General features: G+C 47.3%; 1 protein-coding gene across 7 annotated transcripts; it reads left to right on the forward strand.

Moving 5' to 3' along the window:
* Nucleotides 1–1,418: 1,418 nt before the first annotated feature.
* GRHL1 (grainyhead like transcription factor 1) lies at nucleotides 1,419–53,700 on the forward strand. 7 transcript variants are annotated; one of them, XM_081596470.1, is made up of 16 exons: nucleotides 1,419–1,494; nucleotides 5,348–5,534; nucleotides 8,031–8,101; nucleotides 10,503–10,890; nucleotides 13,017–13,099; nucleotides 13,442–13,598; nucleotides 14,326–14,437; nucleotides 15,458–15,552; nucleotides 35,468–35,626; nucleotides 39,480–39,537; nucleotides 40,818–40,957; nucleotides 42,019–42,056; nucleotides 45,016–45,107; nucleotides 45,441–45,526; nucleotides 49,591–49,655; nucleotides 52,097–53,700. In XM_081596470.1, the coding sequence occupies exons 2-16, from the start codon at nucleotides 5,469–5,471 to the stop codon at nucleotides 52,209–52,211; spliced, it is 1,725 nt and encodes a 574-aa protein (XP_081452596.1). In that variant the 5' UTR covers nucleotides 1,419–1,494; nucleotides 5,348–5,468; the 3' UTR covers nucleotides 52,212–53,700. The 7 variants fall into 7 exon arrangements, with proteins under 7 accessions (XP_081452596.1, XP_081452598.1, XP_081452592.1 ...); XM_081596472.1 differs by having other exon boundaries at nucleotides 39,480–39,531; XM_081596466.1 differs by lacking the exons at nucleotides 1,419–1,494; nucleotides 13,017–13,099 and adding exons at nucleotides 2,106–2,274; nucleotides 11,944–12,020 and having other exon boundaries at nucleotides 39,480–39,567.
* Nucleotides 53,701–56,066: the final 2,366 nt, after the last annotated feature.

Here is a 56,066-nt window from a genome sequence, read left to right on the forward strand (position 1 = left end):
AAAAGCCTTGAAATGAACATGTTCAAAATGCAACTCCTGACCTCCCCCAGACCGCCTCTGCCTGCAGTCTTCCCCATCTCAGCGATGGCTGAGCATTCTTCTCAGTTTTTGGCTGCAAACTTTGTAGTCCTTGACTGTTTTTTCTTTTTTCTCACACCTCATATCAGGTTTTTAGGAAATCTTGTTGGTTTTACCTCCAGAATAGATCCAGCATTTGACCATTTCTCACCACTCTACCCCACCACCCTAAGCCAAGCAACTGTTTTCTTTGGTCTGGTCTCCCTGCTCCCAGATCTGTCCCCTACCACCCAACAGCCAGTTTCATCACTTTAAAACAACAAAGGCAAAGAACACGTGCCTTTGTTGTTGTTCAGTTGCTCAGTTGTGTCCGACTCTTTGCAACCCACAGACGGTAGCACACCAGGCTTCCCTGTCTTCCACCATCCCCCAGAGCCTACTCAAACTCATGTCCATTGAGTCACATGCCTGCCATCCTCCAACCCTTTCAATGCTTCCCCACCTCACTCAGTAAAACTCAAGTCTGCACAAAGGCCCATAAGGCCCGCAGTGTTCCCTGTCCCCATCTCCCCTGTCCTTCGGCACCCCAGCCCTTCAGTGCGGGGTTACTAAACACACCAGGTGTCCCCAACTTCTGCGGTGCCGTGCCTCTGCCTGGACCACCCCTCCCCACCTCCTGAAGGCCTTACCTCCTTCAAGTCTTCAAATGGATCCCACCCTCTGCTCCCAGCTGCCGCCTCTACTTTCCCTCCCACATAGCTTTCTAACCTATCAGTACAATTAATCAATTTTGTTATGGCCTGGTACCCCCAAGTCGGATGCTGGAAGAAGACAGGGAATGTTGTCCCCTGTGTTCACTGCAGGTATCCCCAGCACCTAGAGCAGTGCCTGGCATAGAGGCCAGTCTCTCAATAAATACTTGTGGAAGGAAGGGCAGACCCTGGAGAAGGGAGCTTCCACTAGGAAAGGACAGCTGGGACCAGGAGTAGGCAGGGGTGGAAATGCACAGAAGCTGGCCGGGGAGAGGAGTGACAGAGGAGTGATGCGGCTTGGGGGTGCTGGGAGGGGCGGCAGTGTTGGGGGGCAAGAATGCAGGGTGGCCAGGGACGTCCAGATGCGGTTCCCAGAGGGCTAAAGAGGTGGGCAGCGAGGCTGGTGGGGGCGTCCAGAGTGGGGGGGGCACAGAAGAGGGGGAGGGACAGGCATTTGGGATGGGCGGCTGGGGTGATGCTGGGGCGACCACTCGGTGGACACCCACCCTACCCTGGATGCCCGGGGGCGGGGCGGGGAGGCGGGAGATAAGCGCCTGTTAGGAGGTCGCGGCAGTTTTGCGGCGACTGTCACGTAGCGAACAATCTAAAGTGGATGAACGCGGTGGGGGCGGGGTTCTAAAGCCGAACAATTTCGGGCGGCGGGGTGTGGGGGGCGGTGCGGGTAAGGCGAGGAGGGACACCTCTGCGATTCCTCGGGTAAAAGGTAGAGGAGCCTCGTAAGGAAGGGGGACGCGCTCGGAGACGTGACAGGGGCGAGAGGGTGCAGCGTCCCCGCTCCACCGGCTCCAGGCCGGGAGATGCCCGAAGCGGCCGAGCAGCGGACCGCGGGGCGCCGTGAGGATGCAGCCGCCGGGTGGGGAGGGGAGTCTCCATCACTGGAGCGGCGGTAGGCTAGGAAGAGCGCCCAGAGCCCCAGGAAGGCGGCGCCGGGACCCGGCCCGTCCGGCGGGTGCGGCGGCCGAGCACGGTGACCGCGGGGCACAGCGGGGACGCAGCGCCCGTCCTCCCACGCCGCGGGCGCGCCAGGGACCGCCGAGCGGCTGCAAATGCGCGCCCGCGGGCCTCGCGGCTTGGCCGGAGTCTGGCCGGAGCTGGGCCCTGGAGCGCCGGGCGCGCCGCGTGGACGCGGCCACGCGGAGCGGCCGGCCCCCGCCCCGCCCCGCTAGGGCCCGTCGGCCCCACCCTGCGGCCCGGCCCGCCGACCAATCAGACCGCGGTGCCCCCTAGGCCCCTCCCCGTGCCGGCGCTGCCAGCCAATGGGAGGCCGAGGCGGGGCGCCCTGTGCGCGCTGCCCGTGCCCGGCCGGCTCCGAGCGAGAAAAGCCGACCCAACCCGTCGGGGCCGCCGCTCCGGACCCGCCGCCGCCGCCGCCGCCGCCGCCGCCGCCTCCTCCCCCCCGGATCGGGTGTACTGTCCCAACCCGAAAGTCCAGTTCTGCGGCCCGGCAGCGGCGAGCGAGCGCGATGACACAGGAGTACGACAAGTGAGTGAGGGCGCCGGCGTCCGCGAGGCCGGCCGTGCTGCCGGGGCCGCTGCTGCCCGCCCGCCCGGCCGGCCGGCCGCACCTGCCGGGAGGCCGGGCGGGGGGCGCGGGACCGGGCGGCGGGAGAGGGCGCGCGGCTCGCCTTCCGCGGCCTCCGCTTCTCCGCACCCCCGCCCTGCCTTTGTTCCTCCAACACCCCCCCGCCTCAGGGGGAGACCCCTGCCTTGAGGGGTGCGGGCCTGCGATCCGGAGTGGATCCCTCCCACCCCGCCCGCAGCTTCGGGGTCCTGGTCTGGGGTGGGTGGGGAGGCACCCCTCGGGCGCGCCCCGATTCTTCTCTCCGGGCGAGGGGGGCGCGGAGGCCTCGCGTCCCACCCCAGCCCCCCAACCCGGGCGGCTTTGCTCTTTGGGACGCGCTCCGCGGCTGCAAAAGGGGAGGCTTCTCAGGTAATCAAGTCTCTCGTCGCTCAACCGTGTCGTTCGGCCGCCTGCTAGAACCTCGGAACCGAGAGATCTAGGGAAAAGTTGAAGTGCTCGGGTGTCCTGGCATTTTCTTTTTCTTTCCCCTGGCTGACTGTGTGAGTGAGAAAATTGCTGTAGGAGTTCTTTTGCCGCTTGCATCATTGGTGGTAATTACAGATTGCTGTAATTAAAAATGCTCAGAAATATCAAGAAGGATGAGACTTTGAAATCAGGGTGGTAAACTAGGAAGCTTTGTACTTACTAATAATGCTTTCTGGAGCTCGTGATTGAAGAAATGTTTTCATAAACTGTAAGGCGGTAATGTAAGCCGTTAACATTAGGAGACACCGGGCGAGGGACGCTTCTGTATCTCCTTTGCAGCTTTTCTGTAAATATAAAATAGTTAAGAAAAAAATGCAGGTAAGTCGCACCCAACCAATTAGTTATATTTGAGATCAGTGAATCCAGGGCACAGCAGTACTTCTCCCAGTTTTGTAATTATTTGCTGAGAATCATTTTGTGTAAGGGTGCTCTTTTTCTGCTGGAGAAGTTTAGATAGTATTATGTATGGAACAGCTTAAGTGGAATAACTTAAATTGACCTTGTGTTGTACAGTATGCAGATAAATTATTGCTTGAAAATGTACAATTCAAGGAGAGGGCAGTGATGAGCCTTTAGGGACTGTCATGAGGAAGTAGACTAAAAAAGGCAGCTGGTTTCGTGTTTATTTCTTGACTTATAGTTTAGATAAGGCATATTTCCAGAGCTAAAATTTTGGCCTGAGGCACAGTTTGGAAATAGTTTAAGACACCTTCAGGGTGATCACACACAAAATCATTTGCAAAGAAATATTTATTTTCTGTTGCTTGTGCAGATTTGGGGTGGGAGTGGGAGAAGAAGGGAAGCTGAAGAACTAGCGTGAGGGGAACTGAATGAGCCAAGTGCTGTCATAGTCTTCTGTAAGTAGCTATTACACTATTAATATTACAGCTTAGCAAGACCCCAGAGAGTCATCCTGGGGTACCACTGGCTCAGCAGCTCTTATTCTCTCCTCCTGGTGGCACAAGGAATGCCCTTTTGTATATTCTTAATTTTTTTTAAAATTTGAGATTTGTAGGAAGTCTTCATTTTTAAACCAACCATGCACTTTGAACAACCCATTGTGTTTGTTTTGGGTTAAAATAGTATACCACCTTCAAGATTTCTTTTCCTACCAAATGTGCACTCCTTGAAATAAGATTTAATTTTGACTGAGGATGAATTAAGTTGTTGGATTCCCTCCCCCCCCCCCCCCCCCCCCGCTCCTTTTTCAGAATCTCTGTTTTTAAAGGGCTTAGGTGACTGCCAAACCCTAACCTTGTTGATTACTTGAGAAGATAATCAGTCTTTCTACATTCACTTTTAGAGTAGGTAGGTCACCTTTGGGCAATTTACATATTTCATTTGTGTGTTGCAAATTTGCTTGTTAGAATGGTGATAATTAGGAGTAGTTCTGAATATTTAAACTCTTTTTTTTCCCCAAAGAAAAAAAGTGCTTGATTTTGCTGGAGGTAGTTTTCCACTTTTTTCTTTTTATTGACTTACTAAACAGAGCCAACTGAACAGTTATTGAGGCTGTTTACATTTCAGGTTTTTGGAATCAGTCATGTTTGCTTTACTCTTTTAAGTTAAATCTTCTATAAGACTCTACTAAAGTTCTCCGTTGATGTTCTGGATTTTTCCCACCAAACTACAGCATTAATGTGAAGCAGTTCTTGCCCCGTGTGAAAAACCAGGAAAGATTTTTGAGGACAGACTCCCCAACCTATTTCCTTAAAAAAAAAGTCTTTTTGTCCAGCGGCTTCATTTATTATTGTAGATTCTTAAGTGTTTATCTCTAAGATAAACAGTGAACTCCCATACCAGAAAATTGTGTCTCCTTATTGGTTTACAGTCCCCTTTGGCCACATTCCATGCTCAATCTGCTGGTAATCAGTAGAATATTCTAACTTTCTCATATACCCCCGAGGATTAAACCAAGTTATCCTTTCTTCCTTCCATCCCCCTCTTCTCTCCCCCTTGTTGGTAGTTTGAGGCATGGCATCACCGGGAGAAAGAGGGAACTAGCAGTATAGCAGCTTGAGGATGGAACTGGACGTACTGTTGAAGAGGGGACAGTCCTGAGTGCCTGTGTTTGAGGAGAGTGTTCTCCTTGGCCTTGCTTTGTCCTTGTGTTTGTTTATATAAAGCGTTTGAATAGCTTCACGTTTTCTTGGAGTGAGTTTTTGACTTTTGGTTTTAGTGGGTTTTTTGTGTGTCAGTTAGTGTGTCCTGGGCTCCATGTGAAGGTTAACTGCAGGTTCCCTGGCTGTCTAAATACTGTACATCTTTCTGGGTGACCTATTGGGCTACATTTAAGTGGGTTGTCTTCTGATCATGTCTTAACTTACTTTACTAATGATGAAATGATGAAAAAGTGGACTCTTTTATTGCAATATCAAGAATTGGCTGTTTGCTTTTTCAAAACTTAGCTTATGATGATTTGCAGTAGAAGTCTTCTTCTGTGATATATATATACACACACATATATATGTTGTTTTTTTCTTTTCTTTTTAAAAAAATCTCTCCCAAGCAAACGGCCAGTGTTGGTTCTTCAGAATGAAGCACTTTATTCACAGCGGCGTTCCTATACTAGTGAGGACGAAGCCTGGAAGTCTTTCCTGGAAAACCCGCTCACTGCAGCAACCAAAGCGATGATGAGTATCAATGGCGATGAGGACAGTGCCGCCGCTCTGGGCTTGCTCTATGACTACTACAAGGTGGGTTTGCTTGCTCTTCAGAGCCCCGTAACTGCTGTCCAAGGTGCACCTGATCCAGCAGCATATAAAACAGTAATTTGCTGGTAGACTGTAATGCAAGGTGCTTCTGTAGTGACTATAAATAGTTTAATGAGTGCTTTGACGTACTGTGGTTCAAAGCTGAAAATCTACAACCACAGAATCAAAAGGATGTTTCTAAAATGTATGAAGTAGCCAACTGTTCTGGCTCTATCTGAAAGGTGAAGCTACCGCGAAAGAATTCGCTGTGTCTTAGTAAGGTTGATCATTTCTTCAGGGTAGCTCGTGGTGCCATCAGGGGTGGACAGGGGCTTCCCTTCGCCTGTGCGCTAACCCTTTCTTCCTAGGTAGTCAGTGTGGTTTCCTTCCCTGTAAATGGCATTGAAGGGCATCTGATTTGATTTGATTGTGAGATTTCATTAAAAAAAAAACCACCTCATATTTTCTAGACTTTGTAGTTTAAGGTTCAGGATGTGTTTTATTGTCTGTTCCTCAAGGTTTGGATTAGTTTTAATTCAGTGCAGTCTGTCCTCTGCCTGAAGCTTCACCTGCTGTTTGTGTCTGGATTGACTGCCCCTGGTCTGTGTCGTCATCATTATCCCAGTGATACTAGGTACCACCTACTGATTACCTATACTGTGCTAGACATGTTACCAGAATGCATGTTGTTTCTGATCCCTCCAGGAACCCTGCAAGATCTGTGCCATTATCCCCATTTTGCGGGTGATAAAAAATAAGGTTCTCAGGTCACATGACTAGTATGTGCAGCCAGGACTTCGGGTTGTGCCAGGCCCTCTCTTCCGTATGCCATGCTGCCTCCTGCAGGCAGGGCTTTGCTTGCTGTGTTCACTCTGGCATTCTTTTTAACCAATAACCCACATGCAGGGATGGCTATATATTACAGTTTATTTTCACCATCCTTTTGTCTTTAAAACTTCCACACCTATAGAAAACTTAAAATAACAAGATAGCTAACTCTCAGATACTTTCACCCAGATTCACCAGTTTCCAGCTCTTTGTTACGTTCTGACACTGTATTCTTTTCGGAATACAAGAAATGCAGAGGGTAAAAAGCAAAGAAGATAGCTTAATTATCAAAATTGGGTGGGGAGGGGGAACCTAAACCAAAGCTCTGTTTTCTGAGGTAAGGCCATGTGTCCAGCTTGTTGTGTTTGAGGGAATGAGGTAAGGTTTTTTTTCCCCCTTAGATACGAGTGGAAACTTGCATAGTAACCAAGGATGCTAGAAGAAGCCTTGCCTGGGAAGTGTAGCCACAAAGGGTTCCTTTGAAGTAGAACTTATATATCTGTTCTTCTTGTGGCTTGTTTTATTGACTCAGTATAGAAACTGTAAGTTCCTAAGTATTAATTATGAAGTTTGAAGTTAGATATTTTTAACTGAAACTTTTGAGAATGGGAGGAAACCATCAAGTTTAGTGCCAGAAAAACCTGTGTAATAACACTAGTTGCAGTGATTGTATGTGTGTGTGTTTTAAATAAAGGGTCCTGAAAGTATTATACATCTTAGGAGGAGATGAATCCTCATGCCTGCCCATCAAGGGTGGCAGTCTTAGTAGTACTATATGTCAGCCTTCTTGCAACAGCTGTGGGGTTATTTATTTTCTTTTTTTAAATCAACTGACTTACTTGTTTCAATTCTTTGGATGTACCCCTCAGTCATTTTTCCATAATAACCTTGATAAAACTTAAAAAACACGTTGTTACTACCAGAAACAGTAATTCATTCTGTCTTCAAGGATAAAATAAGAATGTAGGAATAGAGTTTCTACTTTTACATTGAAAACTAGTTTCAAACGTCTTAGTGTTTTTGGAGTGTGTATTGCAGATAAGTCTCAGTTGGGTTGATGTCTGCGGGACACCCACTAATGTTGGCCTGCTCTCACCTGCGCAGAGAAGCAGACTCGAAAAAGGAACAGACCCAACAGAGTCCGCTTTGTCCTTTGAGTGACAGACATTGTGAATCCCAGCGTCTCTGACGAAATGCATCATTTGGAGCCACCGTTTGGATCTTGGAATGAACTGTTAATGTGGCTGATGCCTTTGATTTTGCATTTGATCCAAAAGGAAGGGTAGCAGAGAAGAGCAGGGGGAACGCTGAAAGAGCCTGGTTGTCTTTTCAGTAGCTTCTTCTCTGTCATGTTACATAGATTAATGGGTAAAATCCGACTAGAGGTATTTCTCTTAAGAGATGAAACCCACATTCCATGACAAAGTAAATTTGTGATGTTCTGAGTTTCTTTGGCAACTGAATAGAAGCTGGTTTTTGCATATCAACTCAGTGACCAGATTGTGGACTCCTTGAGAGCAGACACTGTCTTATTCATTGTGCGTCCTTGGAACCTGGGGTTCGGTAGGCAGTCCATAGTCACCTGAAGGGTTGCACTTACTGAAAAGTAGGGACTGTGTCTCTACTTCGGGAGTGAGAACTAAACTGTGGTCCTATTTGTTGATATCTCAGGTTCCGCGAGAGAGAAGGTCATCAGCAGCAAAGGCAGATGTTGAGCACCCCGAGCCGGACCATAGCAAAAGGTAAGGTTTAAGACAGAGCGTGGAACAGTACGCTACAAATTCCTGGTTTCTGTGAAAGTTAAAGCAAAAGCTTGTTTAAGTGAACAGGAACTAGAGGAAGACATAGGTAAGCTGGACTCTTTATGTCTGAACACAGATTTCATTACTGATCTGCCCCTTACTCTGATTCTGTTACTGAGAAATCACCAGTTTCTGTAGGAGAAATTCTCTTTTCTCGAAAACAAAAACAATAACTTTCTCCTCATCCAAAGTGATTTTTTTTTTTTTTTATTAGCAACATGACTGCACTGTTTGCTTATTTGTCTTTTAGGTTCTCTTAAGAACAGTGTGGCTTAAGGCAATGGCAGGGGTCCATTTAAAAAAAGTATCACCAATGACCTGAAATAACTACCCATGTGAAACTTAATAGAGTATGTTCAGCTGTATTCCAAATGCCTATGGAGGTTATTTTTGAAATATTTTAAGCTAAAACTTGCAGAAAATTAAGGCTTGACTTTATAGACCTGGGAAAAAAGCTAAATATATCTTTTAAATTGTTCTGAGTTCTATTAGTAATACAAGAATGAAACATTTTTGAAGAAATAATGATCACTTGGAATCCCACTCTGCTGACAGTTTATTTGTTTACTGTTTGGGCAGGCAGGTGCATTTTATGTGGTTGTGGTTGTATTCACAGGTAGGATTTTCTTCTACTTAATATGTTACGTAAGTTTTTTCTACATTGCTGTTTTAGTCTTCATAATTTGGAAAAGGGCTTATAGCTTTTATTTTTTACTTTTTGTTATAGGCACTTTCAAACATAACAAAAGTAGAGAAGTAGCATAAGCCAGTAGGTAGTCAGCTTCAACCGTTATCAGCTTAATTCCTGCTGTTTGATCCTTGTTGCTGTTGTTGTTGTTCAGCCCCTAAGTCATGTCTGACTCTTGTGACCCCACGCTCTGCAGCACACCAGACTCCCCTGTCCTTCACTGTCTCCCGGAGTTTGCTCAAATTCATGTCCATTGAGTCAGTGACGCTATTTAACCATTTCATCCTCTTTCGCCCCCTTCTCCTTCCCTCAATCTTTCCCAGCATCAGTGTCTTTTCCAGTGAGTTGGCACTTTGCATCAGGTGGTCAAAGTATTGGAGCTTCAGTTTCAGCATCAGTTCTTCCAATGAATATTTAGAGTTGATTTCCTTTAGGATCGACTGGTAACTGTTTGATCTACACTTCCCTTTCTCCAACTTTCTAATTAGTTAATATTTAAATTTTATTTGTTTTTGCTGGAGTATTTTATATCAAACCCTAGCTATCTTCAGTATCAGGGCTGTATCTGATTTTTGCTGTTACAAAGCCTTAATGAACAACTTTCTACATAGCTTTTTCTTTTTTCTCTTTTTTCTCTAAAGAAATTTCTTTAAAATAGTCATGGGAGTGAATTTATGGTTTTAAGTTTGAATATTTTATCAATCTTGAAATCTGCCAAATTACCAAATTGTTTTTTTCCTTGTAAGTATCAGCCTGTATGATTTGAGGGAACTTTGAAAATTTATGAATTTTACCCTAAACTAAATATCATCTTATACTACTGCCCAGGGTATTTGTTGAGCCAAAAGTAACTCTATGTTGATGTATATGATGGTTCAATATAATCATGGGGTAGGGGGTGGGGGTAGTGAAAGCGAAAGTATTATTCGCTCAGTCCATGTCCGACTCTTTGTGACCCCATGGACTGTAGCCCACCAGACTCCTCTGTCCATGGAATTCTCCAGGCCAGAATACTGGAGTGGGTAGCCATTCCCTTCTCCAGCGGATCTTCCCCACCCAGGGATCGAACCCAGGTCTCCCACACTGTGGGCGGATTCTTTACAAGTGCTGAGCCATCCCGGAAGCCCCCAGGAAAAGTGACGGCTGTGGGCCCCCATGTGCCGGGCATCACTGCGCCCTTTTCAATGTACTCTCCTCTCATCCTCATCACAGCCTTGTGAGGATAGGTACCATCGTTATCCTCATTTATAGATGAGCATGTAGTTACTAAGAGATCTTGAATTGACCTTGTCTGACTCTGGCATCTGTACTTTAACCACCAGCCTATACTGCTCCAATTAATCACATGTGTAGCTTCAGACTGCTAGTAAAATATGACAGTTTTATGGGGGTATTGGAAATAAAATATAGTAGAGGAAAGCTCTGAGTTCTCAGCATTCCAAATGAGGTTTTACTCAGTGCTTTGACCTGTAACTGTAGAGGGCTTTTTCCTTTCTCTTGTGATGGGTTATCATGCCATTGCCTATTCATTGGTTTCTACCAAGTGTGTTATTATTGCCCAGGACCCAACAGCCCAGTGCCATGCGGAAAATTAAAATTGTCCAGGAATTGTATCAGCTCTGAGTTTGAAAACACGCTTCTCTCTCCTTTAAGAAACATACCAAATGTGACAGAGCAGCCCCTCATCTCTGCTGGCGAAAACAGAGTGCAGGTGCTGAAGAACGTGCCGTTCAACATCGTCCTTCCCCACGGCAACCAGCTGGGCATCGACAAGAGAGGCCACCTGACAGCCCCTGACACCACGGTCACCGTCTCCATCGCGGCGATGCCCACCCACTCCATCAAGACGGAAAGCCAGCCCCACGGCTTCGCTGTGGGCATCCCCCCAGCGGTGTATCACCCTGAGCCCACAGAGCGTGTGGTGGTTTTCGACCGGAACCTGAACGCTGACCAGTTCGGCTCCGGCGCTCAACCCCCAAATGCGCAAAGGCGCACTCCAGACTCTACCTTCTCGGAGACCTTCAAGGAAGGCGTTCAGGAGGTACAGGAAGCGCAAGCATCTTCCTAAGACGCTGCGTGTTTGTTTAAGTATTGGGTTCCACCTCTTCCTTGTTATGTAAGCTTGAAACTCAGCCTGAAGTGAGTGGATTGGGAACAAAAGAGGTTTCTCTTTTTTATTTTTTTTTTAAGAGAAAAGGTCCACGGGTATAATTTGTAAACTAAACCTATAAAACCAGAAATTATTATCAAGGGCACATGGCTAATCTTACCAGCAGCTAAGTTAACAATTATGATTTCAACCAAGCGCTTTGCTGGAGAGTAAGAAGGAAAGCCACATACATAATCTTCCACAGACAACAGACACAGCCTCACAGTCTGTTTTCAGCTTTGGTCTTCAACCAAAACAAGCTCCCCACAACCGGTCTTAGTATAAAAGGAGTTATCATGTATTTGCCTGGTATTTCTCGGTTGGCAGTATTGTCGGGGAGCAGGTAGATCTCGATGAAAAATGCACCGTGTGACATTTACCCATCACTTCCAATACTTCCGAGGGTTTCGGGGTGATGAACCTGTCACTCAGGTCAAAGTGAGGGACTGAGGACGTTTGGAACTGTGTTTAATGACTCATGTGGGGACGGAGAGTCCCTCCCTGCTTACAGAGTGAATAGAACAGTAGCCTGTCCTGAGAAAGCGCCCCTCTCCAGCCAGCCACGGTGCCAACCTGATACTGTTGTCTGAACCTGGTGCAGTGGCGGAGCTGACTCGTAAGGGTCATGAGATCTGGGGTGCAGACCCCAGAGTTTGGGCAGAAGTGGGATGTGTGGGAAAGGTGGGAGAAGAGAGACGGAAGCGCTTTGTGGGAGCACCTACATAGATTGTCTTACTTTGATCAAGTGGCGTATAAAATGGACATTTTTTTTCTTTCTAATTTTCTCTTTAAATTTTTTGTAGAGTTAAAATTTTTGTCTTAGACAAGTTTTAAAAGAGCACTGGGTTGCCTTAAGCCACAGACTCTGATGCTGTACCCGACGTCGGTCTTCAGTGAGCCTGATCACCAGTTATTTCCTCGTGGCTTATTACATTGGTATTTCAGGTTTTCTTCCCCTCGGATCTCAGTCTGCGGATGCCTGGCATGAATTCAGAGGACTATGTTTTTGACAGTGTTTCTGGGTAATAGTTGTCTTTCAATTTGATTTTTAACTTTCAACTTGTGCGACTTAACTTCCTTTGTGTTAATTTGATCTTGAAAAATCAGAGGTGGCTTTTGGCGGCTTTCAGCTGTGCCTTCCTGCAGTTAGTGTGGTGACATCTTTGCTGGAGGACATTTGCTTTGTTTTGGCGCATTCAGTTCTGATCTCTGAACTGTGTTTCTCGTTTCTCTGATTCTTGGTGTTGGTGCTTTTCCTTCCCTTTGGTTTCTTTATGTGATGTAGTGGAGTGGAATCTCAGAGAAGACATGAAAGGATGAAATCAGATCTGAGGTCCCTTCTGTTTCCAAAAGTATATAATCCTGTGAGAATTTAGGAATAGCATCAAGTGGATAAAGGCTTTTGTATTTTTATTAGTCTCACTAATTGTAAGTCAACTGTTTACTGGGCTGACAACCTCTTTTATGTATCACAGAATTGCATCTCACTCTGCAAATATGAATATTTTCAACATTTTATATAAACATCTTCGGGTTTTTTTAGGAGTCCAGGATTTCATTTTGTAATTTCGTTTTATGTATTTTTATGTGAACTGTATTTTAAAATAAAAGTTTTATTTAAAAGTCTGGGATTTTACAGAAATCTGTAAGGCACACCTGCCTCAAGGTCCAGAAATCACAAACTCTGGTCCCTTCAGGACCTGAGATGCAGGGGTCAGCAGGCTTTTTCTTTGAAGGATCAGATAACAAATATCTCAGGCAACGTGGGCCATACGGCCTCTGTCGAAACTGCCCAGCTCTGCCCAGCTCTGGGCTGTAGCGTAGAAGCAGTCGTAATACAGAATCAAAGGGCATGGCCACATTCCAGTAAAACTTTATTTATAAAGATAGGGGTAATGTGCCAGCCCCCGGCCTGACAAGATTATTAAACAACTTCAGAGGGATATATAGGTGGGGCTAGAAGATAATAGAAAATGTGGAGGACCATGGAGTACCATCCGAGGACATTTAAATTATAGGTAAAAACAACAAAAAAGTACTACGTGGGCCAAGTCAGATTTCGTCAGAGGCCTGCCAGCCTCCTGTTTGCAACCCTTGCCGGGTAAGCACCGGGCTGGCAGCATGTCCTGTGAGATCTCCTTCCAGAGTGCTTGTCACTCATTCGTAGCTTTAGTATCCTTAGCCTCCAAACCTCTAGTTTGTTAACATGGCTTCATAGGTTCTCGAGAGGTGGTCTGTAGTCCCACATCTGGGAGGATCTCTGGGCTGCTGGAGGTGATTTGGGGAAGAGCAGCGAATGCTGGTGGTGACGTGATGCTGTCAGTTGGGATGTTTCACATGCTGTGCTCATGCATCCACACTGCAGCATCTCACGTCTGAGCTCAGGCATAGGGGAAGCTTCCAAGGGGTGGATTAGAGGTGTGTGACTTTTATTGTATTCTAGGAACAACTTTGAATACACCCTGGAAGCCTCCAAATCGCTCCGACAGAAGCCGGGAGACAGCACCATGACGTACCTGAACAAAGGCCAGTTCTACCCCGTCACGCTGAAGGAAGTGAGCGGCAACGAGGGCGTCCACCACCCCATCAGCAAAGTCCGCGTGAGTCCTGCTCTGGGCCGGTTGGAGCTCATTACTGCCAGGTCTGAGGCGGATCTAAATTAAGATCCCCATGGTTGAGACTCCGTGCTCCCACTACAGGGGGATTGGGATCCATCCCTGCTTGGGGATGGGGAACAAGGATCCTGCATGCTGCACAGGGTGGCCAAAAAATTAAACAAATTCTAAAAATAATGAAGTTACATTTTCATTTCAAAATAATTTAATTTCATTTCAAAAAATTTCATCTTCAAAATAATGAAATTTTTTAATTAAAAAAAATTTTTTTTTACTTTAAACTTTTTATTTTGTATTAGGGTATAGCCAAATAAAAATGTTGTGGTGAAAACAAAACAATGTTGTAGTAGTTTCAGGTGAACAGTGAAGGGACTCAGCCATACATATACGCATGTATCCATTCTTCCCCAAAACCCCCTCCCATCCAGGCTGACACATAACACTGAGCAGAATTCCAGTAGGGCTTCGTTGGTTTTCCATTTTAAATATAGCAGTGTGTACATGACCTTCTCAAACTCCCTAACTATCCGTTCCCCCTTCCACCCCGGCACCCGGAAGTTCGTTTTCTAAGTCTGTGAGTCTCTTTCTGTTTTGTAAGTTCATTTGTATCATAAAATTGCCATCTCAATTCACTGCAAAATCAAAAAACTAGGTTTTCCGAAAGATGCTCAGCCCGTAGTGTCTTTACCTGGGAACATTTCTTCTCTCCCAGAGCGTGATCATGGTGGTTTTTGCTGAGGACAAGAGCAGAGAAGACCAGCTGAGGCATTGGAAATACTGGCACTCGCGGCAGCACACAGCAAAACAAAGGTGTATTGACATAGGTAAGGAGCCCCGGAGCCGGCCTCCATTCCCAGAGGTGTATTGACTTAGGTAAGGCGCCCCGGAGCTCGCTTCCATTCCCAGAGGCACTCGCATCCAGATTTTTCTAAATCCAGTTATTTTTGGCAGTGATCAGCTTCCTGCCGAACGCATTTGAATTTTTCTGCCAGCCACTGCTCCGTTCCAAACCCTGTTCTTGGCCTCCTGGAATCGGTGCTCTTAATGTTATTTCCTTCATGAGGACAGGTGCCCCATGCAGAGGCTTCCCACGTGATGCCAGGGCCCGGAGCTGCGGAGCCTGGCTCACAGAAGAGCGTCTTGCTTTCCAGCCTACAGATTTTTTTTGAAGGATGATGTCTTCTTTAAGACATTATGAATTTTTTGGAGATAATTGTAAGGTGGAGGAAAAGAATCAACAAGTAAAAGAAAATACTGCTGTCGTGTAGTAACACATACTGTCTTCCCTAGTTGCATGCTGAACTGCATTGCAAGTCTCTTCTGTCTGTAAATACACCCAAAGATTCATCATCGCTCGCAGTTCAGCAGCAGACCCATGCATGTCGTGTTTTGTCAAGTAGCTTAGTGAAAACCCTGTTCTTGATGTGAGTGTGACCTTCATGTGAAACCACTGTCTAGGTCACAACAGCTCTTAATCTTTGAGTTACTTCTTTTCTTTGCCTTTGGTAGTGTTCATGTTCTCTTTCAGAAGTATAAAAAGAATTGAGTTCCAGTCTTCATTCTCTGGACTAGTTCTGTGGCCTTGGGACAGTTATTTAAACTTTTTAGACCTAAATGTCTTAATTTTGACATAATGGGATAAAATTAAATACATCTAAGCTTGCCTCTGTGAAAAAGATTCTGTGATTCTTTTTCTACCATCTTTGAATTTCTTTCAACCCAACAAAATATTAATTTAAATTATCCAGCAATGATTATATGAAAAGCCGAACCTTACAGTGAACTGCTGTAATCTCACATTGGAAACTGGAAATCATGACTTCTCTCTCTCATCCCTCACGCAGCTGACTATAAAGAAAGCTTCAACACCATCAGCAACATTGAGGAGATCGCTTATAATGCCATTTCTTTCACTTGGGACATTAACGATGAAGCAAAGGTAGGTGACCAGCTCTTGGAGGAGTGAGAGGGGCTTAGTGATTTGACAGCTGTTTCTTTTTTTTTTGCACGGTTTTTCTCGTTTTCACTCCTTTGCTACAGAGGAGGGAGAACAGGTGGGGCTAGGAAGGCAGGTCACAGCCGTGGTCCTGAGGGGCTCGGAGCAGGACGGGACTCCGGGAGAATAAACAGCCCCTCTCCTTGGCCTGTCCCTACGTCCTGTTCCTTAGCTGGGTCTCACTTTCTGCCTTTTCATTAGTGCACATTTTCTGGAAGCACAGCGTCTTCCCAGATGTTCTAAAACTGTCCCTCTCTCTTTTCTGTTCTTTCTTCCTCCCCAAAATACAGTCTTGGTATACACTCTGTGTCCCGGGTAGCAGGGCCCTGGTGGGGCCGGCAGCCACCATCCAGCCTCAGTTTGGACTCCTTAGTCTGGGCGTTGCTTCCTGCTTTGTGAAGTGGAGTTAATCCGTTTCTGCTCCCTCCTCCAGGCACGTTGTAAGGGTTGTCGGAACAGGGCCGTGAAGCTGAGGGAGTTTCTACAGGGTGTCATCAGCAGGTTCCATCTCATGTTGATGCCTTGTGAAGGCAACTCGGTCAGTTACGGTTCTTCTCTCTTGGGCTTTGACAAGTGAAGAACTGCCTCCAATTCAGATGGTCATTTGGAAGTTTAGTACCTTTTAAGAAAAACTAAGTATATTTTAAAGTCATTCCTGCCCTTCCCACAGCCTTCTTTTCTTCTAGTATAAAATATAAAATACTTTCTGACGTTGGGAAAGATTGAAGGTAGGAGGAGAAGGGGACGACAGAGGATGAGATGGTTAGATGGCATCACGAACTCGATGGACGTAAGTTTGGGCAAGCTTTGGGAGATGGTGATGGACAGGGAAGCCTGATGTGCTGCAGTCCATGGGGTTGCAAAGTGTCGGACGTGACTGAGCAACTGAACTGAACAGTGTTCCACTATTTCTTTTTGTTGCATTAAAGTTTGGGAGCTCAGGTAACACAGTAGAAACATATGAATTTGAAGTTGTTAAAGTAAGACTGATCTTAATATTTGTGGCAGTAGTAGGAATACTTTTCTCTATCAAGGTCCACATTCAAAGATATCCTCACCTTCCCGTCCTTTCTCAACTTCTCTTTTATTTTTTCAACAAGAAGTTTAGCAGTTGCGGAGTAAGGCACTACATTAAGTGCTAAATATCGTAGAGTTTAATTTTTCCCGCCCGATTGCTTGTAAAAAATCCTCTGACTGGATTCTTGAGAACCGTGTTGAGTTTGTACTATAATTGCTTTCCTTTCTTATTGTCTAAAGCAAAAGTGTGTCTTAAGAGTGCAGGATATAGTCAGTGGGGCCCCCCAGTCTGTTAGGAAGCTTAAGTACTTGTAGTTGTCCCGAGGTTTTCCTGCTGACCACCTCCAGCCTGTGCAAACGTCTTTAGGCTGCTTATCCCAGAGTTTGGAACAAACGCGGCAGAGAAGCTAGTAGAAGGAAAAGTGAACTTTCCCCTTTATATAGTTGTTGCAGTTATTCTGAAATGCGATGCCATAGTAGGGCTCGGTGTGCAAGCAGCCTATGAGCAGAGTGGACCCTGTGCCCCTGCCCACCCGCCCCTGGGTGCTTCTGTCCTTGCACCAGGGAAGTCCGTCCTGATCACCATGAGGGGCTGTGGTAAAATTGTGGAGGAGCTAATCAAGCACCCCTAAGTCCTGAACTCACTTTTCTGACTTATCTGTGATCTCGGGTTGGTCCCTTGATTCACCGGCTCAGTTTCCCGCCTGTTCCCCTTGGAGAAGGAAAACCTCACGGTGGCCAACTCTGTTGGGGTGTCGTCAGGACTCAGCAGGCGCTTGTCGGGGTGTGTGGAGACCTCGGTGGAAAGGCCTGTGCGTGGGCAGGGCGGCTTGCTTGTTCGCTGTGTCACTCTTCAGAGTGGGAGTAATGAAAGCCCAGCTGACGGGTGGGGATAATGGCTGGTTTCATTCTGACGGCCTTCAGCATGTTTGTGTTCAAGAGAAATACTGTCGGAGGCGTGTCCCTAAGTCATCTTAATAGCGCTGTTAATTGACGTAGATAAATTCAGTTTTATTTCCCCTTCCAGACCCCCGTGCTGACTTGATTTTTTTCAGCCTTTGCCAGCTCCTGGATGGCACTGGTGTCATTTCTTAATGAGGCTGCTGCCTTTTGAAGCGGTATCAGGCATCAGTTCCAAGCGTTTGTTGGAATGAAGTCTGTAGATGTTTTGCTTCCCCTGGCCAAGTTGATGTTTTCTGTCTTTACACTTAAAAGTAATGCTTGCGCCAGGGTAACTAGCGTGAACAGATGCACACGCAGAATCCTGTACAGGTGGCTTTTTTTGAACTTCAGTTTCTGAAATCATCCCACTTTCTTGTTCTGATTTAGGATGCGTTTGTTGATTCTTAATTCCAGTTCATTCTCCCCGACAAACATAGGGTTTCTTGGAGACATGTGGCATTCCTTTCTCCTTCCACTTTTTTAAAAAAAGATCCCTAACATATACCCTTTTTGCCACGCCAGGAGGAGTAAGACCAGGGTGCTAGCCCAGGGTCAACATGAGCATCTTCTCTGTAGATTCCACTGCTCTTCAGGGGTGAATGTTTTTAGGACTCATCCAGTTTAATCTTGAGCACCTTGGCTTAGGTTCTAGTTTGGGGAAAGCCCTGTCTAAGTTAGACTCATCTTCTCCTGTCCCTGTCCACACTCCGCTTACCAGCATTACCATGGAAATGCAAAGAAATTATGAAATTTATATTAAAAAAAATATTAGACTTCAAAGCATCAGGAGAAAAGGAAGTTGCTTGGAAAAGCAGAAATGTCTTAGAAGCAAACCCCCGTGGCAGCCCTGGTCTCTCCCGTGTCTATACCCAGTTTGTTCATTTTTCTGTACTCCACGCAAAATTAGGTCTGTTTGGGTAGCCATGCATCTTCTCAAGAGTCAGGAGTACCCAGACAAATTAAAGTTCGTCTGGCATTCACACTTCATTGAGAAATGACTTCATCAGATTTCTTCCTTCCTGATATATGACTGAGATCATACGCTTGAGGTGATTTTGGTAGGGAGAAGCAGTTCCCTGCAAAACATTAAAATAGGGTGCTCTGGTGGAGTTTAGAATTTGTCAGGAAGGAGGGCACTGGTCCCTGGAGGATTAGGAGATTGCCACGGGGGTCTGGGAGGAGACATAAAGAAAGGTGGGAGGAAGATAAACACAGACTTGGGCTCTGTAAAGATTTCATCCAAAGCCAGCTATGCCCCTTGCCCCCCAGTTGCAAGAATTCGTAACTTTATCCTCCAAATATCCAGCCACCTGCTGTGCCCATGGCCCAGTGCTCCATCCTGGCTGAAAACACTGGTGTTGTAGTTCAGGTGTATTGCGGGTTAAATGGGCTTTTGTGGCCTGAGATCCTAAATATAGCATCATGTTTCTAAGGAAATGAAACTTCACCAATGAACTTTGGAGACACAGATAACTTATTGGCTGGGGTTATCTGTTCTGCACCAGTTTCCGTGTTTCCAGTCAAGTGAGTCGTTCGGGATAGCCTTCACATCCTGGAACAAGGTTTAATTTTTTGCTTGGACTATAGATCTAAGAGTTTACAAGAGCATTGAGATTTGGATAGTGATATGAAGTAAGGGCCTCTCAAAGCCTGAAGATTTAAAATAAATAGAGGAAAAAAGAAGTTAGGGGGAGAGAATTAACTTGTCTGAACATCAGTTTTAGGCCCGGCACCGTGCTGAGGGGCCTTCCCTGTGTTGGCACCTAGCGGGCAGTGCCACCTGCCCAGTACCCAGGAAAAGGCGTTCAGTCCTCCAGGTAGGAAGACATTTGCTGCTTGTCATCCAGGTGAGATCACCCAGGGAGGCAGGCATCTCCACCTTGAAATGGACAGGAAGTGATCCTGCCAGGGGGAGACATCTAAAAGTGTCAGCCCTAATTATTAATGGAAAGGCATTATGGATTCACTAATACAGATTGCCTTGGTAAGTAGAGCACTTTTGCTACAAGGAAACAGTTTATACTGATTGTTGGATGAGTGGTGTCTGCCTCCAGAGGAGTGGAAATTATAAACCAAAAATCCCCCGTATGGAATCAAGTGACACAGGACAGCCAGTTCTGAGGGAGCCTGGCGTCCAGTGAAGCCCCGCTCGCGGGAAAGGGTCATGCTGGTGGGACAAGACATACTTGGTTATAGTTAACTGTACAGTGTAGGAAGTGGGAAGGAAAGCAGGGGCCGCTGCAAACAGAGCTCAGGGTTGCTTTGATTGTCTGTATGTGCTCTGAGCTCCTGGGTATGGAGCATACCTTTTAAAGATGTGATGAAACTCCAGGGAGGTGGAATATCTCACGTGTTTTTTTCCAGAGGTGACTTCTAAATCCTTACTGCCAGGTGGGTTGGGGTGCAGCTGCTGATCCCACAGTTTCATCTTCTAAACACTAACTGTGAAGAGTTTGCCATCAGACACGCGCTCAGCTCCTGCTGGAGTGAGCACCGTCAGAGGAGGAGTAGGTGTGGAGTCCGGGTTTCTTTCCTGGATTTTGCCTTCATGGCTGAAAACCACCCGAAGACTCAGAAGAGTCTGTCCTCTGGGCCGTGCTTCCTGATGTCTTCATCGGACACGCAGGAGGAGGCGCTCGGGGTCGGGTGGGAGGAGGGCTCTCGCGGGCGGATGGAGCTGCGCCTTCCTCTCCTCGTGGCAGGATCTCATCTCCGGGAGGGGGGTGGTCAGAGCCCGTTTCTACACGCCATTCGTCTCTTCCTGGTTCGGTTCCCTTGCCCGGCTCACCTTCAGGGCAGGGCCGGGGCCCGCAGAGAAGAGACAGGACCAGATGAGAGCATCCTCTCCCTTGTGGGAGAGCGCTCTGTGCTTTGAACTCTAACGTGCCGGCTCTCAGGAGAAACGCCAAGGCGTTCTGCCGGGTTGTCCGGGTTGTCCTTCGCATGTGTTCTGTGTCACCAAGAGGCTCGTGTTACAAAGTAAAGAGGATTAGAGGAGAACACAGAGCCCACCAGCCAGGAGCCCCTAGAGCCTGGGTTGGGCTGGGGCACAGCCGTTTTTCCCTTTGTTCCCTGTCTCAGCAGAGGGCCACGGCGTTCCTGCCGCGGGATGACAGAGAGGTGGACCCGGGCTGGTGACTTGAACTTAAGGCTTTCTGTGTGTGCTTGTGGGATGCAGGTTTATGAGTGTCATAACAGTTTGTTGTTTCGTCTAAGCATAATGTTTGGAATTCATCATGAGAGTAGTCTTTAGTTTGTTTGGACTGAGCCTACTGCTTGCATTTAGAGGGATTCCATCCTGGTGAAGCACCCAGCAAGCGCTCCAGTAAAAGAAGGTGTTGCCACCCTGGTTGCATTAAGCATGGGGCAGGTTTGGTTTGTTTCTCAACTTTAAATTTCCAGTGTGAATGGGAGGGAGGCGGGAGAGGTGAGTCAGACATCTTACTCGCGATTGCAATTAAGTGTAGGCAGGAGATTTCAAACAAAAATGTATCTTCCCTGGCCTAAATACTGGAGGAAGCCAGGAAGCATTGTTACTTTTAAAATGAAGGTAGGAGACTTTCGGAGTCCACCCAGATGTGGGCTGGAGTCTCCGAGTGTCCTGTCCTCAGACACTAGAGGAACTCAAGGGAGCCCAGGGGCTTCTGAACTGACCCTCTTTCTACTCCATGCAGCTGGAAAGTATGTGTTTATTAAAGGGAAGGGAAGGGAAGGGAAGTCGCTCAGCTGTGTCCGACTCTTTGCGACCCCTTGGACCGTAGCCTACCAGGCTCCTCCATCCATGGGATTCTCCAGGCAAGAATACTGGAGTGGTTTGCCATTTCCTTCTCCAGAGGATCTTCCCTACCCAAGGATCAAACCCAGGTCTCCCGCATTGGAGGCAGACGCTTTAACCTCTGAGCCACCAGGGAAGTCCTATTAAAGTGAAAGATAAAAAATGTTGGTGCCAGAAAGTCACTCTCCTCTACAGGGAATGAATAGTCTTTGAGCTGTGGTTTGATCAGAACTGAAAGTGACGAGAAATTTTTCTGAAATGGAAATGTGTGGGGAATGCCTTTCATTAGCTGCTAGGGGATGAATCCTTGACTTTGCAGTTGGAAAGCTGACTCTGAAGGACCGCCCTGGGTCTGACTACGAGGGAGGTTTCTCTTTTTAGAGCGAGGGTTGTTGGGCTTGGGCTGGAAGCGTTTCACGTGTTATCCTAGTGTCTGGGCAGGAGGTCGGTCCCGTGGTGAGACTGAAGGCCCGGTGGGCCTTCCGAACCTGCAGGTAACAAAAGCACACGTTCACTGCCGCACATGCCTGCGGGTGAGGGCCAGGCCGTGATGGTTTTGGTTGGACGAGGGAGACACTTGGCAACTGAAGAAAGCCTCGGTTTGGTAGTGAAACCTGCATCTTGTGAAACGGGTTTGAGGCACTGTGTCAACCCCTGTGAAAAAGTGCTGTCACTTGAACTTGTTTTTCAGTCTTTCTGGAGCGGGGTGGGTCAGAGTTTCCCCCTCCCTCCGCCCTGCCGCGGTCACAGAGCAGTGAGCTCGTCTGTCAAGCTTTCTTCTCTGATGCTTTGTCACCTTAACCCACCTGCTCCTGGGTTCTTCCTGGAAATTCCATCTCGAGTGGTTTTCTGAGTCTGTCATTTCAGCCAGAGAGGGTTGACTCTACCCGGACGTTATTAGTCGTAACTGAATTTAGATGTGGGGACAGTGTAGGACATGGGAGTTTTCTTTTTTTTTTTTTATAAGGCAGGTCTTCTTCATGTGAGACTCCAAATCTGATAGTAAATATAAGTGGACTCTATATTAATTACCCAGTTAGGCACTTTTTCTTTTGCTTTTTGAAAAAAAGTTCCAGCGTCTAATTCGAAATTTTGACTGGAAGTCAGCTTGCCGGCCAAGCCTGCCCTTGTGACCCTCTGCTCCCGGTCCTATACTCTGTACTAGAGATGCCAGCATGTGGTCCGTGTTTGCCTTGCTTCGCACCTGCATCCAGAGCTTCGCATTTCAAACAGTCATTCTGTTTATTTGGGACAACAGGTGCCAAGCCTCTGTATCTGCCAAGTGCCCTTAGGTTCACCAGGCCCTGCTTGTAGGACGTGACAGAGGGAAGATGGCCCGCCGGTGCCTCCAGGAAGCTTCTCTCTCTCTCCTTCTCTTTCTTTGTCTTTGGGACTTCTCCCGGCTCTCTGCAATCTGTTGCAGAGACCAAAGCTGACGTGTGGGTGGCGTGGGAAGGCAGCGCTGTGGCCGCGGTCGGGCTGATGACTAGACCCTTGTGTTGTCTCTGGGGAGACGCCCCATGTTGCTGGCAGAAGATTGCAAGTCAGTGCTTTGCTCTCCCTACACCCCTCCCCTCGCCGCCCAGCCTTCCTGTTCTTTCTCTCCTCTCCTGACGGCCGTCTGATCGTCTGAGAAAGAAAACACACACACACTGGTCACACGTTTGAAGGCTCTTGTTTCATGCCGATGTTAATTCTGTAGTGGGACTTTTTACTCCCCGCATGTCATCGGAATAGTGGGGAGGTGTGACTTTCCTGGGATTAGCCGATGAATCAGTGGTGGAGCTGGACTCTGCGTCTCGGTCTCTGACTCAGCCTCTGATACCTTCTGGGGTGTAATTAATTAATTAGGCCTGCGCATCGGGAATAAGCAGGGGAGCGACTAGGCTCCTGCAGAACTAAGATAATCAGAGTTTGTTTGGTTTGGGTTTTTTTTTTTCCCCCCAGTTGTGGGAGAAGGAATGTTGAAGATTAGGTGTGTGCTGTAGAATACTCAGTAGATGTTCCTGTCTGATTAGACTTGGACCTTGATTCCTTCCTTTAAACCGTTTCCTACTCCATTGGTTTCAGCTGGTGTAACTTCCCTATACACATATTGGAAAAATGGGGATTTTGTTATCTTGAAGTAGTGCTGTTAGATTTGGGGTGAGAATAAACCTATGTTGTTGATCTCACGTTGTAATTTAATTTGTCAGGTTTCTAACTAAGAAAAGCGACTTACAAATATTTTCAAGTGATTTTTTTTTTTGACTGATATGGAAATGAGTTAAATGAAAGCTTGTTATAGGATTCCTACTTTCAACTTAGCAGATCAGTTACATCCCAGGAATGAGATTATGAATATGATCTCTTTGACTAAGTTGAATTTAATACTAGAATGAGTTGAATTTAATAATACAATGAGTTAAAGCAGTAATGACTCCCAGAGGCAGCTGGGATAATAATACCCACAAGGGCTGCCACTGCCTAACGGGCCGAGGCATCAGCTAAGTCTCGTGAGTTACAGGAAGTCACGTGGAAATTGGGCGTAGAGACCCTGTTTGATTTGGAATATAGGAACCTTTGATTTCATGCCTCCTGATCAAAAAAGAACCTTCTGCTCGCAGCCCCTTGAGGGTCACTCTTTCCCCTGTTTTTCTGCTGCAACACACAGTTTTTCCATTAGGAACTTCTTCAGGCTTTCTGTGTTCATTGTGTCGTTGTGATTTCAAGAGCAGATTTGTGCAGGAGGCGTAGGTCCTGGCTCTGGCTTTGTCATCTGTGTCCTGTATGTCTTTTACTGCCTGACTCTTCAGAGCCTGAGCCGCGACTGGACGCTGTGTCTCTCTTGAGTTAAGGTATTGAGTAGCCAGATTCCGAGCCAGGTGATGCTCACATTCAAGGTAGATGTTTCTGGGGAGCGCAACAAGGAGAAGTGCATTCTTGGGATATAAAACATTTTTTGGTTATCAGCTTCCTGAAGCATCTTCCATAGTTAAATCATCCCATGTTTCTTTTCCTTCTTCTATTAGATCTCTTCTCTTTTCTTGCGTGTATTTACCAGGCAGTTAGAACCCATCGAACTGTCTGATAAATGTGCACTTAATTCACAGTAACCCACATGGAATTCTGACCAGGCATGCTCTCAGCCCTGCAGGCTGATGCTTTTCCAAAATTCTTGTCATGTACAGTCTTAACTTCAAAGATGAAAGCACCATTCTCCCTTAACAAATTGTTTCTGTCATTATCGATCCCTTTAACTCATTTCTAACAGCCTTCCAGGAAATTCTATGCAAGGTAGTTAATCTGTTGCTACTGTGTGGACAGTATGTTCCATTCATTCAGCAAATTATTCATTGTGCTTTTCTCTCTAGGATCACTCTGAGGGAGTGAAAAACGGTGCAAGCAGAAAGCCTGTCCTCAAAAGAGGGGACACTGTCTATGTGATGTACAGGTCATAAGTGAGGTTTAAAAAATGCTCCCAAGGTTTCCAAGTTAAGGGGGTCCCTTCAGCTAAGGGAGGCAAAGGCTTTATGGAAGAGATGGCACTGGGCACTGTGCTTTGAGAGATGGCGGCTGCGGAGTGTTTTTGCAAAGGCCATCTGATGGGACCTTTCTTCTCCCTTATTCCTGCCCCTAGAGTAGCTCCTGTGAATTTCAGAGGCACCTGCAACAGCTCAGTCTGCAGAGGTTCTCTGATGTAGCACGGGAAACAGCACCAGGACTTAGCTGCTGCAATGCTCGAATCTTGTAAGAAAGTCGTAGACATTACCATACTGTCAGTATGATAGGAAGCTACATGTGAAGGGATAACATGCCTAATTATCACATCCCACTGTTAGGTACCTGCAGTTGCTGTAAAGGAAAGATGTCACTGTACATAATACTTTAAAGTGTAAAAGTAAGTCAGTACAGTAGACAGTCACCTCATGGCTCACTTAGTGGGTTTACCTCTGCCCTAGAACTTACCATATCTGTCCCTCTCTGTGTATCAGTGAGCCTCGAAATTCCATAATTATTTTCCAGATTGAGGGGTATATGTAGTCAGTTGTTCATTTTACGGTTATCTAATATCTAGTGTGTATGAAAAACTGCTTGATGTCCTGGATTCTAAAGATGACCTCAGTGTTCACATGTGCTTGGAAAAGAGATGTGAACGTGAATAACCTGTGAACTTGGGCAACAAGTTACCTAACCTCAAAAAAGTCTCATCTGTGCACTGGGGGCAGAAGAGAGCCAGTTTCAGAGGTTGTTTTGACTGCCAAAGAGTCAGGTGCATTGTCAGAGTACAGCAAATGTAACTCACATATCATAGCAACATGTAGTTTTGTTTGGCTGGACTTTAGGAATCTGGGTGTCATCCATTCAGTGAACATTTTTTTTCTTATTGGCCAGGCACTGTCAGGATGCTTTGGGAATGTAAAGCTGAGTGGAACATGCCTCAGTTCTCAGGAATTTCAGAATTTAGTGGAGAAGGTTGCTACTCTAGTATGTGCAGTCATAGAAGTAAACACAAAAGAGTAGAACTTACCTTAGAATGGGAAGATGAGAGAAGGTTCCCTTAGCGGACGCTTAAGTGAGTCCAACAGAACAGTTAAGAATGAGCCAAGTGTTCAGAGCCCAGAATGAGCCTGTGACCGTGATGTGAGTGAGTGCAGAGCTCAAATCAGAACCTGACACCCAAGGTGAGTGAGGGGTGGGGTGAGGAGGTGAGTCCAGACTCTGAAGGCCCTGTCCTCCCCGAGTGAGGACCTTGGACGTCACCCTGTAAGCAAGCTGTCTCAAACCCTTGGGGACTATGGACAGAGGAGATCAAGGTTGGAGTTTCTTTGCGTTTTCAATTCAGTGATAAGACTTTTTAAATTCACAGGTATACTCTGGTGGCCAGTTGCTGCCAGGAGGTTTCATCGCTAGTGTTTGTGCTTAGGTATTAAGTTAGAGCCAGACACAGGCCAGGTGAGTTCCTGGGGGTGCTGTGTGGTCAAACGTGATGCATTCAGCTGTTTAAATAGAGTAGTTATTTCTCAGACTAGGATTGGATATGTTCTTAGGGGACAAGGAACTTTTTTTTCTCTTTCAAAAAGGATGCATGTATAATTCACATTTGAGAAACATGCTGTAGGTGGTAGGAAACACGGCTGGACAGGTGGGTTGCATCACAGGCAGCTTTTGACTGCTGAGGAATTTAGTCTATCACATAGGCAGAGGTGAGCGATTGAATGCCGTTGAGTAAGAATAAATGATTACGGTTCTGCAGTGATCCCAGTGTTCAGTGCTTGCCTAATGTCAGGAAAGCAGGCTCTCTCTTTTCATTTCCTGATTTGTGGCCATTTTATTGCTTAGACAGTCCTCTCCTAGGGGCTGGAAGGAAGGTGGGTTAATTTATATAAATTTATATTAGCTTTTTTTTTTTGGTTGTGTGTTTTTGTCTGTTCTGGGGGCAGGGCACTGTTACACGTATTTAAAGTTTTGTTAGGATTTGAAACTTGTTAAATTAAGATTTGGAGGTAATAGGTGGATTTTTATCTACCTATGGTTTTTCTGTCTCTCATTAACAGTTTTTAATTCAGCACCAGTTAGGAGAAATGCAAAAAATATACTAAACACCGGGAAAATAAAATTTTTAAATGGATCACACATAATCCCTGCCATCAAGGGGCTTAGAGCAGTTCCATGGAAGACAGGTTTTCTATGGACGGGATGGGGAGGGCGGTTTCAGGATGATTCAGGCACATGACACTTACTGTGCACGTTCTCTCTATTGTGGTTACATCAGCTCCATCTCAGATCGTTGAGCAGTAGGGGACGCTTGGCTTACAGCACTCACAGGGTGACAGAGTGACCAGGGGTTCTGTAGAGGTGGCGTGTTCGGTACTCTTGTTCCTTCCTTTCCTTGACCTCGGTGATGGGTGCAGAGGCTCTTGGCCTGAAAAAGGCCACAGGGGTCCGGGGAGGCTACTTAACTACCACGTGATAGATACTAAAATGGAGCTGCGATTCTCTGGGGGTAACTAGGGAAACGCATCTCAGAGAAGTCCTTTCAGTTGTTGCTAGGTCTTTAGTCATAAGAGAGATGTCAGTAGAGAATGAAATAAAGGTTATCATAAATGGAATGAGTGAAAGTCTCTCAATCGTGTCCAACTCTTCGGGACCCCACGGACTATACAGTCCATGGAATTCTCCAGGCCAGAATACTGGAGTGGGTTGCCATGCCCTTCTCCAGGGGATCTTCCCGACCCAGGGATCGAACCCAGGTCTCCCACATTGCAGGTGGATTCTTTACCGGCTGAGCCACAAAAATAAGACCCCCCCAAAGTGTGTATAAAAAGTCCTGTGAAGGAGGTGCGAAAGTAGCATAGTGTGGAGCTGGCGTACTGGAGGCCTTGAGAACTCAGGTCCGTTCCTTCAGGCTTTTTCTCTAAGCTCTTCCATTGTCCCCGTCACCGAGGTGACGCCATGTGGCTCAACTGTCATCTCTCACTTATGAGTGTTGCTTTGAAACTTTATCATAATGTAAAAATTGGAGCCCTTAAAATGAAAAGTGTATTCCTTAAAAAAAAAAGTTTAATTAAGAAAACTTGATCCAAACTGTCGTAAGAATGGTTCAGAATGTTCTCAGTGAATCTAAAGGTGCACATTTTGAAATTTTTCTTTCCGCTCATTGAGAAAACCGTACTATGAAAGTCAGGGGAAATGGTTTTCACTAGTGTAGCAGCAATGCCACTGTCGTACGATAACGTGTAAAATTCCACCTAAATCAGTGGGAAAAATTAAACCTGTATCATCTGGCTCTCAGTTTCTTTGCTTGTATGTGAAGAATAATATGGAGTGAGTATGACTGTTGTGGTAGATTTTGGATAAGAAACAGCCTTTTTGTTTATGAAAATTAACCTAATATAACATATTTAAGTTAGTCTCAACACTCAGCTTTTGACTAAACTGCTTATAATCTTTGTAACTTTCACCTTATGAATTCTACTTTGTTAGAGCTTCCTTTCTGTGAATTAGGTAGATGAACAATATTTCTAGAACTTCTCCCTACAAATGAAATTCACTTGTTTCAGCTCACATATCTGACTACTCCCTTCAGACTGGAGAGTCAGTAAGTTTTCTGGAATTATGTCTTGGTTGGTGGTATAGAGCTTTAAGCCAACTTTTTCACTCTCCTCTTTCACTTTCATCAAGAGGCGAAGCCCCCGAAGAGCAGGCGAGTTGGGAGTTTATAAAATCTGTTCTCCGCCGTGTTCTCTCCACCTGCTGGAACGTGAACTGCTGACCATGGCTGTCTTCTGAGCACACTGGTTCCCTCTGTCTTCCTCCTCTCTTTCTTTCCATCTGAGGGGTGGCTGTGGGCACAGCAGCTGGCTGGTGAGCTGCATTGTGTGGCTGCCATAATGCTTCCTGGGAAAACCATCGTAAACTAGCTCAGGGTCTGCTTGCTTGTTGGTCCTGTGCCTGTCAACATTTGGAATGAAAAATCTATACAAGTTACTTCTTCGATAATGCAATTCTTTATTCTCTTGTTTTCATTTTCAAACTGAGTTTTGAGGACAAGATTAAATCTTTTGAAAAATTCTAAGTACATGAAAACAAAATTAGATTTTTTGAAAAGTTCCAAGCTCGTGAATTCTCAGCCAGTAATGAGGAACTGTCTTAGAAAAATGGGCTGGACAATGAAAGAGGAATCTTGCCAAGCATCTTCCACCTGTTTAGCAGGGTTGTGTGTGTGTGTGTGTGTGTGTGTGTGTGTGTGTGTGTGTGTGGTTAGGTTTTATATTTTTCTCTAGTGATTTTGGATGGGGACACTGATTGCTCATCTTTTGAGATTTATGTTCCAATTATTTGAATAGAATCTAACTTTTCCTCTAAATCAGTGGTAAGGAAATATGAAAATAGAGAAAGGGTCATTATTTGAGTTCTTAAAGATCTTTACATCATTCTGAGGAAGGAAGGTTGTGTATCATTCAGCCTACTCTCAGACTTCAGATATAAAACTTTTTAAAGTGTGTGTGTATCTGTGTGCATGCAAACATACTTGTGGTTTTTTTTTTTTAATTAGTGTATTTATCTATTTTTTAACTTTACAACATTGTATTTGTTTTGCCATACATTGACATGAATCCACCATGGGTGTACATGTGTTCCCCATCCTGAACCCCCCCCACCACTCTCCCCATCCCATCCCTCCAGGTCATCCCGGTGCAGCAGCCCCGAGCACCCTGTATCATGCATCAAACCTGGACTGGCGATTCGTTTCACATATGATAATTTACATGCTTCAATGCCATTCTCCCATATCATCCCGCCCTCGCCCTCTGCCATAGAGTCCATAATACTGTTTTATTTATCTGTGTCTCTTTTGATGTCTTGCATACAGGGTTATCTTTACCGATTAACTAAATACCATATATATGAGTTAGTATACTGTATTGGTATTTTTCTTTCTGGCTTACTTCACTCTGTATAATAGGCTCCAGTTTCATCCACCTCATTAGAACTGATTTGAATGTATTCTTCTTAATGGCTACGTAATATTCCATTGTGATACTTGTGTTTTATAGAGGAGGGATTGAATGCGTAATAGTTCATCTTTCTATCTCTTTCCCACCTTCTTTAGTGGATAGTGGAGTTTTTCTGTAATCTCAGTATAGAAAGTATTTCTCTACACTGTGAGAATGGTCTGAATATTCTGTCTTATCCAGACGTGGGTGACTTGGCCTGTTGTCCAAGGTTAAGTCAAGGCCAGCCGCCGGGTAGAACCAGCCCCTGGGGTTGACGCGGGTGAGGAACAGAACACACCCGTCTTGTTGCTGCCCCAGGACCCAGGGCAGAGCTCTGTCTTATGTCATACATTTGCCATCTCCCTGTCGTGGGTGCCACTGATGAAAGAGTGTCACCTTCCTAAATAAAGATTCCCGGACACCGCGCTTCTCCTCGAGGACTTGGTGGAGTCCCCTTGGCGAGCCTGGGCTGCGTTGATAGAGGGGGAGGGTCCACGGGGGAGGTCACACTGGTGAGATGTCCCCAGCGGCTGTCTTCTCAGGAGGTCACTTGTGTGGAAAGTGGAAATGCTGAGTCACAAAAAGGGCCTGACACTTCCTCACTGTTTCCCACGTTGTGGCGATGTGAAGGTCAGTTACGTCCCAGTGGCTTAGAGACGGCCCCTCAAGCCCTGGCCATCCAGCGGTCTGTTCACGTGAGTAGTTTTTTCAAGATACCACCACCCTCCTCTGCTCATGTGTTGTCTGTGGTGGCTTTAGCACCATCACTGCAGAGCTGGGTGGTTGCATTTGGCCCACGAAGGCAAAAGCTCTTATCAGACCCTTCTGCAGAAAAAGTTAGCCCACTCCTGGTTTACATGAGTACTTGAGAACTCCTTTATGTGTCTCGGTTGTGTTTATTCACTCCTCTCTCTGCAGTTTCCTTCTCTTGTTAAAAACCTGCGTGCTGAGCGTGTGCTGTGTTCCAGCCCCAGGAACAGAAAGGCTGGTCTCTGTCCTCCTTGGGGACGACACCAGCAGTCAGCCTGACACCCCCATCCGGACACGCAGCTCATCCCCACATGTCAGCCCCTGTGAAAACCAAACGTCACACATAAACATAAGAAGTACAGTCTGACAGACACTCTTCTCTGGTCTGTTTATCTTCTAAACTAGGAATTCTTGAGGATTTGCATGACCTTGTTGAATAGTAAGGTTGAGCAGATGCTTTAATCTTTATCTTTCCATTGATTAAATGAATATTATTATTTAATAGGACTGTATCTCTGTAAAAAAATTTTTTAATATAAAAATGCCTGATGGGATACATATAAACACATGTAAGCACATCTGAACTTCTTAAAGAAAGGAAATCATACATTGGAACTTGTTTTACTAACCTCAGAGTTTTGGAGCCAAAGGAGCTCTACTATGGCTCAAAGTGTGTAAGTTCATAAACAGTTAATTACTTGACAGCAGTGGTTTTGTCCTGGCCAATCACGAGAATGACCAGAGAGGACCTGAAACCATCCTCAAGCCCAAAACCCACCCCGGGCCGGTGGGAGCAGGAACAGCAGGGCTGGCCCCACGGTCTCCGGTACAGACTGATGGCCCGGACTTCCAGGCAGGCTGATGCTCTGGCCATACTTTGAGAACCACTGTTGCACATGATTCTTAATTTTATACAAGTAGTTAGTATGGTTACTTTAAGTGGCAACCTTACATGGGACTCTTAAAAAAGAGTATGATATGTAAAAAGTTGATTGATCAACATATTACACAAAATTGTTGTCACTAGACTTACAGAGTAGGAATGTAGGGTTCATCACCCTCAGTATAAATACCAACCTGGCACTGCAATTAAAAGTCAGCTAGGGGTGGTCTCATACAACTCTGCCCTTGACCAGTGGACCCTGGCCCATGTCACAGCACAGTTAGTGATGGAGCTGGGACCAAAACTGGGTGCTTTGATTTTCAGACCAAGGCCTTTCCTGTTGACCACATTACTGCTTGCTAGAACTTAGTATGTACAGCATCTTGCCCTCTTGTCAGTCTTTGGTTGAGGCTTAGACACGGCATGCATGTCCCCCTCAGGGCTGGCTGTCCCCATGACTGTCCGGCGTGTTCCCGTGCCGCCCTCGTCTTTCTCCTGCGGGCCTTCAGCCCACTGACTCGGAACGTCCTGTTCCTGGACCAGACACTGCACATGCTGTTCACTTTTTACCGGTATGTCTGCGTGTCTGTTGAGACAAGGTGGCATTTTTTAATGCTGAGTTAGGGATGCTGTCCACTCTCTGATCCCATGTAGAAAACTGCCAGGTTTGGAAAGAGTCGGTATTAAAAAATAGAAGTACGTATACAAGAAACTGATCGCAAGTGGTCGTGAACGGCAGAGGGAGTGGTGTCTCTCTGAAGGCTCCGTGTTTATACTGACCCTGGGATTTGGTGCCTCCTTACTTCTGCTCTGAATAGAAACTTGATGCTGGGAAGCCAGGGGAGGTTAGGTTTTAGATTGGATTACCGGGAAATCCTCTTGTAAAGGGGATATCACTTTGGGGCAAAGACTTCCTGGAATTGTGGAGGGTGAAGTGTACTTTTTTCAGGCAACTGTTTTTGAGTTAGGAATTGAGCCTTGTAGCCTAGAATGATAGAGAAAAGTTTCGATTTTCTACCAAGTTGTAAAATAAAAAATGTGACCGGTTACTGTATGTGTTCTGTTGTTTGCGTGAGCTGTTGTCTTTCTGTCTGCGATTCTGTTTGTCCTTTTTTCATCTATTCCATAGACTAACTTTTAAAGTTGGACTTACAGATTGTATATGAAATGTTTTTTTTTAAAAAAATATATATGAAAAGATATAAAGTCAAAGCCTTGAGTTTCTGTAGTAGGTCTGAAATTCACATGTGCTACTTTTGCCTATGTATCTAGATGTATGTATTTAAAAAATTAGAGCAATTTGCTCATATGCTGAAAATTAGGTAAACGGAAAGAAAAACGATAGGCAAGGTAAGGCAATGCTAGATCAAAAACCATGCCAAGTATTAAGAAAGGTGCCAACAGCTCATGGAACTCTGCTCGATGTTCTGTGGCAGACTGGATGGGAAGGAGCTTGGGGGAGAATGGAGACGTGTATATGTGTAGCTGAGTCCCTTCGCTGTTCACCTGAAACTGTCACAACATTGTTAATCAGCCAGACCCCAGCACAAAATAAAAAGTTTTTATTAAAAAAGGTGCCAAATGGAGAAAATGGATCTAGCCTACTGAGTATTTACGATCTAGTTTGGGGCTTCTCTGATGGCTCAGTTGGTCAGGCATCTGCCTGCAATGCGGGATAGCCCAGTTCGATTCCTGGGTCAGGAAGATGCCCTGGAGAAGGGATAGGCTACCCACTCCAGTGTTCTTGGGCTTCCCTGTGGCTCTGCTGGTAAAGAATCCACCTGCAGTGCAAGAGACCTGGGTTGGGAAGATCCCCTGGAGAAGGGAAAGGCTACCCACTCCAGTATTCTGGCCTGGAGAATTCCATGGACAGTCCATGTGGTCGCAAAGAGTTGGACACAACTGAGCGACTTTCACTTTCCCTTGGGACACAAAACATACATATCTAAAAATGGCATACCGTTCCAGGTTGTAAAGAAAATCCAGGGGATCGTCTAGGATAAATAGCTGGTTTGGATGCGTATGGCATCTAGGAAGATGGTACTGATGGACTTATTTGCAGGGCAGCCATGGAGACACAGGCACAGAGAACAGACTGATGAACACAATAGGGGAAGGAGAGAGTGGGACGAATTGAGAGCATAGCGTGGAAACATACACGTTACCATATGTAAAAGAGACAGCAAGTGAGAATTTGCTGGGTGACCCAGGGAGCTCAGCCCAGTGCTCTCTGATAACCAAGAGGAGGGGATGGGAAGGGGGTTCAGGAGAGAGGGGACATAACGAGTACCTGTGGCTGATTCACACTGATGTGTGGCAGAGGCCGACACAGATTTGTAGAACAGTTGTTCTCCTTAAAAAAAAACAAACTTACACACTTAAAAAAACTGCAGTACACCATCACAGGTGGGCAGGTGGGGGGAATTGCCTTAATGGATATTATCGAGGTAACTGGCTAAAATGTAATATTACTTATATAATTATCTTGTGTCAATTTAGAACTTTCCTGAATTTGGAGGAAAAAAAAAAAGCTGCTTTGGGAAAGAGAGGCAGCAGGGAATAGAAGCGGAAAGACCCAGAAATGACTCCCAGCCTTTTGCTCTCTATGCAGGGGACAGTTTAAAGGTCTGTCCAGACCTCACCTGTAAGCAAGGACAGCAGTCCCTCCGGGTGGTGGTGGGGACATGAGACCCTGTGTGTAAGGCACGCTTACACGCCCGTGTGTAAAGCTCGGTGCTGCGGGCTCCGTGTCACAGTGCGGGCCGAAGGCAGACACTCCAGGAGCGGGGCCTGGGGTTGGACGTTCAGATGCAGAGCAGCAGAGAGGAGCCGTGGGGTGCACTGGGTGGGTCAGCGGGAGGACGAGGGACCAGCACGGAGCTGGGGCAGGGCCACACTGCCGGCGCGTCCTTGGTGCAGAGAGTGGGCGCGGCCGAATGGAAGAGTGAGGGGGGCGACGACTGCTCCATCTGTTTACTTGGACAAGTCCTCAGTCTTTTCAGGGTGTCTCGGTCTCTTCTACTTGTAAACAGTACACAGACGAGTGCAGGCATGGACACCCCTCTTCGGCGTCCTGTATGCCTTCTGGAGAGCCTCTCTGTCCTTGTGACTGTCTTTCTCCTTGCACTCTGTTCCCACTCCCTACTCTCTTATTGTCATCTTATAGGTTTTCCCCGTCTTGTGACTTAAACATCTCTCTTTCTGGGTCTTGCTTTAGCCAGCAGCAGCCTGCACCAGTGTAGTAGATCTGTGTTTAGTTGTTAGGGCTGCTGGGCTGTCACTTCATGGACTGGCCGGAATCTGGAATAAGGGTCTGGGGCCTTCGAAATGTGCCAGGCTGTTTTAAAAACTGTAGTTCCAGTAATACCCACCATGTGGTGCTTATGCATCAGAAATAAATTCTGAAACGAAAGCATTGACTGGGAGCTCAAACACCTGTGGGCCGGGTATGGAGAGGTTAAAATCCAGACTCACAGGTTCGGGGGTGGGGGGACCCTGAGCATGTTCATGCTTGTGTACAGGATTGACCTGAGTCTCTCTAAGTAACAGCCTTCAGTGCCACTTCAATCATGTGACTCACTGATTTCATAAACTCCAGGATGTTGGAGCATAGCTTTTACAGGTTATCCTAGGAGACGGTATAGACACAAATGCAGGCAGATCCCCAGAGAGTTTGCAGCAGGCTCTCAAAAAGCTGCAAAGAGCACCTGGGCCCCTTGGAACATTTAAAGACGACGTCAAGAAAGACAACCGACCTCATTCACCTTCCGATTATTAAATAAGTTTTCCGGGAGGAGAATTGACAGGGGTCAAAGCTGTTATTCCTATGACCAAAAGTGATTTTAAATTAACCCTTTATTACCTCTTTTAAAAAATCTTCTTTTAAATGAGAAGACGCGCTCTCGTTTCAAACATAATCTGAATCATTTCCATGGCATTAGTGTTTTTACCAGCTGTGCAAGGGGTTACTGTCGATGCTGTTGCTTATGGAAACTTTTCTTCCATTTGCAGGTTTTCATCTCTGTGAACTGCTTGAGCACAGACTTCTCTTCTCAGAAGGGTGTGAAGGGGTTGCCTCTGAACATCCAAATTGACACCTACAGCTATAACAACCGCAGCAACAAGCCTGTGCATCGGGCATACTGCCAGATAAAGGTCTTCTGTGACAAGGTAAGGCCATCGACTGGATGTGGACACTTAGAATACACCCTTCCTCATAGGAAAAGACCAAGGCCTTTCTTATACTTAAGTCTAGTATGAACTGCGGTGTTGGAGAAGTGGTGATGCTTTTGAACTGTGGTGTTGGAGAAGACTCTTGAGAGTCCCTTGGACTGCAAGGAGATCCAACCAGTCCATCCTAAAGGAAATCAGTCCAGAATATTCATTGGAAGGACTGATGTTGAAGCTGAAACTCCAATACTTTGGCCACCTGATGGGAAGAACTGACTCATTGGAAAAGACCCTGAAGGTGGGAAAGATTGAAGGCAGGAGGAGAAGGGGACAACAGAAGATGAGATGGTTGGATGGCATCACCGACTCGATGGACATGAGTTTGAGCAAGCTCTGGGAGTTAGTGATGAACAGGGAGGCCTGGCGTGCTGCAGTCCATGGAGTTGCAAAGAGTTGGACACTACTGAGCAGCTAACAGAACTGAAGCATGTATTGCTGATAATATAAAATAGCTGATCGTAAATTAGCAGTTCATGTTTTAGCCATGCAAAATCACATTATACAGGGGAGAAAACTAATCTCCTTTTGACTGAAAAACCAGAAGGGTCGATAAGCATGTTCTGTCAGGCGTGCCTGACAGGGTGGGACGCAGGGACACTGTACAGGGACAGTGCACCCAGTCCTGGGTGGGCCCTCAGCTCGCAGGGACCTGCGGGCAGTGGCCTGGAGTTGGAGGTCTTCCTGAGCTCTGTGTCCGAGGATTCCCGGTCTGTGTGGTCACTGGCACATCTCCCTTCAGGCTGTTTGGCAGGTGGTCCGGCAGCTCACTAAGGCAGGGGAAGGTGAGCTTCAGATTCTTGCTGACAGCAGCAGGTGGGTGGGAAGCGAGAGCACGGGCCCACGTGGTGTCAGTGTCATTCCTTCTCTCTGCTGTGACTCCTTGTTTTCTGGAGAAGAGATGGGCACTTTTGCTGGGTGCAGCGCTCAGCTGGATTAAATCCAGAAAGAAGCTGGCAGGCCCTGGTGCCCTGGGGACTGGAGACAGTGGTGTCCTCCAGAATGGGGCAGAACTGTTCACTGAACTAAGATTGAAGATGACTCTGACTTTTCCCACTCAGAAATACCGGATTGTATTTTTTTTTTTCTTGCCAGTCTCCTCTTTTCATCCTGTTTGAACCTCTGTGTTACGAAGACTTTTTTAGAAGGTGCTAAGAACCCGGAAGTGAATTTGCCATAGGAGGCCTGGTGTCCTGACTTGTGCTTTGGATGCACAGAGCACTGTGTTGGCTCCAGGGGGAGAGCCTGAGACCTTCCAGGTCCAGAGGGCAGGTCCAGTGATGTTTATCGAGCACCTGCCATGTGCCTCGTCATGTATCAGTTGTATTAGTCCTCTGTTGTTGCTGTTGACAAATGACCACAAACTTAGTGGCTTGAAATGACACGCTTCTGTCATCTTCCAGTTCTGTAGGTCAGGGAGTCTGACCCAAGTCTTACTGGGCAAAAGTCAAGGTGCCGGAAGCCTGATTCCGTCTGGAGTCTCTCGTGGAGAACCCGTTCCCCTGCCTTTCCGCTGTCTAGGGCTGCCCTCAGTCCTTGGCTCGTGGCCCTGCCCGCCTTCCGAGCCATCCTGCTCCCTCCACCTCTGGCTCTTCAGCTGTGTGGACACTTGTGACTCTCCCTGTCTTGCAGTCAGCCCAGCCTCCTCCTCTTGCTGTAGAAGTGATGGAGGCCCAGGCTCTGGGCATCAGACGTGGGCATCTCTTAGGGGCCTCATTCCTCCTCCTTTCCCCCCAGCCTGCTCCCTGCTTTCTCACATGCTGCATCTTAACTGGTGGCAAGTCACATCTGCTCCGGAGCAGAGGTCTCTGACCCCTACTCAGATTTTCTTCCTTCATGCCACATTCTTCCTTAGAGCCAAAAGAAAAACGATCGTTATGTCCATGTCCTTTTTCTAAAAATTCTAGGGAGAGGTTCAAGTTTTATCCGTTTAATTAAAAACATTTTTTTTGGCATGTGCTCACCATCTTTCCCTGTATGAAACTATGTAGTTTTCATCTCTGGAAGATCAGTTTGGATCTATTTTATGTCTTCCAAGACTCTGCTTACCATGTTCAGTTTTTCCCACAGGCTTTTTGAGCACATGGACCGTGGCTTCGGTAGCCTAGCCGTGGATTCCCATGTCAGTTCTGGGTTATTGCGGTGGTTCCATCCTCCACCTCACTCGGGGTTTCCTGGCTCCTGGGATCTTACAGGACCCCAAAGGCTGTGACCTTGACCTTGCTGGCTGTCGGTTGTGCCTGTCAGCCATGAGTCTTCCTGAGCCTTGTCCTGAGATCTGGCAAACCTCCTTGGAAACAGTTGGATCTTCCAGGTCTTCTTTTGGATCTTCCAGGTCTGCTAGGCAGGTCTGGGGGCTTCCCTGGTGGCCCAGTGGTAAAGAACCCTCCTGCTAATGCAGGAGACTCGGGTTCGATCCCTGGGTCGGGAAGATCCCCCTGGAGAAGGAAATGGCAACTCGCTCCAGTATTCTTGCCTGGGAAATCCCACAGACAGAGGAGCCTGGTAGGCTACCATCCATGGGGTTGCAAAGACTTTGACATGGGGTTATTTTTAGACCATCAGAAGGAACTGAGGAAGACACAGACCAACCCCAGACGGTAATGGCGAGGAGCCTGGTGACCTTCGCCTGTTCTTCTCCGTCAGGGACGTAGTGTTTGCATTAGCGTCATGTAGCAGTGGTGATGGGCAAGTTTGTGTGTATTGATACATTAGTGATGTATCGATAAATGTAGAAGGTGGTTTTTCATTCCATATTTTAAAATGTGGTTTTATTGTATAATCGTGCCAAATCAACTGGATGATTTTTATTGCCACTGTTTGCTATCAGGGAGTGTATTTACTGAAGAATAAATAACCAGTTCTTTAACAAAAAAAGTGCTACTCACTCAGTCGTGTCTGACTCTGCAACCCCATGGTTTGTTGCTTGCTTGGCTCCTCTGTCCGTGGGATTCTCCAGGCAAAAATACTGGATTGGATTGCCATTCCCTTCTCCAGGGGATCTTCCCGACCCAGGGATCGAACTCAGGTCTCCTGCATTGCAGGCAGATTCTTTACCGTGGAGCTACCAAGGAACGTGAATAACTTTGTAAACAAATCTGCACCATCTAGAAATAAATGCAAGTAGGTCAAGCAAAATAGCTAATGAATAATTTTGTTTTCATTTTGCTTACTTGCTTAATTTCAGGTTGTGTTTGTTCCTAACGTACTTGTGGGTCCGCTTGTGCAGCACTGCTGTTCTTTGTGTAGTTCTTGCACCATGTGTGTATATCCTCGTTGTAGGCCTGGGAGTAAAGTTTTCAAGTGACTGCAGATTAATATTTGCTCTTGTGAGTCATAGTTGGTTGGATCTATCACTTAGTCAATGCCGAGACCTTGGACAGAATCAGTTTTCAGTAACCACATTGGCCATACAGGACAGTATACACAAAGTGGGATCAGCTTGTATTTTTTTCTCTTATTTTCTTGTTATTAGGCAATAAGAAAAGTTACTTGCGTCTTTGAAGCCAGTGTATGGTATGTTAGCTGATTTTCTTGGCTTCCATTTGACCTGGCCTCATTCATTGTTGAGGGGAATTCTGCTCTCTTTGTTTTTTTAACAAGTGTTTTCCTGTGATTTTTTTCTAATTTAAAAACAGTTTTAAGAAAGGGCTTTTTTAGAGGAAACTACCCTGATAAGCTCCACGAGTATAATAAGCAGTGCAGTTCACCTCCAAAGAGGAGGTATTTTCCTGCCGAAGGTCAGGATAAGAGCTAAACAGTAAACAGAGCCACCTCTTGTCTTCTCTCCACCCAGGGAGCCGAACGGAAGATCAGAGATGAAGAACGAAAACAAAGCAAAAGAAAAGGCAAGTGCACTGACCCCAGCTCCCAGTTGAATGCCTGTAAGTAGAAGCGTTTCTGCCAAGCGTTTTAGACCTTTTCGTTCCGACAGTAACTCAAGTTTGTAAACAGAAGCTAGCATAGTGGATATTTTCTTCTTACTGCTGTGAAGTGATAGCTTTGCTTCCTTTAACCAGGACGCAAAGACTGACGAGGGCCTGAACTAAGTCATGCTCAGGGAACTCCAGGAAGGAGTCCTGAGTTTTTCCAGAGTTCAGACGGTTTTGGCCCTCAGTTCTGGTTCAGGTTGCTGGCCCTCGTTCCTGACAAATAACACACGTTCCACCCGAATAGCTGATGATGAGATTGGAACTGGCCTAGATTTTTAAGAGTAATAGTAACACCCTTTGGAATTCACGTTGTCTTAGTTTGAAATAAGCGTAGTGTTCTTCTGTCAGATATTCTTAACATTTGCAGAATCTATAGGGCTTCTGTTTGGACGTTGCACCAGGAAAGCTTTTTTTTTCTTTTTCCTTTTTAATATGGCCAGCATTCATATTCACAGAATCCCGTAGCTCTCAGCTAAAAGGAAGGAAAAAAGCGCACGCTCTGCACAGCTGGAGCTCGGATGGCCCCACCTGCGCTCTGCGTGGCCGGCACCCAGCAGACGTGGCTGCACGCCTGTCCTGGCTCTGCGGCTGGCCTCACAGTGCAGCTCAGGAGACGTCCCTTCAGAGAGCCGCTCAGAGGCTTAGAAAGCTCATCACTAAGCACCACAGGGCCGGGGGCTGGGGGACAGCGGAGTCTGTAACTCAGTACATAAAGGGTTAGACAGTCACGTTGTCTCTCCGCCTCCCTGGGGTTCGGTTCTGAAGATGAAGGTCTGGGGTTGAGGTGCCTGTTCTGAAGTCAAGAGTACACCGCTGTCAGAACAGATTATCTAATGAGAAGAGCCAGGGTGAAATTACCTCTAAATTATGTTTATACAATCGTTAAGTTCTAGCCTTTCAGGCAGAAACTTCACATGCTTTGCCTCCGTTCTAGATCTTTCTCTGTGTGTGTCTTTGTGTTTAAACATGGCTTTTTCTCTCCTGCCTTTGGTAAGATGTGCGATTGATTGATTTCAGTGCAAATACAAATACGTTCCTTCACACTAAGTGTAATTTTTCGCAGTTCAGGCAGCATGACCTGTATCTGCTGTTCTGCTATAATTTAAGTTTCTTAAACAAGGAAGATGCTCTGTAGCCTGCCGGCAGTCTGGGAACAGAAGCTGCTGACTGTGGTGTCCTCGTGTTTTGTTTTTTTTTTTCAGTTTCTGACGTCAAAGTGCCGCTTCTTCCCTCTCACAAGCGCATGGACATCACGGTTTTCAAGCCCTTCATTGATCTCGACACCCAGCCCGTCCTCTTCATCCCCGACGTACACTTTGCCAGCCTTCAGCGGGGTGCTCACGTAGGTAACCCGGATCCCAGGGTGGCTGCTAGGAAGCGACAGGCCACAGGAGGAGAGTGTTTGGCAAACAGAAGCTAGAGCTTGGTGAGGTCTGGCCAGGGTTAGGGGTCAGCTCTTTGGAGTGTCTGGTTTGGGCGACGTAATGTCGTCGTGGTCAGGTGTGTGAAAGCATCATTGCCGTGGAACCACAGCCCCAGACCTGCCGACTTAATTCTGTATGGATGTTATCTGTTGGTGTCTTCAGCTCTTTAAAAGATACTGGAATAATAACATGTGGAGTTGAGTCTGTGATCTTGTGAATTTCACTTCCATGGGTCTGGACAGGAGGAAAACGCCGAGGAATACCAGGCATGGGAGCCTTAATAGGATGAAGGATGTCTGAGCACTCTCCTCGCAGTTTCAGTTAGGGGGCCGTCTCTGGCACATGTTTGGTCATGTCTCAGCTGCTAATCTGAAATTTATCAAAGCTGCAATCACACTTTGCTTGGAGCAGAAGCTCAGTGGAGGTTGGACTCGGATGGAGTGGAGCATGCCCTCCACCTGAGTTCAGGTAGATGCCCCAGAGACGTTTGCCAGGAGCTTTGTACACAGATTCCAACAGACAGATATGTTTGCAGAGTTCTTCAGGAAAGGCACTGTCAGGATATTCAGTTTCTCATGAGTCTAGGGTGAGCAGGGCTCAGTAATCTTGTGCTGTAAAGGGCCCAAGAATAAACATTTTAGGCTTTGGGGGGCTCTCTGTTGTGACTTGCCTCCGCTGTTGTGGGGCCAAAATCACCTTAAACACTGTGCCAGGAATGGGCGTGGCTGTGCACCAGTAAATACTATATTTACATAAATAGGTGTCAGGCCAGACTTGGTTCATGGGCTGTAGTTTGCCAGCTTCTAAACTGGAGTTCAAGACACCTTTAAGAATCTGTTCATTGAAAAATAAGGCTAACGGATTTTGTGTGAGATTGGTCTCATTCCAAATTACTTTCGTTTTAAGAATAATTTGTTTAAGGTCTGAAATATTTTAGCATATGCTTGAAAAGCAGTCTTTTTTTTTTCCTTGGTCTTAGGTCCTTCCCATTGCCTCAGAAGAGTTGGAGGGTGAAGGGTAAGATTTATGTTTTGTTTTACTAAATTCTTTTTATTTTGAAACATTCTGTAACCTCTAGAATAATTACAGTACAAAGAACTCACTTTTTCCTGAGTCACTGGAGAGTAAGTTGCTGGCAGTGACCCAACACCCCTGAGTCCTTGGTTGTTGTTGTTGTTCAGTTGCTCAGTCATGTCCGACTCTTTGCAACCCCATGGACTGCAGCACGCCAGGCCTCCCTGTCCATCACCAACTCCCGGAGCTTGCTCAAACGCATATGCATTGAGTCAGTGTTGCCATCCAACCATCTCATCCTCTGTCATCCTCTTCTCCTCCTGCCTTCAGTCTTTTCCCAGCATCAGAGTCTTTCCAGTGAGTCAGTTCTTCAAATTCGGTGGCCAGAATGTTGGCACTTCAGCTTCAGCATCAGTCCTTCCAGTGAATATTCAGGACTGCTTTCCTTTAGGATGGACTGGTTGGATCTCCTTGCAGTCCAAGGGACTCTCAAGAGTCTTCTCCAACACCACAGTTCAAAGGCATCAATTCTTTGGCCCTCAGCCTTATTTATAGTCCCAACTCTCACATCCATACAGGACTACTGGGAAAACCATAGCTTTGACTAGACGGACCTTTGTAGGCAAAGTGATGTCTCTGCTTTTTAATACTCTGTCTAGGTTTGTATGTTTCCACCAATGAGGATGTTCCCCTGCATAACACAGTCAGAATGTTGACATCAAGGCCTTAGCATGGTACCACCCAGTCCAGGCTTTGCTAATTGTTCCAAAAACATCATTTATGGCCAAAAAAGGTTCCTTTCAGACTCACACAGGGTCTTTCGTTGCCCTGGCTCCTGAATCTCCTTCCACTGGGAACAGCTTCCGCCTCTCCTTGGCTTTCCTGAGCTCATGCTTCTGCAGGTCACACTCCCGCCGTTTTGTAGGCTGTCCCTCTGTCTGGGTCTGTCCGTGGTTTTCTCTCAGGGTGGGTGATGCGTCTGGGCAGGACTGGCACGGACAGGGCCCTGCCCTCAGCGTGTCCTGTCAGGGGCACCCCCGCTGGCGATGTTTGCTCTGGTCACTTGATTCAGGCAGCCTCTGCCAGGCTTCTCCACTGTGGAGTGAAACTCTTTCTCCTCTTGTAGTAGGTGTTTTGAGGGGAGGTGCTTTGTAAACATCTCACTCCTTGTCAAGCTTTTAATTTCTCATTTGCATTGCATCAGCATGGGCTTGTGAGTTCCCATTGTATTCAATACGTTGTGATCCGTCATTGTCATTTACTCTGCTCACTGGTCCCAGGGCCAGCAGGGTCCCTCTCTCTCGCTCCTGGATCACTCCGGCATGACCCTCCTGCCCTCACCGCTCCAGCACCTCCTCACCTTCAGACATGGCGTGTTCCAGGCACTTGTTTTTCTCCACTACTCTGGCCCCAAAATCAGCCTCTGCTCTAAGAAACCCGGGTTCCTGTGGAGATCGGGCTTCAGAAAGCTGGAGGAGGCCCCTGGGTGTGCTGGTTGCTGTGATGGTGTCAATGCCCCCTGCCCCCGGGGGCACCCTTCTCAGCCTCGCCGGCAGCCCTCCCGCCCAGCGCCCCACCAGGCGAGGGTCCGGTCACCTTCTGTGGGCTATCCCGGCTCCCCACGCCCACCCAAATGGACCACAGGCCTCGCGGAAGGCGGGCTCTCCGCAGCCTCTCTAACTCGTGTTCTCAGACCTGAGTCCTGCAGGTGCTTTCATTGGAGGCCTGTTCTGTGCTGGAATCTGAGACATAGCATTTTAAGGTCCAGCTACTATTCTTAAAGTGATGGTTCTGCTCAGAAGCTCGTACTTACTTCGTTTTCAGTTTTTTGGGGTTTTTTTTTCACTATTTTCTTGCTCACTCACTGAAACTCACAACAGTGAGCTCACTGTGACTTGTGCCTTTGACAGCCAGTCCTGCTGGTCTCTTCACTTCTTTCTTCATGAAAGTGAAAGTCGTTCAGTCGTGTCTGACTCTTTGCAACCCCATGGACTGTAGTTCATGCAATTCTCCAAACCAGAATACTGGAGTGGGTAGCCTTTCCCTACTCCAGGGGATCTTCCTGACCCAGGAATCGAACCTAGGTCTTCCGCATTGCAGGTGGATTTTACCAGCTGAGCCACCAGGGAAGCCCAAGAAGACTGGAGTGGGTAGCCTATCCCTTCTCCAGGGGATCTTCCCAACCCAGGAATCGAACCAGGGTCTCCTGCATTGCAGGCGGATTCTTTACCAACTGAGCTATCAGGGAAGCCCTTCTTTCTTCATATGCAACTGGAAATGTTTCCCCTCCCTTTGTATTTCCACCAACACTGCCGTATTTTTTCCAGTCCTCTGGGCTTTGGTGCTGTGATTGTCTCCAGAGTCATCCCACTCATTTTCTGCTCGTAGATCCTGGTGTCCACTCCAGTCTCTGCCGCACCCCAATTGTAGCCTTCTTGACTCTCAGAACGGTCGACTCCCTGATCACTGCAACATAAAAGTCTAAACTTCCCAAGAGCTGAGTGATCAAGGTTTTCTGGATTAGATTCATCTTCCTCCGGGACTTTCTGTCTCAGCCAGCCTGGTTTAGCATTTTCCCGCTCACACATCCTCCCTTTTTTGACACGCTGTCTCCTCTGTTACCACCTTCACATGAATCTCACATCCCACCTCCTTCGTAAGTTTTTTTCCTGAAGAGAAAGCCCATCTCCGAGAGGGCAGCCGGAGCTGTGTGAGAGCAGCAGGGGCGTCCGGCAGGCTCCCGAGCGTGGCCCTCCTCTGCCGTTCAGTCGCACGAGCCCGGCTCGGTCAGCTTCTTCCCTTAAGCCCCAGATTTTCATCCACAAAATAAAGGCAGCTGGCCCAGGTAAAGGACAAAGGGCATTTTAAATGTAAAATCCAGTGATAACACCCCGAAACTCCTTTTGTTTTTGCAAGTGATCGAAAGTGAAGTCACTAATTGCACACCTTGGATCACCTGCAGGTCCAGCTTGAAGAGGGGGCCGTATAGCTCGGAAGACGACTTTGTGATCCCGCCTCCTGCTAAGCTGACCCGGATAGAAGAACCAAAGAGAGGTGTGTTGGTTTACATTTCGTAATGGGAGTTTTCAGTGGGAAGTGAGCTCTGAATCCAGCCAAAACATGAATTCCTCAAACAGACCTCATCAGTGGTGACATCCCTTGAGTGTTCCTCGGTCAGAGCAGCTCCTCCTGGCTTGAGCTGGGACTTCCAGCAGAGTTAAAAAGAAGCTGAAAGCTGTGTTCCTTGAGACAGATTTTATATTGGTTCATGTTTGCCATCCTTAATGTGGACGTCTCTTTTTGTTTTTCCCAATACCCACAATCCGTTTTCTTGTTTTGCTATCAACAAATAACACTTTTCCCTCTTTCTTCCCCACTGGGGATCAGTGCTGCTGTACGTGCGGAAGGAGTCAGAAGAAGTCTTCGATGCCCTGATGCTCAAGACTCCATCCTTGAAAGGCCTGATGGAAGCTGTAAGTAGTAGGAGCTTCGTAATCCTCTTACTTGCATAGAATTCGATCAGAACAAATTTTACCAGCCCGTCCAGGTCCCTCGGTGGTGCTGAAGCCTTTCCTGAGTCCCAGCACCTTGTCTGTGGCCAAGGCACGTGCCACGTTTCACCCCGACCCCCCCTCAACTTGGTCTTCAGCAGCTGCAGGGCTGTTCCTACCTCACACCACTGTGCCCAGCGCACCCATTGGTAGATAGTAATCACCCAGCAGCAGCTAGTCCACTGAACTGAGTGGATTTGTGATGACCCTTGGAATGGTTTAACTTTCCAGTGCTTGGTTAAAAAGAGATTGCCACTTAATAGACTACTTAGAAGCCAACAAAAATTATTTCTATCAAAATCTTAAAAACTTCCACACATAAAACGGTGGCTCCTCCATCGGCCTTAGGAACTCCTGATCTTGGGGAATGACTGAATTCATGTCAAGATCTTACCCGAAGCCTGTTTGTGAAAAGGCAGAGTTGTGACCAGAGGTGACCACAGCCAGGTGATTTAAAATGAAGTCACTAGTTGCACACTTCTGATCACCTGCATGTCTAGCTTGAGAAGAGGCCCATACGACCTCAGTGACTCGGAGATCCTTTTGCTGCAGTATCTCAGCAAATGGCCCAAGAGAACACTGACCCCAGCCTGCCCTTGGGGACATCATAGAGAGACACGAGAAGGGTGCCAGACTGATCCCTGTTTTGGCTTTGCCCCAGAATGAAATTCAAGGGATCAGCACTGTGTCTTGATATGTATCCACCTCGGGCCCCTATAAATCATCAGAATCTTTGAGCTCAAAGTGAGTCCATAACTTGGCTGGAAGCAGGTTTCCCCTGACTACTGCCGAATGTTGAATTCATTTAACAAACATTTGTGAAGGGCCTACTTTGTGCCAGGCACTGTTCTTGGCACTGGAGATATAGGAGTACATGACCCAGTGCTGAGTGGAGTTTAGGTTCTGGTTAGGAAGACGGCTACAGTGAAATCGGCAGAGGCCATGGTGTAATTTGCCAGGTAGCACTGATGGATGCGGGAGAAATAGCAGTAACCTCAGATATGCAGATGACACCACCCTTATGGCAGAAAGGGAAGAAGAACTAAAGAGACTCTTGATAAAAGTGAAAGAGGAGAGTGAAGAAGTTGGCGTAAAGCTCAACATTCAGAAAACTAAGATCATGGCATCTGGTCCCATCACTTCGTGGCAGATAGATGGGGAAACAGTGAGAGACTTTATTTTTTGAGGCTCCAAAATCACTGCAGGTGGCAGCCATGAAATTAAAAGACGCTTGCTCTTTGGAAGAAAAGTTATGACCAACCTAGACAGCATATTAAGAAGCAGAGACATCACTTTGTCAACAAAGGTCTATCTAGTCAAGGCTATGATTTTCCCAGTGGTCATGTATGGATGTGAAAGTTGGCCTATAAAGAAAGCTGAGCACCAAAGAATTGGTGCTTTTGAACTGTGGTGTTGGAGAAGACTCTTGAGAGTCCCTTGGACTGCAAGGAGATCCAACCAGTCCATCCTAAAGGAAATCAGTCCTGAATATTCATTGCAAGGACTGATGCTGAAGCTGAAACTCGGATCCTTTGGCCACCTGATGCAAAGAACGGATTCATTTGAAAAGACCCTGATGCTGGGAAAGATTGAAGGCAGGAGGAGAAGGGAACGACAGAGGATGAGATGGCTGGATGGCATCACCAACTTGATGGGCATGAGTTTGAATAAGCTTCAGGAGTTGGTGATGGACTGGGAAGCCTGGCGTGCTGCAGGCCATGGGGTCACAGTCGGATGTGACTGAGCGACTGAACTGAACTTATGGATGCTACAGGGAGAACTAAGGCAGTGCAGAGGATGGCAGCCAGGGGGTGCTGTCGCTCAGTCTCGGGGAACCAGGTGTCACCACGGCTCCTCCCCTGCACCTCAGCCAGCGGCACCCAGCGCCACCTGTCGCCCTCTGCTCTGGGTCATTCAGCTTCCTGTGACTTCTGGTTCCTCTGGCTTCCTTGTCTCCTGATAGCTCTTCCTCACTTCTTGATGATGGAGAGAGAGGAGATTGTGGAAAAGACTGGGACTCGCTGTGCCAAATATAACTCATTCACAGCGCTTAAGGAATTCATCCCAGCCTCCCATCTCCTGGGCTAGGGGTCTCATAAACACAGTGATCCTCCAGTGGTACAGAAAAGAGGTGAACGTGTATGATGGCAGCTTGGATGTGGTTCGACGTGTACAGTATATCTTTGTTAGATTGAAAGTGATCTGCAGGCTGGTCTTCTGAGGCCCCAATTTCAGGGCCGCCCAGAGCTGTGCTCTTCAGATCGAGGGTGGGCAGGGCGGTGACCCCTGGGTGGGAGCGGTCTGGATAGCTGCTCAGATAACAGTGTCTGACATAGGCTGAATCAGCCCCTGGTCCTTGGAGTAGCTGTCCTCTCCCTGTGCAGACAGCTCTGTGCCCGAGAGGAAACCTCCAGAGCTCACTGCACTGTGTGGACCCTGCACCCCCGGTCGAGAAGGGAGGTGGGCTGGGACTGGGGCCCACGGCCACGCCTCAGCCAGAGCCCACTGCCCCCCTGAGAGGCTCCGCCCTTGACGAGGCACCGGCCTGGCTGTGGCCAGGGCCCTTGAATGTTCCTTCTGAGCTAGGGAATAAAACAGTTCCTTCCTTCTTGTGATTCCGTATCCAAAATGAACTCCTGCTTTGTGCTGGACACACCTTAATCCCACGACAGTCATGGGGTATGTGAGGTAGGGTCCCTCTTTCCTGTTGAGAGGAGGCCAAGGGTTAGAACGGTCACCTGCCAGTGGAAACTGAGTCAGAACTGACGCTGTTTAGGCGTGTCTGACTCCAGAGTGAGGCCTTTGTGTACAAGTGCCTGGACAGGATGCTTGTCAACACGCATGGAGCCTGCAGCTCGGAGAGGGGCCCACATGGATGTCAACATGCATGGAGCCTGCAGCTCGGAGAGGGGCCCACATGGATGTCAACACGCGTGGAGCTCCCAGCTCAGAGAGGGGCCCACATGGATGTCAACATGCGTGGAGCCTGCAGCTCAGAGAGGGGCCCACATGGATGTCAACATGCATGGAGCCTGCAGCTCAGAGAGGGGCCCACATGGATGTCAACATGCATGGAGCCTGCAGCTCTGAGAGGGGCCCACATGGATGTCAACATGCATGGAGCTCCCAGCTCAGAGAGGGGCCCACATGGATGTCAACACGCGTGGAGCCTGCAGCTCAAGAGAGGGGCCCACATGGACGTCAGCACGTGTGGAGCCTGCAGCTCAGAGAGGGGCCCACATGGACGTCAGCACGCATGGAGCTCAGAGTTCAGAGAGGGGCCAACGTGGAGGTCAACACGCATGGAGCTCCCAGCTCAGAGAGGGGCCCACATGGACGTTAGCCCACTTGGAGCGCTTAGCTCAGAGAGGGGCCCACGTAGACGTCAACATGCATGGAGCCTGCAGCTTGGAGACAGGCCCACGTGGACGTCAACATGCATGGAGCCTGCAGTTCGGAAAGGGGCCCACATGGACGTCAGCCCACTTGGAGCGCACAGCTCAGAGAGGGGCCCATGTGGATGTTAGCACACTTGGAGCGCACAGCTCAGAGAGGGGCCAACGTGAGTGTCAGCACTCATGGAGCTCCCAGCTCAGAGAGGTGGACAGAGGACTTTAGTTTTCTTGTTGCAGCAGGGTCCACTCATCAGACAGGACAAGTGCAGCGCATGGATGTTGGGTGGAGAGAGCAGCTCTGTACTTTCTCTGTAAACCTAACACTGCTCTGTAAGGTATTAATTTCAAAAAACCATGGCCATATAATAGAGTTGTGACACCTGTGACTTTGGGAAGCAACAGACTCCTGATTCCAGCTCTCCAAAGGCAGGTAGCACCCCCTTCCCAGGATAGACAGGCCCTCATCTGTGTCTTTGTGTGTGCATATGTGAGAAACAGAAAGCTAAGTGTCTGTACCACTGTATGAATGTATTATTTTGTCGAGTCATGAACACAAAACTTTGTAATATTATTTTTCTTTTGTTCTCTTAGATCTCTGACAAATATGATGTTCCCCAAGAAAAGATTGGGAAAATCTTCAAGAAGTGTAAAAAAGGGTGAGTGTTGACTGGCAGCCTTAGAGCCTCTGAGTGATGTCAGTGTCACAGAACAGCCCCTCTGAGTGATGTCAGTGTCGCAGACCAGCCCCTCCGAGTGATGTCAGTGTCAGAGCAGAGACTAGGAGTGATGTCAGTGTCACAGACCAGCCCCTCTGAGTGATGTCAACGTCATAGACCAGCCCCTCCGAGTGATGTCAGTTCATAGAACAGCCCCTCCGAGTGATGTCAGTGTCCCAGAACAGCCCCTCCGAGTGATGTCAGTTCATAGAACAGCCCCTCCGAGTGATGTCAGTGTCCCAGAACAGCCCCTCCGAGGGATGTCAGTGTCACAGAACAGCCCCTCCGAGTGATGTCAATGTCACAGAACAGCCCCTCCGAGTGATGTCAATGTCACAGACCAGCCCCTCCGAGTGATGTCAGTGTCGCAGACCAGCCCCTCCGAGTGATGTCAGTGTCGCAGAACAGCCCCTCCGAGGGATGTCAGTGTCCCAGAACAGCCCCTCCGAGGGATGTCAGTGTCCCAGAACAGCCCCTCCGAGGGATGTCAGTGTCCCAGAACAGCCCCTCTGAGTGATGTCAGTGTCCCAGAACAGCCCCTCTGAGTGATGTCAGTGTCGCAGAACAGCCCCTCCGAGGGATGTCAGTGTCACAGAACAGCCCCTCCGAGGGATCTCAGTGTCCCAGAACAGCCCCTCCGAGTGATGTCAGTTCATAGAACAGCCCCTCCGAGTGATGTCAGTGTCCCAGAACAGCCCCTCCGAGGGATGTCAGTGTCACAGAACAGCCCCTCCGAGTGATGTCAATGTCACAGAACAGCCCCTCCGAGTGATGTCAATGTCACAGACCAGCCCCTCCGAGTGATGTCAGTGTCGCAGACCAGCCCCTCCGAGGGATGTCAGTGTCCCAGAACAGCCCCTCCGAGGGATGTCAGTGTCCCAGAACAGCCCCTCCGAGGGATGTCAGTGTCCCAGAACAGCCCCTCTGAGTGATGTCAGTGTCCCAGAACAGCCCCTCTGAGTGATGTCAGTGTCGCAGAACAGCCCCTCCGAGGGATGTCAGTGTCACAGAACAGCCCCTCCGAGGGATCTCAGTGTCCCAGAACAGCCCCTCCGAGGGATGTCAGTGTCGCAGAACAGCTTCTCCGAGTGATGTCATTTCACAGAACAGCCCCTCCGAGGGATGTCAGTGTCCCAGAACAGCCCCTCCGAGTGATGTCAGTGTCGCAGACCAGCTCCTCTGAGTGATGTCAGTGTCATAGAACAATCTCTCTGTGTGATGGCAGTGTTATAGAACAGAACCTCTGAGTAATGTCACTGTCATAGAAAATTAATTTTGTCCACCTGAATTTGTGCCAGTCAAGAACCAGTTATAGAAATATCAGTGCAAAAATACACTTTTTCTTACTAGATTATCCACATATAGTTGATTTACTTTTCTAGGGCATCTTGGTGGATTTTTTCCAAGTAGAATCTTTGCTTCTCCCATGCTTGGCAGCAGTGTAGTGGCTCCAAATTCCAGAGCACATGATAAAATCTACCAAGGCTGACAACAGTCGCTGCCCCACTTATTGAGCCCCCATCATGAGTCGGGTGCTGGACCAGGCACACGTGTGTTACTTAATTCTCATGTTACCATTACTCTAAGACAGGGGTTACTACTCAGTTTCTGAATGAGGCAGCCGAGGCCCAGAGAGCCTAGGAAGCTTTTGTAGAATCAGGGGGCAGCTTAGTGCCAAGGCCAAGCTTCAGGTTCTGTTTTGACCAACATCAAAGCCTTTGCTCCGTCTCCCTCCACCTTCCTGCCATGAGTCATGTTTTCAATCATGGAATGTTGCTTCTTTGTTCAGAAGTTAATGTTTTTAGAACTGTGTTACTTAAGTGTCAGTACTGTTTGGTGTGGGTAAGCAGGGTACAGAGGAAGCATTTTTGGCTTAATTCTAAAGCATGTGGAATGTCCTCAATGGGCCTAGTGGGAAGGGTTGGCCTTGATAGTAGATCGGTAAACTTTGAAGGTAACTCGCTGGGGAAAATAGTCATCAGGGAGCTGTGGCTTCCAATCGCGTAGGTTGACTTGACTGATGTGCCTTCGGTAGCTGGACCATGTGCTTCTTCTGTAGACTTACTTTGTTCACTGTAATAAGTACTGTTTATTGAATGATTACTGCACACTAAAATAATAACTCAGCTAGCATGTTTTCTTTATCGTACACCCTGCACGTGAAGTGCTTTACCCGAGCTCCTCATTTCATCCCTGCAACAACCATGTAAGATTGACCCTACTATTATACCCATTTCACAGATGAGGAAAGTGAGGCGTAGGGAGTGTAACCAGTTCGCCTCACGTGGCACAGCTAGCAAGTGGCAGCGCTAGCTGTGATGTTTGGGTGTGACTGCAGAGGGGGCAGGAGTGAGTAGGCCTATCTCGTCTCCCTTTTCCAGGATCCTGGTGAACATGGATGACAATATCGTGAAGCATTACTCCAATGAAGACACCTTCCAGCTGCAGATGGAAGAGTCCGGGGGATCGTTCAAGCTCACCCTCACTGAGATCTGAGGACGCCCCACCCACGACTCCCAGCGAGCTCAGCAAAGCTGTCACCTGGGCCTTTGGGGTTTGCAGGCCACAGGTTTGCCGGTCGGCCACCTTCCAAACGTGGGTGGATGTCAGTGGAAGTTGGAGGTGGTGCTGCTTTTGGCTTGGAGATAGCATTGAATGTATTGCATTGGCGTTTTTCAGATGACCCCAGAAAGCATATTTGAATTTTCTGCTATAAATACTTAGGATTAAAAGTGGAAACTTTGTTCCAAGATTTGCTAGGTTACCTGGGAACCTTTAGGATATCTGCTACATTATTTATGGAACTGTCTCTTCAGCACGGTGCACGTCAGACTCGGTGTGACTCTGACCACCTCAGGTCACGGGCGCAGTGCCCCCACCGGACAGAGGCGCCCTCTCTCCTCGGCCTCTCATTCCCCAGTAAGTGTTTACTCCAGCAGAGCAGGTTACCGAAGTCTTCCTCCGCGACTGTCTTGAACATATCAACTGCCTCCCTTATGAAGAACCCGAACGGTGACGGTGTGCCTCCGTCAGGCTAAAGCTGCATGTATGTGAGTGCAATACGTCTTGAAGGCCTGTGTCTGTAAATGTGTACATACCTGTCTTATATGAATAGATAATATATACGTGTGGTGTCTGTACATACAGCAAAGAGACGCGATGAGGTCTACCCTAAGGACTTTCTTGAGACGAGAGGATAAGTTATTTCTGGCCACCTACACCCAGCAGGTAGCATGCTGTGCTTAGTAAATCCAGCTCACAAGCTTTCCCCGGGTTTTCCCAAACACAGCCACCATTCCATAGCATAGCAAAACCTCAGATGACAGAGATGCTGCACGCTGTTGAGAAGGTTGTTATTTGGATGTCTGCACTGTTTAACAAATGAAGTAAAGGAAAAAGCACTACCGCAGCTCAAGTCTGCTGTGTCTGCTAGTATCAGTCAGGTGTCCCCGACAGTGGGGATAAACACAGTGATCACGGCACGTACTGTTGTCACCGTGAACCAGGAGATGCAACTCGGGACGGAGTGCTTCCAGATCTCTGTGCTACAGGAAATGACTTCTGTTTTATCACGTTTTAGAACCTCCAGGTTTTGATTGTCTTATATGCTAACAGTTCTAAAAAGCATTCATGAGTTTATGAGACTGTATTACTATGGGGAACATTTTTATACGTGTTTAAATATATAAAAATACTAAAGAGTGTAATTTTGTAACAGATATAAAAATCGCAGGTATCTTTAGGTTCAGGGAAGTAGAATAGGCTATTTGTATACATAGGATTAATAGTTACATTCTTCCATTAAAATATTCTAATAAAGTATGTGAACTAAATTGCTGGCTTTCTAAGATAAGATGTTATGGGACACGGGTCATATAACAATATTTTGTATTTTGTTTTATGAAATTGATTTTGTCTGGTTTTTAATTGTATAATTGAAGATGTATTTTAAACCAAAGGGATTAAATTTTATATGTCTATTTCGTAATATGTCCTTTCCTGTTACTTAGCTTGGCTTTTCCTTTCATTAGTCAGTAAAAGCAGAATCTGAGATCTTAAAAAGTAGAGCTGAAAAGAATCACCTTCATGTTTTCTCCTTGTTTCCCAGCATGTAAACTTGGAAAACTCTCTTCCTCTTAGTCTTGCCTTAGAGGGTCTGAAATGATCTGAGTAATTGTTAACCGAGGGGGCCCCGACTGAGTTTTTAACTACTACCAAAATTTAACCACCAAACCTTAAGGTAAATGCTTGCAGACCTGAAATCTCAGGGTTCTTAGTTTAAAGCATAACAGAAAACGTTTGGTTTAAAAATCTACCAGGGAGCTTCCCTGGTGGTCCAGAGGTTGGGACTCTGCGCACTCACTGCCGAGGGCCCAGGTTACACTCCTGGTCAGGGAAGTAAGAACCTGTAAGCTGTGTAGCTTGGCCAAAAAAAAGGAACAGAAATCTACCAGTAATGTTTCAGATCATCAGAATTTCTAAATCAAACGGCTGTTGTTAAGTACACACCGGTAATCCAGGACCTAAACATGACAGACACTGAAGCAGATTTCTAGTGAACACACGATCGCACAAATGAAGTAACTCCCAGGGAGGTTTCCTGCAATGCCTGTGGACCTCTCGCTCTAATCCTGGGGCCACAGGTCAGAACTCCTGAGGGGGAGACCCCGCCCATGGTCCCCTGAGGCCCCAGAGCCTGTGGGGTGGGGCCTGTGTGTCCTCTCCCAGGGGACCCTTCCTGGACTCTGCTGCCCGGTCCCCTCACACTTCCTACCTTCCCTCCGTCTTTGTTTCTTTCTCCCTTGGTCACTTAGCTTTTGCCTTTTGTCTCAGAGCTTGGCTTTGCCCTGGAGGTGAGGGGCTTCTCCCGTCTCCCCAGTGGAGAGCCCAGGTCCCCTAACCCTACACACACACACTGCACCTTGTGACCCTAACCTGCCCGCCGCCCTCCTCAGCCTCTTGTCTCCCTGGATCGCTGGCAGCCCGCCCGGTCCTGGTCACGTGGCAGGTGCTCAGTCAGTGATGCTGCAATGATGAGGTGACAAGCTGGTGCCCTTGACAAGCCCCGCCCCTTGCAGGACATCAGCAGGGAGATGGGTTAGAAGTCAGAAGTTCAGGAGTGAGCGTGGCTGGACCTGGCCCCACGGCACACAGTGGGGATCGTCTGCCTAAGTTGGCGGCAGTTGGGAAAGCAGTGCCTGAGATGGGGCCCTGGAGCAGGGGTCTCAAGGAGCCGACTGGACGTCGTGGGGACGGAATCGCAGGGGTGCATGTGGCCCGCAGGTGCAGGGGCGGGGTCACCATGCCTGCTGCCTCCGACCAGGTGTGCACTTGTTCAAGGTCACTGTCCTCTGTCCACCCTGTGGAGCCGACATGTTACTGTCATCCGATATCAGCAACACCTGCGTCTCACCTGCAAACACTGCCACCAGCGTACAAGCACGGGCTGGTGAGCGGTGTGGTCAGGCCTTGAACCCACATCTTTGCTGCCCCGAGAGCATCACAGCAGGTGTGCACCAACAGGCCACAGTCCCTTCTCTGCTCCAATCACTTCTGTCTCACACACACATCCTCGATCCTGAACTCCTTTAGCCATCACCCCCTTCAAATCGTTTAGCCAAATTTTAGAAAATTTTATAAATGTAACACATGCCAAGAAAAAAAACACACGCCATGAGAAGGAATGAGGAGAGCTCCATGAGAGCGTCTCTCTGAGAGGTGAGTTTTCTGACATCCAGTCCCACGCCCCAGAGAGAACCAGCCATCCGTTTCTCCAAAGCCACACCAGAGTCCTGCAGGCAAACTCAGGTGCACTGTGCATATTGTTTTGCAGGTAGGGTCATAGTCCTTTTTGCAGATGCTTTCAATTATCACTATTCTTTAGACATGAGTTCTTTTCAATGACTGCATTGTAGTCCATTGTAGAAATGACCACCATCTAATCAGTATCCAGGGCTTCTTCCCTGGTGGCTCAAATGGTAAAGAATCTGCCTTCAATGTAGGAGATTCGAGTTCGATCCCTGGGTAGAGAAGATTCCCTAGAGGAGATTCCAGTATTCTTGCATGGAGAATCCCATGGACAGAGGAGCCTGGTGGGCTACAGTCCATGGGGTCACATAGAGTTGAACACAGCTGAGTGACTGAACAACAAATCAGTACCTACTGATAGACATTTAGACCAAGATTTTGCTATTACAAACACTGCTGCAAAAAAAAGTGGATAGATCTGTCCTTCCATACCTGTGAAGTAGAACTGCTCAATGACTTCTTAGCAGAGGAGTACCGAGTCAGAGACAGTGGTCAGTAAACATTCTGTAGAGACTGTGAAACAACTATCCAGAGGGAGCCGAT

Source organism: Giraffa tippelskirchi, chromosome 4 (genome assembly GCF_054371585.1).
Source record: "Giraffa tippelskirchi isolate mGirTip1 chromosome 4, T2T-mGirTip1v1.2.pri, whole genome shotgun sequence".
Classification (NCBI taxonomy): Eukaryota; Metazoa; Chordata; class Mammalia; order Artiodactyla; family Giraffidae; genus Giraffa; species Giraffa tippelskirchi.

Coding starts and splice junctions, on each gene's coding strand:
- GRHL1 (XM_081596465.1), top strand. CDS start 2,255: ATGACACAGGAGTACGACAA. Junction 15,553..35,467: donor ACATTAACGATGAAGCAAAG/GTAGGTGACCAG, acceptor TTCCATTTGCAG/GTTTTCATCTCTGTGAACTG. Junction 39,568..40,817: donor CAGCTCCCAGTTGAATGCCT/GTAAGTAGAAGC, acceptor TTTTTTTTTCAG/TTTCTGACGTCAAAGTGCCG.